This window comes from Papaver somniferum, chromosome 7, assembly GCF_003573695.1.
Source record: "Papaver somniferum cultivar HN1 chromosome 7, ASM357369v1, whole genome shotgun sequence".
Taxonomy (NCBI): Eukaryota; Viridiplantae; Streptophyta; class Magnoliopsida; order Ranunculales; family Papaveraceae; genus Papaver; species Papaver somniferum.
The window spans coordinates 142,303,720-142,364,667 of NC_039364.1; the positions used below are offsets into that span (position 1 = coordinate 142,303,720).

General features: G+C 39.9%; 1 protein-coding gene and 2 pseudogenes across 1 annotated transcript; 1 reads left to right on the plus strand and 2 right to left on the minus strand.

Moving 5' to 3' along the window:
- Positions 1-482: 482 nt before the first annotated feature.
- Positions 483-582, minus strand: LOC113300734 (annotated as a pseudogene).
- Positions 583-33,592: 33,010 nt separating this feature from the next.
- On the plus strand, positions 33,593-38,938 carry LOC113293027 (annotated as a pseudogene).
- A 481-nt stretch (positions 38,939-39,419) lies between these two features.
- Positions 39,420-40,746, minus strand: LOC113298622 (pathogenesis-related genes transcriptional activator PTI5-like). The gene has a single exon (XM_026547403.1). The coding sequence runs from the start codon at positions 40,305-40,307 to the stop codon at positions 39,678-39,680; it is 630 nt and encodes a 209-aa protein (XP_026403188.1). The 5' UTR covers positions 40,308-40,746; the 3' UTR covers positions 39,420-39,677.
- Between the last annotated feature and the right edge of the window lie 20,202 nt (positions 40,747-60,948).

The following is a 60,948-nucleotide window of genomic DNA, read 5'->3' on the forward strand; positions in this document are numbered from 1 at the left end:
ACCTAGTAGTTCTAAGCGTCTCGATTACCTTAATCTAGAGAGTACGACTTTTGAAGAGTCTGTTTTTGAACGTCCTTTGACTAAGGAGAGAATCCATGTTGCTCCGATAACGCCAGAAATGGCAACTTTGAAAGCTTTGTTGAATACAACTAGGACTACTCGTCCCTCATGTATCAGTTTAGCTGAGACGGAAGCAACTTATGAACTTAAACTTGGGACCTTACAGCTGCTCCCAATCTTTTTAGGGAAAGAAAATGAAAACCCCTATTTCCATGTTAGGGACTTTGAGGAAATTTGTAGTACCCTCAGGATTAGAAACCTAGATGATGATGCTTTGAAACTTATGTTATTCCCCTTTTCCTTGAAAGATAAATATAAATCGTGGCTATATAGTTTGGCTTCCGGGTCAATCGAAACGTATGAACAACTTACATCTGCCTTTTTGAACAAGTTTTTCCCTAGGCACAAAACATCGTCTATTAGGACGCAAATATGCACGTTTTCTCAACAGGAGGGAGAAACTTTGTATAGGTATTTGGAAAGGTTCAATGATTTATTAGCCCAATATCCTCATCATGGTTTAGAGAAGGTTAGGTTAGTTCAGATCCTTTATGAGGGTTTAGATTATCCCACCACAACCACAGTAGAATCTATGTGTACTGGTGGATTTGAGAACCAAACAGTTGATGATACGATGACATATTTGCATGAAGTTGCCGAAAAGACCCAACAATGGGAAAGTAGTAGGGGACCCCAGAAAAAAATTCTTCTCGGTAGAGGAAACGTTAATAGGGTAGAAGGAGGCTATGAATCAGATGCCAAAATTGCTGCTATAGCGAAAAGGTTAGAAGCTTTAAAAGTGGGTAACACTAGTGGCAGATTGGAGCCTTTATGGGAAGGCCAGAATAATGAAGAGTAAGCCAATGCTCTACATAATAACACTAGGTTTGATAATCGTCAGAAGTTTTACCCATATTCAGAAACCTATAATCCTGGTTGGAGGAACCATCCGAACTTTTCATGGTCTAATGTCTAGAGTCAGGGTCAGTCTAATAATTCTAATGCTCCCCCAGGTTTTGGCTACACTAGGAATACATCAGGCCCAGAAAATAAAATGACTAGCTTATAGGAATCTATTAAGATGTTAGCAAAGACCCAGGAAATGTTAGCACAGAGCCATGTTAGTTTTCAACAGGAAACCAAGCATAATTTTCAAAATAATGCTCAGAGCCTTAATAAGTTAGAACTTCGATTCGGCCAAATAGCTAAGACCTTAAGTGAGAGAGATAATGGTAGGTTACCTAGTCAGACTAATCCTAATCCTAGAGGAGTTCATGAAGTAGGTACAAAATCATCGAATCAATTAAATGCTATTAGAACCTTTAGGAGTGGTAGAATAGTAGACAATCAGGTAACCATGCCCGATAGTGAACATATTGTAGTTCACCCCTCAGGAAAACTAGCTAAGGAAACTGATAAAATTTCTGATGATGCCAACTCAGTTCCTGAGAGGTCTGATTATGTTCCTAGAGCCCCATTTCCTCAGCTATTAGTACCAACAAAGAAGGAATCGAACTTTAATGACATATTGGAGGTTTTTAAGTAAGTTACCATAAACCTTCCTTTATTAGATGCAATTAGGAAAATTCCTGCTTATGCCAAGTTCCTTAAGGATATGTGTACGCGAAAGCGAAAACTTAGGGTCCATAAGAAAGCCTTTTTAGCTAGTCACGTAAGTTCAATTATTCAAAACACTACAACTCCAAAGTACAAAGACACAGGTTCCCATACCATTGCTTGTATAATAGGTAAACACCGGGTAGAAAAAGCTTTACTTGACTTAGGAGCCAGTGTGAACCTACTTCCGTACCATGTGTACTTACAGCTAGGACTTGGTTAAATGAAACCTACTCAGGTAACACTGCAGTTAGCTGATAGGTCTGTTAAAATTCCTAGATGTGTTATTGAGGATGTCCTTATTAAGGTCGACAAGTTTATCTATCCAGTGGATTTCGTGGTCCTAGATACTCAACCTGTCCCTGACCCAGAGAACCAGATACCTGTGATTTTAGGTCGCCCGTTTTTAGCTACGTCGAATGCGATCATTAACTGTCGAAATGGTTTAATGAATTTATCTTTTGGTAATATGACTATAGAGATGAACATTTTTAATTTCAGTAAGATACCTTATGAGCTAGATGACACATGTGTTGAAGAGGTGAACATGATAGAAGCCTTAGTTCAGAAGTCATTACCAAACATTTTATTTGAAGACCCATTAGAAGCTGTCTATCCCATTTTGGTTTAGATTTTGATGACGATAACACTATTTAACAAGTGAATGCTCTATTAGATTCTACCCCTGTGTTAGACACTAATAGATGGAAAGCTAGGTTCGAACGTTACCAGTTTCTGAGACTACCCTAATTCCTTCTTTAGAAGAGCCCCCAAAGTTGGACCTTAAACCACTACCCGATACTCTACAGTATGTGTTTTTAGGCCCATCTGAGACTTTACCTGTGATTGTAGCTTCCGATTTGGATAGTGATCAGGAGAGTAGGCTAGTAAAAGTACTTCAAGACAATAAGGAAGCTTTAGGGTGGACTATAACAGACATTAAGGGTATAAGTCCTACTGTGTGTATGCATCAGATTCATTTAGAGGAAGACTCCAAACCTTCTAGGGAAATGCAACGTCGACTGAACCCTAACATGAAAGAGGTAGTTCGAAAAGAGGTGCTTAAGTTGTTAGATGCGGGTATTATTTACCCAATTTCAGACAGTAAGTGGGTTAGCCCTGTTCAGGTTGTCCCCAAGAAATCAGGTATCACTGTAGTCCAGAATGATAATAATGAATTAATCCCAACCCGAGTGACCACGGGATGGCGTGTGTGTATTGACTATAGGAAATTGAACAAGGTCACAAGGAAGGATCACTTTCCCCTTCCTTTTATCGACCAAATGCTAGAGCGATTAGCTGGACATAGTCACTATTGCTTCTTAGATGGCTACTCCGTTTATAATCAGATCGTTATTTCCCCAGAAGACCAAGATAAAACCACTTTTACATGTCCCTTTGGTACCTTTGCGTATAGACGCATGCCTTTCGGGTTATGTAATGCCCCTGCGACTTTTCAGCGTTGCATGATGAGCATATTTTCTGACATGATAGAACGGTTCTTAGAGGTCTTTATGGATGATTTTTCAGTGTTTGGTTCATCTTTTGATGAATGCTTGCATCATTTGACATTAGTGTTGACTAGGTGTAAGGAAAAGAATTTAGTGCTTAATTGGGAAAAATGCCATTTCATGGTTGAATCAGGAATTGTCTTAGGGCACATCGTTTATTCAAAGGGTATAGAGGTAGACAAAGCCAAAATTGACCTTATTAAGACTCTACAGGTCCCAAAAACCGTAAAAGATATTAGGTCATTCTTAGGGCATGCAGGTTTTTACCGTCGATTCATTAAGGATTTTAGCTTGATTTCTAGACCTCTTTGCAATTTGCTTGCAAAAGATGATAAGTTTGTCTTTGATGATGCTTGCTTAAAGGCTTTTGATAAGCTTAAAACTTTACTCACTACTGCCCCGATAGTCCAGGCACCCAACTGGAACCTACCCTTTGAGATCATGTGTGATGCTTCAGATTATGCTATAGGCGTTGTGCTAGGTCAGCGAGAAAACAAATTACTCCATGTGATTTACTATGCTAGCAAAACTCTGAATGATTCCCAAATGAACTATACAACTACCGAGAAGGAATTGCTAGCCATCGTGTTTACGTTGGATAAGTTTAGATCCTATTTATTAGGTTCTAAGATCGTAATCTATACTGATCATGCTGCTTTGAAATACCTTTTGTCTAAGAAGGATACTAAACCTAGATTGATTAGATGGATCCTTTTGTTACAAGAATTTTTTCCAGACATTAGAGATAAAAAAGGGTGCAGAGAATGTGGTAGCAGACCACTTGTCTAGGCTAGTTGTTAGTTCCCCTAATAATTCCCTTCATATAAGGGATAGTTTTCCTGATGAACAATTGTTCTCTGTTTCCCAATCACCTTGGTATGCAAATATAGTGAATTATCTTGTTATTGGTAGAATGCCTCAACATTGGTGTAAGCAAGATCGTTCTAGGTTTTTAGCCGAGGTTAAGCATTTCTTTTGGGACGATCCTTATCTGTTTAAGTATTGCCCGGACCAGATTATTAGGAGATGTGCATCTGAGAGTGGCCAGTCTAGTATTATCTCCTTTTGTCATGAACATGCATGTGGGGGTCATTTTAGTGCTAAGAAGACTGCTGCTAAGATTTTGCAGTGTGGATTTTACTGGCCTTCGTTGTTTAAAGATTCCCATAGTCATTGTGTTTCTTGTGAGCGTTGCCAGAAGTTAGGAACCATTTCCCATAGAAATATGATGCCTTTGAACCCTATTTTAGTGATTGAGGTCTTTGATGTGTGGGGCATTGATTTTATGGGTCCATTTCCTATTTTGTTTGGTTATCTTTATATACTTGTCGCTGTAGACTATGTGTCTAAGTGGGTTGAGGCGGTTCCGTGTAAAAAAAAATGACCACAGGGTCGTAGTCCAGTTTTTGAAAGAGAATATACTTACACGTTTTGGTACGCCGCGAGCTATAATTAGTGATGGAGGTTCACACTTTTGTAATAGACAGTTTGCTCTTTTAATGAAACAATACGGTATTACCCATAAAGTAGCAACCCCATATCACCCTCAGACTAGTGGTCAGGTAGAGGTTTCCAATAGGTAAATTAAATGTATTCTAGAGAAAACAGTTAATCCAAATAGGAAAGACTGGTCGTCGAGGCTTACTGATGCCTTATGGGCTTACCGTACTGCGTTTAAGACACCCATTTGAATGTCACCTTATCGTTTAGTATTTGGAAAGGCATGTCACCTGCCTGTTGAGTTAGAGCATCGAGCCTATTGGGCTATTAAGAACTTAAACTTTTCACTTGACAAGGCAGGAGCTCAAAGAAAGCTCCAGCTCAATGAGTTGGACGAGATTCATAGAGATGCATACGATAGTGGTAAGGAGTATAAGAACAAAATGAAACTTGTGCATGATAGGAATATTTTACGAAAGTCATTTTCTCCAGGTCACAAAGTTCTTCTATATGACACTCGGTTACATCTATTCCCCGGGAAGTTGCGCTCTCGATGGACCGGTTCTTTTATGGTCCGTACTGTTTTTTCTCATGGCGCTGTTGAGATTGAGACACCAAATGGTAGTAGTTCTTCGAAGGTTAATGGTCAGCGATTGAATCCCTTTTTAGAGACTTTTCCTACAAGTGATGTTGAGGAGGTCCCTCTGGAGGACCCTGTTTACCTTGATTGACCATCAAGGCGATTTTGTATGTTGTATATTATTTTTGTAGTTTTTGGTTACACTTCACCCAGGTACTATCTTTCCGACTTCTCTCTTTACTATTTCCTCATGTTACTTATATTTTTGGTACTGTTCTTTAATTAGAAACATTGAGGACAATGTTAGATTTAAGTTTGGGGGTGGGGTAGAACTTTTTGACTTTTTGTTGCCTTTTTGTTGCAATAAATAAACTCCAGAGCCTAGAAATTTATCCTTATTAAGGATGGCACTACCCAATCTAAGTGGATGGAAGCATTTTGGTTGTAGGAGTTGAGGGACCAATCTGATTAGATGGAAAAATCTAAAGAGTCTATTCGTATAAGCACAGAGCTCAGGTGTTGGAAATAACATGGTAGTTTCGCCATGTCTCATTGAGTCCTTTTCACTTTTATTTTTATTTTTTCTTTTTAAAATATGTTTCTCTAAGTGATTAAGTGGGGCTCACGATTCAAGTTGTTACCATTGCTAGGGTGAAATAGAGTGATTGAGATAGCCATAAAAAAGTTGAAAAAAAGAGAGAGAGAGAGAAATTGAGACCAGACCATCAGACCAACTGGAATAAATTCAATAAAGTCGACCACTGGAACCCTTGTATATGCCAGTTGTGTTGACCTAGAGTTAGGATTATCGACCACTGGTACCCTTGTATATGCCAGTGTGTTGATATTTGTCAGACCGGTATCTCAGTCCATTAGGATAGGTTCATTATGGCAGTGGCCTTCAGATAGATATGAGAAATACCGTTCACCTTAGTCAACATCAAAACCATCTATGTTTTTCTATATCCATCTTCTTAATCTATCCATGTGATTTGTTTGATTCTGAGTTTGGATGCGACTATCTGAGTAGAGCTCTGTCACTTTATATGAATTTTAGTATGCTTGAGTGCGAACTCGTATACAACAATTGGAATTTCGCATCAGGGTACTTCCTCGTGTAGTCAATAAGTATGTCAACCAAGGAGATTCTTTAGTGCCTTCCAAGGTTCTGTGTAGATAGCTAGGTCTGGGTTATAAAGGTTTTATGGGTATACCTCTGGTAAGCCCTCCGGAGACAACACTCCGCCACTAGAGACACCTAGTTGTTTAAAGGCTTATTGCATACACTAAATGCAATCAACGATGCCTGCGACAGTCAGTTAGGATTTTATTTCTATTTTATTTTTGCTCGAGGACTAGAAAATAATAGGTTTGGGGGTATTTGATAGACGCATTTATGTGTCTATTTTGATCTCGAATTTCTATTTTGTTAGTACCCATTTTTTTACTTATTTTGGTATTTTATGTTTTTGTACGTGTTTTTGGAGAAATAAGCTTTTGCGGGAAAATTGGATCGAAAAGTGGTATTTGCGCTCGTGGGAGAAAATTACTATTCGGACTCTCAGTTTTGATAAGGGGCACCTCAAATGATAAGGGGAACTCAATTGCTATTCGCACCCCTGCAGAGGATAGGGGCAATCCACCTCATGACTTTCATACGAACAGAAAATGGCGGGAAATTTGTTTGGTTTCTGCGTGAACTTCTGAAGATGGACTTGACCAAGATTGTTTCATATTTCTTCATGGGAATGATATGGTACTACCATGGTTCATCAAAACAGGGTTGGTAAGACTTGTAGATACGAAGAAAAAGGGACAGAAACCGAGTTTAAGCAAAACAGGGAAGTAAAGTTACTCGGGTTGTTCGAGTTATTTTTGGGAAGATTTTGTTGGAGAATTTCGAGATATTTAGATGGAGTTTTTGTCGTAGTTCGATTGGAAATATCCTGTTAGGTTAAAACATCATAGGTACTTGTCTCGGATTCGAAAAAGAAAGGAAGAAACGTCACTTGGAAGAAAATAGAGGTGGAGAATATCACGGGTTATTCGGCGTATCTTAGGAAGTTATCTGGTGGATTTAGAGAATATCTTCCCTTGGAGATTTAATTCTATCATTAAGAGAGTTGATACCAACTCAGTTGACGCATAAAAAAGAATAAAAAGGGAAGAAAACTCCGAAACTTGATGTGGAGATAAACCAAGATTTTGGGGGATATTTAATCGAGCTGTGGCCTATATAAGGAGAGGGGATAAGTCATATAAGAGGTATGAATCCTTTCAGAGAAGTTGAGAACACCACAGATCTCCAGAGATCGAGTTGTAGGAAAATACCTTATTCTGCTGCTGCGGCTGAAGAGGAAGAACACGAAGAACATTGACGCACAAGCAACTGTCGCAGAAAACTATCGTTGTTTCACAGCAGTACCTAATTGTCGTTCATCACAGATGTTGCATTAAGTCTTTACCTACTATTTCTCCCTGTAACAGTGATTCTGCAACACCAGCAAACTGTTGCGAATCGTCTGTATTATCACTTTTCATCTTTTTAATCATCTTTTGAGCCATAAACAATTATTTTGAGATCATGATTAATATGAGGAGCTAAACCCCATTGCTGAGGCGATAGAGGAAGCTATTTTTTCCAAAAAAAAGCGGTACAATCTATTTTATTTAACTTATTGCAATTGTTATTATGATTATTTGCCTTGAACTATTATTGAATATGATTTTTATTTGAGTGATTGTGATCTATTTTGATGGAGTATGCTTAGTTTATAGACTCTTGATGCTTCATACTTGGTATTTACAATTATTACTTTTGAAAATCTATTAGTTGCAATATTTTAGAATCAAATTAAACGAGAAAATTGCGTGAATATAAATATTTGGACCAAATCACTTTGAACTTGGAAAATAGTGGAATCTTAGCCTCAGTGTTCTTTTAATATTGATACCAACTTTGTCGGTGTCTGTTATAATTATTAGCGAGTTTTCTATTTAGTTTTGAATTTAAGTCTAAAGTTATCCTTCACAAGTTCGAGAATCGAATCACTTTTTACCACTATCTACAAATCACATCATTCAACACAAGAACAGTAGAGGTTTGCTGACCCAATTCATGGGACACAGGCGGACATATCATGAAGGAATCATGAGCATGATTTTCAGTAAAAAGACTGTAAGTGTAATCATAGATTTCCTCCGGACAATAATAAAGAGTATTCATCCATGCTTTAGTTATCTCTCTTACCTCCGTTTCTGGATCTTTCGAGGTGACCTGAACACTTTTATAGCACGTAAGTCAAGTTTCATTATTACGGCTTTTCTGGGTATTCTTATCCTTCACATTGGCTAACGGAGTTTCTTTTTGAGACTTTCTTTTGCTACGTCTGAGAATTTTCTTAAGTTTCTGTATAAACAGAGATAACGTAGATATAAAGAAATTCTCACTTTTCGCATTCGTCAATTTAGGACGACAAGTCTTACAATCAGTAGAAGCGACACGATTGCTAGACAATTGATGGTCATCTCTTGACATATATTCGCGATCGAAAATTCTGATTTTTCCGACAAGTGTGTTTCGCGAAAGAGTATTAAGGTTATTTCCCTCAACGATGGCATGTCTTTTAGATTCATATCTGGATGGCAGCGATCCGAGGATTTTCATCACAATCTCCTTTTCAGGAATGGTCTTACCCAATGCACATGATGCATTAACAATTTCAGAAAGTTTGTGATAAAAATCGTCGAACGAATCTTCTTCTGCCATATAAAGGTCTCCCATTCAGAATTAAGGTTTTGAAGCCTAGCTTCCTTTTCACTGGGGTTACCTTTGAATAAACTTTCTAAAGTATCCCAAGCTTCTTTAGACGTAGTGCACGAGGCCACATGATGTCTAAGATTTTGGGTAATAGCATGCAGGATGACGTTCAACCCTTCGGGGTTTTGCCTTGCAGCAACTAACTCGGCAGTTGTTGATGGTGGTTTTTAGCTTAGGGTTAAAATCGCAAAACCTTACATTTGACATGACGTCACTACAACCACTAGCGCATTTATTAAATCATTCAACATACCTACGTAAGAATTACCAGGGTACCTTTTTTTTATATATACATGTGTCATGTTCCACAGCAGAACCCTTAGTATTGACCGACATCATCTTCGTACATACCAAACCCTAATTCTCATGCTACCGCGCCAAGGCATGCCAACCATGCCAGCCGCACCACTATGCCAATGGCAAACCATGCTAGCCACATCTCCGCGCCAAGGCATGCCAACCATGCCAGCCGCACCACTGTGCCAATGGCAAACCATGCCAGCCACATCTCCGCGCCAAGGCATGCCAACCATGCCAGCCGCACCACTGTGCCAATGGCAAACCATGTCAGCCACATCTCCGCGCCAAGGCATGCCAACCATGCCATCCGCACCACTGTGCCAATGGAAAACCATGCCAGCCACGTCTACCGTGCCAAGGCATGCCAACCATGCTATCCGCAACATGCGCCAATGGCATGCCAAACCCTTGGCCCCACCATGCCAAGCCAACCGCACCTTGCCTTGGCCCCAACCATGCTAGCCGCACCATGCGCCAATGGCATGTCAAACCCTTGGCCCCACCATGCCAAGCCAACCGCGCCTTGCCTTCGCCCCAACCATGCTAGCCGCACCATGCGCCAATGGCATGCCAAACCCTTGGCCCCACCATGCCAAGCCAACCGAACCTTGCCTTGGCTCCAACCATGCTAGCCGCACCATGCGCCAATGGCATTCCAAACCCATGGACCCACCATGCCAAGCCAACCGCGCCTTGCCTTGGCCCCAACCATGCTAGCCGCACCATGCGCCAATGACATGCCAAACCCTTGGCCCCGCCATGCCAAGCCAACCGCACCTTGCCTTGGCCCCACCATGCCAAGCCGTCCGTACCAAACCCTTGGCCCCACTATGCCAAGCCATCCACGCCATTAGCCTTGGCCCCACCATGCCGACCTTCCCTATGCGGCTACCAAAACAAAGGCGTGCGATGATCAACGACCACCCTTCCATCCTAGATGCAAATCCTAACCGTCCAAGGTCGCCAAACAACGCATGGTAACCTTTTTCCTAAAACCCTAGTCTTGGCCACGCCAAACCGCGCCAAGGCATGCCATGCCACATGTGCCAATGGAATGCCAACCACCTTGACGCGCCATACCATGCCGCCTTCCACATGCGGCTACCAAAACGAAGGCGTGCGACGATCAACGGCCACCCTTCCATCCTGGATGCAATTCCTAGCCGTCCAAGGTCGCCAAACAATGCATGGTAACCTTTGGCCCAAAACCCTAGTTTTGGCCACGCCAAACCGCACCAAGGCATGCTATGCCACATGTTCCAATGGCATGCCAACCACCTTGCCGCGCCACACCATGCCGGCCTTCCCTATGCGGCTACCAAAATGAAGGTGTGCGACGATCAACGACCACCCTTCCATCCTAGATGCAAATCCTAGCCGTCCAAGGTCGCCAAACAACGCATGGTAACCTTTGGCCCAAAACCCTAGTTTTTGCCGCGCCAAACCGCGCCAAGGCATGCCATGCCACATGTGCCAATGGCATGCCAACCACATTGCCACGCCATACCATGCCGGCCTTCCCCATGCGGCTACCAAAACGAAGGCGTGCGATGATCAACGACCACCCTTCCATCCTAGATGCAAATCCTAGCCGTCCAAGATCGCCAAACAACGTATGGTAACATTTGGCCCAAAACCCTAGTTTGGGCCACGCCAAGGCATACCATGCCACATGTGCCAATGGCATGCCAACCACCTTGCCGCGCCATACCATGCCGGCCTTCCCCATGCGGCTACCAAAACGAAGGCGTACGACGATCAACGACCACCCTTCCATCCTAGATGCAAATCCTAGCCGTCCAAGGTCGCCAAACAACGCATGGTAACCTTTGGCCCAAAACCGTAGTTTTGGCCACGCCAAACCGCGCCAAGGCATGCCATGCCACATGTGCCAATGGCACGCCAACCACCTTGTCGCGCCATACCATGTCGGCCTTCCCTATGCGGCTACAAAAACGAAGGCCTGCAACAATCAACGACCACTTTTTCATCTAAGATGCGGATCTTAGCCGTCCAAGGTTACCAGCTAACGTATGACAACCTTTGGCTCTAGTTTGGTCGCGCCTAAACAAAGCCAAAACCCTAAGTTTTGGCCGCGCCTAAACTGGGACATATTAAAGCCATATTGATCATACTTTTATGCTACTGGATACCAAACGAAAGGTTATAATAATCAACGGCTACCTTCCTCTTAAGATGCAAAATCTCGACCTTTGAAGGTCGCCACCGAGCCGACAAGTCTCCCAAGCCCAACTTGCCAGATAACAATAACATGCTACATGTTTTCTGCGAAAACACTCGAGACATCAACACATGTCACAAACTGTGGGATGCTCACTGGGTATTGCTTTGGCGGTTTACAGCGTGCGGCGTACACTACGCTCGTTATTAGAAAGTGTCATAAGGATGAGGCGGTTAGTAAATACAAGGAGTAATGGTGAAACGATTTCTTTTATGGAACATCAATTCCAAGCGTTACCGGTTACCACCTCCTCCCATTTACTCACCCGTTTTCCATTTCTTAATGAGACCAGAGTACGTTTCACTTCGACTTGTATAAATAGGCATTACCTATTTCCACCGAACAACGATTTCTGGTCAGGAGCATACAACAATCAGAAAACATTTGTTAGCTTTGCTTCTGTTAGCTTCCCACTTTCTGATACAAGTCACAAAATAACTACTCTTCCAGAATCAACTATTCTGGTCTCAACACTCTTTTCGCTTCCCTCCCAAAAACCAACCGTTCTCCTCCACTTTGTGACCGAAGCAAGTCTGGAACGACCATTTCTTGGTTTAGGCCAGACTTATACAGATTGATCTCTCGAATATAAAGTACTCCCTTCCTGTATATTGTTTAGGGTTTAGATTTGTTTCTCACCCACATCAAACGAAATTATCGAAACTGGCAGAAACTGTTTTCACCCTCAAACAATTGGAGACCACAGTGGGAGATTGGTCTTTCGGTTACAATGTCAATTTTCAATCTTCGATCTCATACTTCGACCCAGACGTCAGGACAGTAGAGGCAAATGATCCCCTCAGGGATCGACGACTCAGCTACCAGACGACCCGATACGATCCGCTCAGGAATCGACGACTCAGTTACCAGACGACCTGATTACCAGTCATGACACGGCCAGGGGAGATTGGGGACTTCCCAGAGGTTAAAAGAAAACGATCCGCCCATGGATTGAAGACTCGATTATCAAGTGACTCAGGGACGACTGGGGACTTTCCACAATTGCGGTGCTTCTCACAAAACTCGGACTTGCACCTGACTCATTTTTCGTTAGCAGATCTAAAATACCGAGTAAGTCTTGCCTAGAAAAAATACATGGTTTACTATTTCAAGTTTTTATGGGAATGATAAAACCGATAGCCATGTTATGTTTCATCCCATGTCATCTACCGTCACGCAATGTTCACGTTTTCATATCTTCACTGGGATGTTTGTGTCACTTACAATCATAACCAAAAACGACATCATCCTAAAACAGTTCACCCCGAATAATAATCCAAAACCGTCATAGGTAACACTTGTCTATCAACCCAAAAATCCAGAAAATCAAAACCATAAAGCCAGGTGTTTCATTTTCCTTTAAAAAAAAAAACAGACGAATTTCAGAAGACAGAAGTGCATTCAAAGGAATCCATTCAACGGTATTTTTCTCTTCTCGAAGAAGGCGTCCTTCGTCATTTGGAGGACCGCCTGTTTCAGCTCCAACTCTTTGGACAACCTTTCGACCTCCACTTCTTGTTCTTTGACCACGTCCGTAGAAGGACCTTCGGTCACCTTGGCCTGCAACTTTTGGATCTCAGGGAAACACTAACGCCTAGTTCCTCGTGGAATCAGTTACCTACCCGACCTACTTTGCATAATAACGATTACCTGTCACTATTCATGAGGTAGCCGACGCTACTACAGTGATATTCAAAGAGAAGAATATTATTTCTACAGATTCATGGAAGGCATACCTATGGCTAGGATTTGCCCCAAAACAAGAAAAAAATTTGAAAGAGAAACGCTGGAGTACATAGCTGGAATACGCTTACCCACTTTATTTCTACCGCGCTACCGCTAACACCAGGACGTGAGAAAAAAGATACGAGATAAAAAGGAGAGCCAGCCCCTTTCATACGCATAACACTTTTGGCATTTGAATAAGGAAATGATTTCCTATTTGATCTACATATGGAAAGAGGCAACTGGGCCCGCAAGAACAAGTCCGCACCACGCCAAGCCAGCGCCGTGCCAAGCCAACGTCGTGCCAATCCAATAGTCCGCGCCATGCCCAGCCAACAGTCCACACCATACCAAATCCAAGCCAGCGCCCATTCCAAGCCGATCCAGCGCTAACAACTTGCATCTTTCCAGCGCCAGCAACTTGCATCCTTCCAGCGCTAATAGCTTGCATTTTCCAGCGCCAGCAGCTTGCATCCTTCCAGCGTTGCCTTTTGAACGCCCAGTAGAAGGGAATCAGCAATCTAATGTCATTACACGAACAGATCAGGAATGACTTCTCCAAAATCAAAGCAAAGAAAAATCAGCAACCCCCTGAGTTCACAAAGACTCTCTTCCTGTCAGAAGCTGCATGATTTCAGGGGACTTCGCCTACAAAATCGGGCAGTCTATGATGAAACACTTATGTGAGATTCTGTAGGCGCATCGTCAAGGCATATTCGCAGCCCTCAACCGCACTGCATCAGGGAAGCAACTGTTTCCAACCAGAGAAGCCATTCCCAAACCCCAACCTCTCCTGGAAATCACGATTGATAGATGGAACTGGGGACTCCTAACTATTCTTCGCTTGAAGGGTGTCCAGTTTGACAACACACTGATTAACGTAGCCGTTCCGCTTCAACGTTCGCTCCAACAGCCGCTTCACTTCAACGTCCTCCAGTAGCGGCTCCGCTTCAACGTTCGCTCCGACAGCCGCTCCGCTTCAACGCTCGCTCAAGCAGCCTCTCCGCTTCAGCGTTCTCTCCATAAGCTGCTCCAAAATCCGAAGACGAAGCTTCAGCGTTTGGCTCCTTAAGTTTCAACATCCTTTCCAAGAGCCGAAGCTGCTTCAACGCCGTTTCTTCCTGCAAAAGGTCATACCACCATGCTCCCCATGTCAAGGATCATGATCACAGCCAACCAACCTTCGTAATCATGACCGCCTTTGGATCCACGTATGCTCGCCAAAACTCGTGATCATGGACAGTTTGCCCGCTTACGCGTCCAGCCAATCCTTTTACTTCCATGGATGCCCATACAATTCCAGCCAACCTATTTTGTTACCACGACAATGTAGTCTCTTCTGATTACATCTGCTACCAAGAACTTTTGCCGTTGATTTGTTGATACCAGCCAGAGCTTCACCACAGTAGTAATCACTACAAAAGTAACTTGTACTCCTCCATATTTTAAGTTCCACGTGGAAGAAGTAACAAAATCACCAGTACGAACGCACGATGGTGATGTCTTTATCATGGTCAACCCACTGAACATATGATCGAATTTTAGATAGTGGTAAGAAAGGTTGTCGTTCACTCGGACTTGTGAAGATTAAATTTAAAGATTTTTTAAACTAAATTAAAAGAAAAATATATTCAGAATATTGTCACGGGATGAAGAGAGATACTGGGACTAGGATTTCGTCGAATTCATAAAGGATTCAATTTATTTATTCTCAACAATTAAAGCTTTATAAATAAAATTAACATGGACTCTGATTTGGCCAAGGTAGATTCTCAAAAGATTAGTTGTAAATCCTAAGCATGATGTATCAAAACATTTAAGCTAAGCATACTTCATCAAATTAAATAACAACCAATTAATTCAAATCATATTTTAATTAAAATTAATGCAAAAGTATTAAAAAGAATTAAATAATTTTACCCATGTATGACACTCGTCTTCCTCCGTCGTCCCAGTGTTGGGGATTAGCTCATCACGTCGAAAACACACTTAAAATATTTATTCATGGCTCAAAAAGTGGTTTACAAATGATGAAAATGTGAGAAAATTATTAAAGCAGTGATTTTCTTTTCTCTCCCAAACTCTCCCCAAATGTCTCTCTAGCTCTCTATTTATACACACAAATACACATCACTCAAATATATTCTTCTGTAACTTCAAAATCTTCTTCTTTTTAATTAAAAATATCTTCAGTATTTTTTCCTTCTCTTTATTCTATATATGTCTTTACTAAACTCATATCTTCTTTAATTCGCAGAAAAAATTCAAGATAAAATCTTCTAAGGATATATTTCTTTTAATACAAGATAACTTCCTTTTTCTTCAAAACTTCATGTTTGTAAGGCAAGAAGATATTCTTATCTTAAAGATAATAAATCCTTTACCGTTGAAACCAAATTTCCCGCCAATTTTTCTTTTCAAATCAAGGAAGAAGATGGAGCCCCTTAACCAGTAATGGGGTGCGATTAGCAGTTGGCTCCCTGGGGTGCCCCTTATCCAAAACTGAGAGTCCGAATAACATGTGTCCTCTGGGTGCCTATACCAACTTTTCGAGCCGAATTTTCCAAAAATGTTTGTTCTCTAACTGAGAGTCCGAATAACTGTAGTCAATGAGAGTACCAACAATACTGAAAATTGAGGACAATTCAGTTACAAAAATGTGTCTATAAAATACCCCCAAACTTATTATTTGCTAGTCCTCGAGCAAATCTAATCTAGAAAAATAAAAATGACTACACTTAGCACGTGCACCAAGCCGTTAAACCGCTAGGTGTCCCTAGCGGCGGAGTGTTGTTTCCGGAGGGTTTACCAGAGGTGTACCCACAAAACCTTTACTCCGGACCCTAGCTATCTACGCAAAACATTTAAAGGCACTAAAGAATCTCCTTGGTTGGCATTCTCTCATTGACTACAGAAGGAAGTACCCTGATGCGAAATTCCAATTGTTGTACACGAGTTTGTACTCAAGCATACTAAAATTCATATAAGTGACAGAGCTCTCTCAGATAGTTTCTGTACATCATAACCGGAGTCAACCAATCATATGGAAAGACTAAGAAGATGGATGTAGAGAAAAACATGGATGGTTTTGATATTGACTAAGGTGAACCTATCCTAATGGACTGAGATACCCGTCTGACTAATATCAACACAACTGGCATATACAAGGGAACCAACGGGTGATAATACTAACTCTAGGTTAACACAACTGGCATATACAAGGGCTCTAATGGTCGACTTTATTGAATTTATTCCGGTTGGTCTGATGGTCTGTTTTTCTTTCTCAATCACTCTATTTCACCCAATCACTTATAAGAAAATAAAACAAGAAGGTGAAAAGGATTCAAGGAGATATGGCGAAACTACCATGTTTTTTTTTAATTCTAACACCTGAGCTCCGTGCTTTTATGAATAGAGTCTTTAGATGTTTCCATCTAATCAGATTGGTTCCTCAACTCCTATAACCAAGATGCTTCCATCCACTTAGATTGGTTCGTGCCATCCTTAATAAACATAAATTTCTAGGCTCTGGAATTTATTTATTGCAATTAAAAAGTTCCTCCAATACCCCCAAACTTAAATCTAAATTGTCCTCAATGTTATAAAGATAAAATTAAAAGCATATGAACAAGGAGAAACTGTAACCATTTGAAGCAAAAGATTTAAGGAAAGATATTACCGTATTGCATGAGATTGGGTTACCTCCCAAGAAGTGCTAAGTTTAACGTCTTCAGCCATACCAAGAAAGGATCAGTCACCTTATAGAATCATAAAGTAATAGTCGGAATAACTACGGATCACCAAAACCAAATAGAGCTATCACAAGTAAAAGGAATCTGCAACATGCCAAGAAAATTAACAAATAAAGCACAACCTTGTCTAGGTTCCTGTTTAAGACAACTACATCTAGCTGTGGTTCATGTTCAGTATCTATAACAGGGTCTATATAAAATATTTACATGGGTTGCATTTCCTCGTAAGTTAAATCCGAATGTTGAGGTTCTAGAGTCTGGAAAAACTCAAATAAAAACTTAGAAGCACATAATAATAACCTGAATAACTGGGGATCCTCTAAGTCAATCATATTTGACTCACACATCTTACCACAATGAGAGTGGTGGTGTTCCTTAAATAAATATGTCGACCCTAATCTCCTAAATTAATTAGGTTTAGTCTCAAAACTCAATAACTGACACATTTCAAATTCAAACGTTCCCACAATTGGAATAAAAGTTTTTGGTGGGAAAACAAAATCAATCTGGGTATCATATCCTGGGTAAACCACATCAACCAGAGTATGGGTTTCTAACAACTGAACTTCTTCCTGGACATTATTAGGTTCGGGAGAGCTAGTATGACGGTAATCTGGCACAATGGTTGAGGCACATATATCAAGTCCCAAGTGAGGGACCTTTCTAAGAGTTAAAGCACACAGAGAATGATAATCATCCCCAAACTTAGAGTTTTCAGTGTCTCTAGAAAGACTAGTCACAACTTCCCTAATTTCTAGGTCATCAGATTCCTGGAAATGGTCAATTGATTCTTCTAAGTCAGGTTCATCCTCACTCATCTCTACGAGTTCACTTTCTTTTTCTAAGACTATTGTTTCTAAATCACCAGACTCAAAATAAACTCGTTCCTCTAAACCTTCGTTGGCTTCGTGAAAAGGAAAAACTACATCGTCTAAAACGGGGATATTTCTAGTCAAATCCTCGTCTTTTTGAATAGGTGAATAATTATTAAAATTATTTGGATTTGTACTAGAAATAATATTATTATTATAAATCTCAATCGGATTAACAAATTCTTGATCACTATGCCTACATATTTCAGATTCTTCATCAATACTATCCTCATCATAATCATCATTATATGAAAATGATCGAACCTCATCTAAACAAGTAGTGTTACCAATTCTAACCTCGTCATCTTGATTATGTGGATAAAAACTATCCTTATTTTCAAGGGTGGTATTGGGAACACTATATTGGAATTTAAGACTATCTTGAGAAATTTTTTCCACAATCCTATTTGTACTCTCAGTAAATTGCTTGAGGGACTCTTCTAGAGACATCTTAGTTAACTGCTCTACCGACTCTTCTAGAAGCGGAATATTATAAGTCTCCTTCATAAATAAGTGAAACTTCTGTGTTGACTCATTGAAACTCTTGAGAGACTCTTCTAGAGAAATAGGAGGATCGTCTTGCTCGTATAACCCGGGGGTGTGCGAATAGTAATTGGGCTCACCATGGTATGATCAACTTTCAATAGGTTGATGTTCCCAATCACTATTCACACTATGGTCAAAGTAGTAATGTCCATTTTGTTCAGTCGGATATTCGTTGTATTGGCTATTATAATACCAGTTCGACATTCTTAACACAAAATAAAACCCACTGACAGGGGATTCGTCGGTGGATTGAGTCTTACCTCCCGTACCAGACGGGCGATGAAACGTTGAAGTCGACCCAGGCCACCGACTCCAATGTCAGTGTACGAACCTGAGGGGCCGAGACAGTATCGTAACTGTCGTCCTTCCCTGCAGCAGTTTTATTTAAATAAACCCTTCCTTAGGGTTTTAAAAATAATAATGTCCAATGTTCCAAAAATAAAGTTCAAAAGGTCCAAAAATAAAAAATTACAAAAATTAATTCTCTATTTACAGTTTCTAAAAATAAAATAAAATATCTATATACAAAAAATCGTCTTCTTCACTCCTTTTGGATTCCTCTTTTCTTTCCTTCAGTCGTTTCCTTTTTGTTTTCAACACTTTCTCCCTTTTTCTTTAGCTCAGCTCCAAATCTGAAAACAAACAAAGAATACCAAAAGGCGTAAAAAAGAACAAAAATAATAAAAATAAAACCTAAAAACAAATCTATAAAAAAGCCCGCGTTGACGGCGCAAAAATTTTGATCGAATTTTAGATAGTGGTAAGAAAGTTTGTCGTTCACTCGGACTTGTGAAGTTTAAATTTAAATATTTTTTAAACTAAAATAAAAGAAAAATATATTCAAAATATTTTCAAGGGATGGAAAGAGATACCGGGACTAGGATTTCGTCGAATTCGTAACATAGGGTTCAATTTATTTATTCTCAACAATTAAAGCTTTATAAATAAAATTAACATGGACTCTGATTTTTCCAAGGTAGATTCTCAAAATATAGTTGTAAATCCTAAGCATGATGTATCAAAACATTTAAGCTAAGCATACTTCATCAAATTAAATGACAACCAATTAATTCAAATCATATTTCAATTAAAATTAATGCAAAAGTCTTAAAAAAAATTAAATAATTTTACCCATGTATGACACTCGTCTTCCCCCGTCGTCCCAGTGTTGGGGATTAGCTCATCACGTCGAAAACACACTTAAAATATTTATTCATGGCTCAAAAAGTGGTTTACAAATGATGAAATGTAAGAAAATTATTAAAGCAGTGATTTTCTTTTCTCTCCCAAACTCTCCCCAAATGTCTCTCTAGCTCTCTATTTATACACAAATACACATCACTCAAATATATTCTTCCATAACTCCAAAATCTTCTTCTTTTTAATTAAAAATATCTTCAGGAACTTTTCCTTCCCTTTATTCTATATATGTCTTTACTAAACCCATATCTTCTTTAATTCTCAGAATAAAATCCAAGATAAAATCTTCTAAGGATATCTTTCTTGTTTAATACAAGATAACTTCCTTTTTCTTCAAAACTTCATGTTTGTAAGGCAAAAAGATATTCTTATCTTAAAGATAATAAATCCTTTACCTTTGAAACCAAATTTCCCGCCAATTTTTCTTTTCAAATCAAGGAATAAGAGGAGCCTCCTTAACCAGTAATGGGGTGCGATTAGCAGTTGGCTCCATGGGGTGCCCCTTATCAGTTATGTGCCCCTTATCCAAAACTAAGAGTCCGAATAACATGTGTCATCCGGGTGCCTATACCAACTTTTCGAGCCGAATTTTCCAAAAATGTTTATTCACCAAAAATACCTACAAACACATAAAACACCATAATAAGTAGAAAATTGAGTACCAACAATACTGAAAATTGAGGACAATTCGGTCACAAAAATGTGTCTATCACCATACAAGATGGAAACATGTTAACCATACTTGGGGACTGAGGATATACACGGAATCCCTTCTCTGTCAAAGCTCAGAAGAAACGTTCAACCAAAAGGTCATAGCCACAACAAGGTCGTCTGCTCTTCAAGGGTGCAGTGCAAGAAAATCATCACCTATTTGTCCAGAAGACGCCTTCAACACTTTACAAGGCCGCGGAGGATCCCAAGCCTGCTCAGAGGAAAGAAAATTCAGAAACTGAAGAAAAATGTGACTGGGGACTGCTCATCGAAGTCCATCCCGATGACCATCAAAGACTCATGAGATAACTCCAGAGACACGGCTGAAACATTTTCTTGAAGAAACAGAGGGAGCCATGATAAACAACATAACTCTCTCATTCCTACCACTTCACTATCCAGGATATTTCATCATGTGATATTCTGATCACCCCAGCGTCACATCCAGAAGAGTACGATAAGCTTATATCAAATACCGTGGACGTGGATTCAAAGCGATGCAATGAAAGTAGGCTACACATGGGTACTACCAACATGGGACGCTTTCACTCCCCTCAACCAGGTTATTTCTGATTTCAACATCATCACTGTCGAAGTTTTACGAGCCGCAGGAATTTCTCAACATGAAGTCGTACATGTGCACCGAAGACTCTAAATGCACGCCACAAAGATACATTCACATATTTGGCCAAGCCATCGGATCTAACAGAAGCATAACCGGGGACTTCTCACCACATCCCATTCCACACGATAGTCCAAGATTCAGAAGATGGTTCGAAGGATGCCACTTGGAACCAAGTCCTTGAAGACTTGATAGTAGCACATCGCCAACGAAACGTCTCCCAACTCATCTATTTCATCCAGTGTCTCCGGAAGATTTCGACCAATATAAGTATCCACAACATATTGTCGTCGCGATCAGAAGGTACAGGCACTGAACAACCTAAAATTAAGGATGGACTGAAAACGCAACCACGTCCATCCATCCCAAGAATGTAATGGAGTTTGATAAATTTTGGAATCCACTGGAGAGACACTGCAGACGAAATTATGGATCCGGACGAGCAACAGAAAACAGAAGAAGGTCAATATTTCTTTTCATGCGGACGGAGTTTCTAGAGTTTGAACAAAATAAAGATTCCTTCTTGCTCCATGAAACAGATGACTGGCACGACTATGCCACCTCGGGTCCGCAACATCCCTCCTGAGTTCTTCCTGAATTTTAATGTCAATTTGTTTTCACCTCCCGAACGAGCTCAAAACCTAAATATTCCCAAGCGGGGAGATAAGAAATTCTTTTCGGTTCAGAACGGAGGGGCGGACTGTCAAAATCCGAGTTCGTACGAGAATTCTACAGCGATTCTAGTAAGGGGCGCTAATTAGGGTTGCAACATGCTAAAAAATGAAGCAAGTTGTTACCTTCCCGAAGCCAGTCGTCACCTTCCCAGGGAACTGAAGCAAGTTGTTATCTTCCTGAAGCCATTGGTCACCTTCTCAGGGAACTGAAGCAAGTTGTTACCTTCCCGAAGCCTGTCGTCACCTTCCCAGGGAACTAAAGCAAGTTGTTATTTTCCCGAAGCCAGTCGTCACCTTCCCAGGGAACTGAAGCAAGTTGTTATCTTCCCAAAGCAAGTCATCATCTTCCCACGGAACTAAAGCAAGCTGCCATCATTCCAGGGGCCGTAATTCTTCCTGAATTTTACTGTCGAGCTGTTTTCACCTCCTTAACGAGCTCAAAACCTAAATATTCCCGCGAGGGGAGATAGGAAATTCTTTTCTATTCAGAATGGAGGGGCGGACCGTCAAAATCCGAGTTCATACGAGAATTCTACAGCGATTCCAGTAAAGGGCGCTAATTAGGGTTTCGGCATGCCAAACCCTAATTCAGACAAAGTTGCCATCATCCCATGAAATTGAAACCGGTCGTCATCCTTCGACGGAGCTGAAGAAAGTTGTCATCCTTCCAAGGAGCTCAAGATATCTCCACTCCAAGCCGAGCAACGCAAGCAGCTCCATTTCAAGACGACTAATGCTGACGGCTCCCATTCCAAGCCGACCAACGCCTGCGGCTCCCATTCCAAGCCGACCAACGCTTGTGGCTCCCATTCCAAGCCGACCAACGCCCGAGGCTCCCATTCCAAGCCGACCAACGCCTGCGGCTCCCATTCCAAGCCGACCAATGCCTGCAGCTCCCATTCCAAGCCCACCAATGCCTGCGGCTTCCATTCCAAGCCGATCAACGCCAGCGGCTCCGCTCAAGACGCACCAACACCGACAACGCGCTAATCCAGCACCTCCGCGTTCCCTATCCCATCCAAGATGAGCGTGACCAAGCCAAGCCGACAGTCTGCATCTCAACCAACAACCGCCTATACCATTTCAAGGTCTAGCCAGCAACATCACAAGTAGAATTTACGCAAGGCCGCAAACACAAGAATCACGAATTATCCTTACCTCTCGAAAAAGGTTAGTCGGGTATTCCTGACCATCTTTTCATGACTTGCCATTTCGATTTTATCCTAGCCTGTCACCATCTTATGCTTACCTCGCAACAATGCTCCTGTTCCGAGCTAAGCAGGGGACTTAATGTTGATGGTGGTTTTTAGCTTAGGGTTAAAATCATAAAACCTTACATCTGACATGACGTCACTACAAGCACTAGCGCATTTATTGAATCATTCAACATGCCTACGTAAGAATTACCAGGGTACCTTTTTTTTATATATACATGTGTCATGTTCCACGGCATAACCCTTAGTATTGACCGACATCATATTCGTACATACCAAACCCTAATTCTCATGCTACGGCACCAAGGCATGCCAACCATGCCAGCCACATCTCTGCGCCAAGGAATGCCAACCATGCCAGCCGCACCACTGTGCCAATGGCAAACCATGCCTGCCACATCTTCTGTGCCAAGGCATGCCAACCATGCCAGCCGCACCACTGTGCCAATGGAAAACCATGCCAGCCACATTTCCGGGCCAAGGAATGCCAACTATGCCAGCCGCACTACTGTGCCAATGGAAAACCATGCCATCCACATCTCCGAGCCAAGGCATGCCAACCATGCCAGCCGCACCACTGTGCCAATGGCAAACCATGCCAGCCACGTCTACCGCGCCAAGGCATGCCAACCATGCTAGACGAACCATGCGCCAATGGCATGCCAAACCCTTGGCCCCACCATTCCAAGAAAACCGCACCTTGCCTTGGCCCCAACCATGCTAGCCGCACTATGCGCCAATGGCATGCCAAACCCTTGGCCCCACCATGCCAATCCAACTGCGCCTTGCGTTGGCCCCAACCATGCTAGCCGCACCATGCGCCAATGGCATTCCAAACCCTTGGCCCCACCATGCCAAGCCAACCGCGTCTTTCCTTGGACCCAAGCATGCTAGCCGCACCATGCGCCAATGGCATGCCAAACCCTTGGCCCCACCATGCCAAGCCAACCGCGCCTTGCCTTGGCCCCAACCATGCTAGCCGCACCATGCGCCAATGGCATGCCAAACCCTTGGCCCCACCATGCCAAGCCAACCGCGCCTTGCCTTGGCCCCAACCATGCTAGCCGCACCATGCGCCAATGGCATGCCAAACCCTTGGCCCCACCATGCCAAACCAACCACACCTTGCCTTGGCCCCTCCATGCCAAGTCGTCCGTACCAAACCCTTGGCCCCACTATGCCAAGCCATCCGCGTCATTGGCCTTGGCCCCACCATGCCGGCCTTCCGTATGCGGCTACCAAAACGAAGGCGTGCGACTATCAACGACCACCCTTCCATCCTAGATGCAAATCCTAGCCGTCCAAGGTCGCCAAACAACGCATGGTAACCTTTGGCCCAAAACCCTAGTTTTGGCCACGCCAAACCGCGCCAAGGCATGCCATGCCACATGTGACAATGGCATGCCAACCACCTTGACGCGCCATACCATGTCGGCCTTCCCATGCGGCTACCAAAACGAAGGCGTGCGACGATCAACGACCACCCTTCCATCCTGGATGCAAATCCTAGCCGTCCAAGGTCGCCAAACAACACATGGTAACGTTTGGCCCAAAACCCTAGTTTTGGCCACGCCAAGGCATGCCATGCCACATGTGACAATGGCATGCAAATCACCTTGCCGCTCCACACCATGCCGGCCTTCCCTATGCGGCTACCAAAACGAAGGCGTGCGACGATCAACAACCACCCTTCCATCCTAGATCAAATCCTAGCCGTCCAAGGTCTCCAAACAACGCATGGTAACCTTTGGCCCAAAACCCTAGTTTTGGCCACGCCAAACCGCGCCAAGGCATGCCATGCCACATGTGCCAATGGCATGCCAACCACCTTGCCACGCCATACCATTCCGGACTTCCCCATGCGGCTACCAAAACGAAGGCGTGCGACGAACAACGGCCACCCTTCCATCCTAGATGCAAATCCTATCCGTCCAAGGTCACCAAACAGCGCATGGTAACCTTTGGGCCAAAACCTTAGTTTTGGCCACGCCAAACCGTGCCAAGGCATGCCATGCTATATGTGCCAATGGCACGCCAACCACCTTGCCGCACCATACCATGTCGGCCTTCCCTATGCGGCTACCAAAACGAAGGCCTGCAATAATCAACGACCACTTTTTCATCTAAGATGCAGATCTTAGCCGTCCAAGGTTACCAGCTAACGCATGGCAACTTTTGGCTCTAGTTTGGTCGCGCCTAAACAAAGCCAAAACCCTAACTTTTGGCCGCGCCTAAACTGGGACATATTAAAGCCATGCTGATCATACTTTCATGCCACTGGCTACCAAACGAAAGGTTGCAATAATCAACGGCTACCTTCCTCTTAAGATGCAAAATCTCGACCGTTGAAGGTCCCACCGAGCCGGGAAGTCTCCCAAGATCAACTTTCTAGACAACAACAATATGTTACATGTTTTCCACGAAAACACTCGAGACATCAACACATGTCACAAACTGGGGGATTCTCATTGGGTTTTGGTTTGGCGGTTTACAGTGTGCGGCATACACTACGCTCGTTATTAGAAAGTGTCATAAGGATGAGGCGGTTAGTAAATACAGGGAGTAATGGTGAAACGCTTTATTTTATGGAACATCAATTTCAAGCGTTACCGGTTACCACCTCCTCCCATTTACTCACCCGTTTTCCATTTCTTAATGAGACCAGAGTACGTTTCACTTCGACTTGTATAAATAGGCATTATCTATTTCCACCGAACAACGAGTTCTGGTCAGGAGCATACAAAAATCATAAAACGTTTGCTAGATTTCCCATCTGTTAGCTTCCAACTTTATGATACAAGTCACAAAACAACTACTCTTCCAGAATCAACTATTCTGGTCTCAACACTCTCTTCGCTTCCCTCCCCAAAACCAACCCTTCTCCTCAACTTTGTGACCGAATCAAGTCTGGAACGACCATTTCTTGGTTTAGGCGGGACTTGTACAGATTGATCTCTCGAATCTAAAGTACTCCCTTGCAGTATATTGTTTAGGGTTTAGATTTGTTTCTCACCCACATCACACGAAATTCTGAAACCAGTAGAAACTGTTTTCACCCTCAAACAACAGTATTGTACATAAATAAATCTTTTGGTACAACAACATCTCTTTCCATAACAACGGAAGTCTCATAGCCATTCACAACATATATCCATGATTGGAAGTCACGCGACTAAAGAAATGTATGCATAACAACTTTCCCCCATAGATAGTTTGAGCCATCGAGGACTGGTGGTACGTTTACTGAGATAGTACTTCCGTCCATAGTGTCAGATCGCTACAAACACAGACTTGTGAGGTCTTAAACGTGTTTGAAATCTCTGATACAATTTGAAAAAGCGGGGGTCTATAGTTGAACCCCAATCAGTCTCCCACCGATCCAAGGTACAATTGTACTTCCTACTACAAGCTAACTTCGAACTGGACTATAGTTGAACCCCAATCAGTCTCCCACCGATCCAAGGTACAATTGTACTCCCTACGCCTCTGATCCCAGCAGGATACTGCGCACTTGATTCCCTTAGATGATCTCACCTGCAACTAAGAGTTGCTACGACCCAAAATCGCTAGCTTTGAGAATAAATAAATATGTCTCACACAGAAAAGTCTATCAAAGGATAAATCTGTCTCCCACAGAAAAACCTTAGTTTTTGTTCCGTCTTATGATATGAAATCAAGGTGAACAGGAACCAATTGACAATCCGGTCTTATATTCCCGAAGAACATCCTAGATTAATCAATCACCTCACAACAAACTTAATCGACTAGCGAAAGAAGATGTTGCGGAATCACAAACGATGAGACGAAGGCGTTTGTGATTACTTTTATATCTTTCCTATCAGAGAACTCTCACGATCTCAAGCCAATCAATATGATTGTACTCGTACGATAGAAGATGCAAGATCATATCACACAACTACGATAAAAGTAGTATCGGTCTGGCTTCACAATCCCAATGAAGTCTTTAAGTCGTTAACCTAGTTTTGGAGAAGAAAACCAAAGGTTAAAGGAGAATCGACTCTAGCGAACGCACTAGCATCACACAGACGTGTGGGGATTTTCCCAATGCTAGATGTCTCCTTTATATAGTCTTCAAATCAGGGTTTTGCCTTAGTTACAAAGCAATCCATATTCACCGTTAGATGAAAACCTGATTTAGATTCAAGCTAATATTCTCAACCGTTAGATCGAAAACTTAGCTTGACACACACACTTGAGGTATACGTTTACTGGGTTCGTGAAAACCATGCCCAAACGTGTACGTGTATGTTGGTTCAACATAGTAACCCAAAAGGTTAACCATATGAGTATTTCATATTAACCTTGTTCTTCTTCACCATAACTAGTTCAATTGACTAAAATGAACTAGTTAGAGAGTTGTTCAATTGCTATGAGATATTATATAACTACACAAGACACAATTGAAACAAAGATGATTCGATTCGATGAATCGGCTCATGAACTTTAGCCATGGTTTGCATAAAGCATTCCTTAGTAATTTAAGTTTCATGTTCAGAGCACATCTTTAGATCATAACCACTTAAGTACACAAACAAGTTCGCGGACTTAAGATAATCGGTAGAATTTTCCAAAACTCAGCATAAATTCTCGGTAAGAGAACTTCCGCCAGTTCGCGAACTTAGCACACAAACGAGTTATAGGAAATCCCAGCAGAAATTATCGGTATGACAACCTCTCGACAGTTTGTGGACTGCGTCTGCAAACTGGTTCGCGTACTTGGCAAAGCCAATTTATCCGGTTTCTCTCAATCAACAAAGTTCGAAAACTTCGGATTAAGGAATAGGACTTATACACATATGTGTTACCACACAATGCTTATATCCATCATTGGTTATATAGACCTAAACTCTTATTCAAACCATTGAAACATTCTCAGAGGACGTTATTCAGTCGTTATTCACACACCTTTCTCGTTAGAGCAATTTCCAAAGTAACTGAAACTTTTCATGACTTTCGTCACTAGGTGAAGATAAATTCGATCAAAGCGAAACGCTTTACCAACACACGATTTCGAGAAAAAGATAAATAGAGTATACTCAGCTCGAAATGTCAAATTTGTATGATCCATTCTATATAGCATACGACTTTTGTCTCATAAGAAGTAGGAGATAGAATAGATAGACTTTTGAGTGATATAAGTTCAAGTCTCCACATACCTTTTTTTTGATGAAGTTCCATGGTTCCTTGAGTAGATTTTCGTCGTTGTATGATGAATCGCCATGAAGTCCTTGAGCTCAACTACACTTTTCTATCCTAGTCCGAGACTTAGCTATAATAGACTAGAAATCAAGACTCATAGTTTTGATCACTAAAATTGACAAACATGCTTGATATAGCAACACATGCGAGGTTTACCGAGCTATGCTCTAACAATGTGACCATTTGACTTTTTGGCCTTTTCATGGTTTGAGCAATATTTGAGAAAATATGAAGAAACCATGATTTTCGCTCAAACGGAGGAGTTTCATGAGATGAGGGAAATAATAATTAAGAAAACAAGGGATTGCAAGGTGTGGGACCGGCCACGGCTAGGGCATGGCCGGCCGGCTAGGTAGCTCGGTCCCACGACACCTTCCCTATTTTTATTATTTTTCATGAAACCGTGAAAATATGGAGAAACCGTGAGTTTTGCTCAAACAAGGAAAGTTGCTCGAATGAAGAAGTATTCATGAATTCATGAAAATAACAAAATAATAAAAATAAAAATAAAGGAAGAGGCGTGGGGGACCGGCCACGGTGGCATGACCGGCCAGACGGTGGGCCCGGTCCCTAGGCGCCTATTTTATTTTATTTTTATTATTATTTTCTCTCTCCTATTTTGTGTAGGATTCCTCGTTTGTCCATACTTTCAAATGCTCGTTCGTGCATCGTTGTTAGGTACACTTGCACCATTTTCTTGGGGCTTACTCGGTGATAGTCCAGATGCCCGATTGTTGAGTAATTATTGCTAATTCATGGAATTTAGCGGAGAATGGTTCATGAAACGGAGTAATAACCATGAATTGAGTATCTATTACTAATCCTTGAATCCAGCCGGGGAATTCAAGGAACGGAGTAATGAGATAAAATGGCTGTCTATTACTAATCCGTGGAATCAGCTGGGGGTAGACATGGAACAGAGTAATGAGATAAAATAGATTATTTTATAGGAATTCAGTCGGTGAATGTCACGGTAGAATTAATCTATTGTAGAATCGAGATATGAGATAGTTGAAGCATCATACTTGTTCTGAAGAGTGCATAGTCAGGAAACAACATGCAACAATAGTGTCCTGAAGACGTTTATCCCTCCAGCAAACCATTATGTCCAGGGAGCCGCCTGAACCTATACACGGTCTCTCTACATAGTCAGGGAACAACGAGTATCGCCAACGTCCTGAAGGTGTTAAGCCCTCCGACAAACAATCATGTCCAGAGAACCTCCCAATCGTTCTTCTATGTAGAGGGGGCTCTCTCTATGTAGTCAGGGAACAACGAGTATCTCCGACGTCCTGAAGGCGTTAAGCCCTCTAACAAACAATTATGTCTAGAGGACCGCTCAATCGTTCATCTACATAGAGGGCACGATGAAATGCGTAGCATCGAACGCTCAGCTAGTGGGAGGCCTTTCGAGAAACATATTCATCATGGCTCTGAGATGAATGCTCGCTCAGTCAGATATCGTGAAACGGTTCACGGATCGTAAAACACGAATCGCCGCATGCGTTACTGGAGTCGGGTCAGAAACATGCAGTATCATGATTTTACGATTTTAGCCCTTGTTGAAAATCCACCATCAACAACGGGTTGCTTAGAATTCAAGCTAAGATAACTTGGGAATCAAGCACATAATTTTGGTCTTGAAAATGCAATAGAAAAATATACATTATAGGAGCGGGTCTGGAACCATGTATAATGATTGTTCGGTTTGGAAAGTATGCCAAAGAACTAAAAGCAATTTGTTTTTCATTTAAACACCTAATATTTTAATCATGATGCACACACATAAGTGTTTGAGTGATCAATAAATTCTTAGAAGTGTTTGAGAGAGTTCTAGCAATGCTAAACATATTTTAAAAAATAATTCTTTAAACATCTGCTAAAATCTGTTGGGACAGTTGGTACAACAGTTCGTGAACCGTAAAGCTTGTTTATGAGTCAGGGTGTAATGGTTCGTTAACCGTGTTCACCAGCCCTATAATACTACCGAATTCAGTTGACTAGGGTTTGTGAATTGGGTTTGACAACTGCTAGCTTAAAATACCAACTTCAAGAATTCAATTCACAACGGGTCGTGAACTGTTCCCAACTGAACTCACGGTTTCCCTGATCAGAAATACCAGTAGTTCTGAGTTTCTCTCTTATGATGTTTGAAACATTCCTAAGTGATAAAATCATTCGCATTGCAATTTTCAAGTGATCCAAAATTTAATTCAAACAATAAATTGTTTAAAACTAATATTGTTAAGGACCGTTGAACATCTTTGTTAAAATCATATTTCGAGATTTTTAACAAAAGAAGCTTGACTCGAAACTTCTTATGTGTAAATTTAATACGAGTCATACAGTATCGTCTCAACAGATATACTGGTAAGATAATGAGTAAAATAGAATGGTTCAGTCTTCACATACCTGATACAGAAGTTCTACAAATATCTTCGTCGATCTTCAGTCTTCAAGGGTGATGTCTGATATTCAACTACCAAATTCTAACTTAGTTCGAGACTTGACTTAGTAGATTAGAAATCAAGATATAGTTTTGACCATCTATCATTGACAACAAGATTGGGATATCAAAACTTGTGGGTTCAACCGAGCATTGCTTTAACATGTGTATCTCATCAGCACTGCCGTTTTCAGGGTCATGTGGTGTTGAATTGCAGGAAACGGCAGAGCGTCCAACAATGATGATCTTTATTGCTAGGGTTATTTTTCTTTGATATTAGGGCTTGGTGGGATTTTGTGATTTCTTGTAAGACCTCCCTTGTTAGAGCCGTAGGTATAAGTCTGGGCTTGTTATAATTCTTGGCACAGGGTTTACAATTTTTTTATTACAAGTTAAGCAAGTTAAGCTAGTGTGTAAAGATCGAGTTATTCCCATAAATTTGGATTGTAATTTGGCAGTTTACTTATTCTCTAAGTTATAATATTATCTTCATCCAGGCGAAAAAAAATCAACTTTTGATATACCGTGTACAAAATTTTACTTGATTAATAAATATCCCGACTTATTATAATTTGAAAGTCAAGGCAGCGGTCATCAAAAGAACATGCAGTCAAAGCACCATTAGAACCCCGAACAAACCAATTCAGAGGCGAACACAACCTGGATGTGGCTTCTCAATCACTGGAGAGAGGTTTGCCGAGTCACTTTGTGGAGAAATGCGAGATGTTGGCAGGACCCAACTCTCGTATGCAAAATGAGTAATAGCTGGGAGGACTTTCAAAGAAAACTCCAGTTTTTGACAGTCCAAATTACTCATGAACTAGTGAGTAATGTTAGATCAACTCCTCATGCCATGTATATAAATAAGGAGGTGAAGTTAAACCCCTTTAGTTGCTTCCAGTATGTGTCTGTTTTAGTTTATAGGTCATTTAGTTGCTTCGTGTATGTGTCTGTCTTAGTTACTATGTCCGTAAACATGTCTACGATTATGTGTAACACTTACTATGAAAATCTAGTTCTAGGTGAGGATATGAAATTTGGTCAGACAACCAGTTACTCTGCAGGTTTAAGATCCATTCGACTCCGGAAACGATTCTACATCAGCGTGCTTCCACAACAACCTGTACATATGCCATCCTCAGCTTCAGTTCCAAGTAATCCCTCTCTCCACGACGACTTACTCTGGCGGGTACTTAGTTTACCAACTAGGGATGACGACTGCGAGGAAATTGGGGTTGGTTATCTCCGACGGGTACTTCGTTTGCCAACTAGGGATGACAAAGTCTCGGAACCGTTGCGTCCAGAAAACTTTGGGCTGCTCTAATGGGTAGTCATTCAAGAAGCGCTAATAATCTTAGCCTTCTCCTTCTACCACTCTCGAAGTAGAGTGTATCACCGCACCTCCAACAAGCAACTGACATCGGAATCAAGAAAAAACCGGGTATGTCATACAATCAGGCAGTCTCATATCACCAACAAGCTAGAAAAGTCCCTAATCACCAACATGTTTCTATGTAAGTTATGTATGCTAAACGTGGAAAAACCGACAAAAGAGTCTAACCAAAAAATGAATATCACTCAACTACAGTCCTTACCTCTTAGACTGTTAGGAGTTAAGAACCATTATGATATTCCAAATATGTGAGTTCGGTTTCTTAATAAATAAATTCCATCTTTCCAAAAAAAATAAATATCATGATATGATCATCTATGTTTTAAGATAAGCACGTCGAAGTGTACACTTTCTACTGGTACCAAAGTAACCAAATATCGCACTAGCTCGCAGTCCTTATATCGTATCGTTAGTCTTAAAAAGTGATCAAGTGGAAGTGCCCCACTTGAGTATTCTTGTGAGCACACTGTAAACAAAATTAGTCCATATAAGAAAGTGGATAATGGTGATGATTAATATACATGTGCGTCTAAATAGACTATACATAATTCATAAAAAACAAGGGAAAAAATGCCCACATTTTACATTTTCGTGCCAAATTTCTTTTGACAATTCTTTTTTCTCCAAATTGTAAGTTCTCATCATGGTTTTCAGCTCGACCCCTTTTGTACAATTGTCCTTACCAAATCTGGACCATATCCAAATGGCCCAGAGGATAAAAATAACTTTCATTTGCAAAAACGAGGAAATGAACCAAAGGAAGAATAAAAGGTGCGCAACAACAACTAGGCAAGTGACAACATCTTTCCGTGTTGAAAAAAGTGTTAGGATTTTCCAAAAGGATGAAAGCGTGCGACCGTGTAAAACACCGACATGTCAATATTGGTATCGTGTCCACGTCAGATGCGCGTCGAACACAGGACGAACATGAGATGTCGACACGATGAATGAATAGAAATGTATACTCCATTATACTAGTTGGGTAGTCAATGTGTTACGGAAATTAGCATAATAGTTAATTCTTCAACCGGTGGGCTAACCAAACGACATAAAATTGAGATTTTTTCATGTATTTGCGTGATTAATATTTTCGATATAAATAAATTATATATATGTGTCTGCGTCCTAATGATTCTGAATTTTGCTGGTCCTTGTCCGTGCTTCCCAGGTGCAAACGCATTTGCTAGATTTGTTCAAATCCAATGTACGACATATGTAACGGAAATTGAGCACAATACCACACACCCTTCTAGGTGTGTGAGTAAAGTGTAAGAATGTAATTTTCTTTTTCAGTTGACAAACAAAATTAGTCATAAAAATCCAAGGTGACCAAATTTGTGGTACAAAAATCCCATTCAATGCTGGGATTCATTAAAACTCCATCTTAAACTAAATTGATAAAAAAAAAAATCAAATTTTAAAAACTTAATACAAAAACTCCAAATTTCAAAATTGGTTCATCAAAATTTTATTTTTTTTTAGAGTTTTTGTGTTATTTTTGTTTTGACGGGTTTTTTATGGATGGATAGTGACACGTTTAATGTTATAACTCGTGGACCGACAGATGGGGGAAGAACAAGACATGGATTAGGGAGGAGGTTTAAAAAGTAAAAAAACTACAGCGTTTATTCCAAACAACTTAGGGTTCACAACAAGAACAAATCTATCTTGGTTTATACTTCACTTGATCACTTACTCCAAACTCGGATCCCAATCTCCCATCTCCCATTTCTCTTCTACTCAACTCAAGCTATTTCCCGTAATTCAAAAATACCAAGGTAAATTTTGTTTTTACATTAATATTCGTACTTTCTAGTCTGATTTCCTTCTTTTTTTCCTGACATTTTCTTCTCCTACTTCTTCTTTCAAGGTCTTCCTCTATGAGTGAAGAAGCACTGGAATCTGAATAAGGTTTGCATATATGGCATGCATGAAGCTGGGGTCAAAATCTGAATCTTTCCGTCGCCAAGGCCAAACCTGGTTCGTGCACATTTTTTACTTTTTAAAACCATTTAATATCTGTTCAGTTCTGCTTTTGGGTAATTATGATTCATGGGTTGTGATTAGTTTATGAAAATTGACATGGGTTTATTTTTGTTTCCTCCATTACAATCTGAAATGTGCATAGTGTAGTTCAAAGAGTTTATGTGAATCTTGGATTCTTTGTGTACGAATGTGGACCAGACTGGTAGGTTTTGTTTTGGGGTTTCCATTGGGTGCATCTCACTTGAGTTCTGGCTTGCCCAACGAGATCCCATATCTGGAAAAATCATACCTTGTTGATCAACAACAACCTTATGACATGTTAAAGCTAAACCTTACTGTTTCGTACTGCATTGTGTTGATGACTGGTGAGGGTTTTATGTAACCCAGCTACTAGGGACTGAGACCGTAAGCATGTGGGTGTGGAGGGTCACTGAGTTCCTACATAAATAGGATAGACGTTTTTGTTTGAAATCAATTTTGTAAGTCATGAGTCATATGTGCAATTTTAGGTGCTTGTTTAGTTTGTTTTTACTCAAATCCTCACTCCTTCCAATTTTATGTATATCATGCTTGTTTGTTTGCCTAATAACAATCTGAAGTTTGTTAATAAAGATAAAATTTTACATACTCGTCAATTACTTATTTGTTGAATTAGAAGAGTGGTCGGATTTCCCTTCTTATGCTGAAATTTAGCCACTAACTTGTTTTAGTAAATCTGTATTGAAAAATTAGAGTGAAACTTGTTTAGGATGATGATGCCTTTCCGCTGTACAAGTTTTGCAGATTATTTGTGTTCCATACATATCATTAAGAACTGTGGAACAAGATAAGGAAACAGAACGCGGCCCTAAACTGAGAGCAGAAAAGATCAATAAATTGTGAATTGTGAATTGAGAAGCAGATTCTGTTTCTTTTTTTCCATTTCTTTTCTTTCTATCCTTCTAGAAAAATGTGTGTGTGTATGTGTATGTGGTGGTGCGAGTGGCCCTTACATGGTTTGGATAGGCTTGGGGAGTTGTGGGATCTAGAGTCAAATTAGCATTTTGGTTGCTTTTATAGATGTCCTTCTTTAAATCAACTTTAAGTAGCGAGGAATGGAAGTGCAATTTATAGAACACCCTAATTGCGCTTGTTAAATTTGTTGTCACACTCAAATTATCACTCCAATATTAGTGCAATGTTTTAAAAGATACACGACTGAGATTTCTTACCAAAGATTGAGTTATCAAGGGCTAGTTCAATGATTACCTATTTTGTTGATCCTGAAGACTCAGATATTTGTTTTAGATACCTAATTTTATCGAACTATATAAAGCTACCAAGTTCAACTTGATTTGGTAATCTATACTAGATTAATTGAGTGAAACTTCTTTCTGAACTGCCGTCCTTTTGTGTATATTTTTTCAGTTCTTTTGCTACTGATAATAAGAACAATGTAACCAGATTACTGAGTGAGTGAAACTTATTCTGGAAATATCTATCTTTTGTGTATGCTTTTCAGTTATACTGCTACAGACAATTAAGAACCATATAAAAAAGATACTGTGCACTGGAAAGAGAACATAAACGTAAAATTAGAAGAGAAAAGACTAATAAAATGTCGATTCACTAACGGAAAAATAAAAGAAATCATGTCGTACTTTTTTTCAATTTTTGCGGATACGTAGTGTGGCGTTTATGGCACTGGCTTTCTTTAGACTGCGTCCTCATATTTGATTATCAGACTAAATTTATGAATCAAAGTTGAAGCCATGAGAAAGGCTGAATTGTCTGAATGAAGTTGACACCCTTAAGGTATCTTGTACAACTATGACAGTACTAGATTGATATATTTGAAAAATGATTGATACTTCTCCTATTGTTACTTTCCAGCAAGGAAACAAGGATTTTACCTCAACTTTGGAGGCCCTTTACATTGTGATGTTGCTTTAATAGACATTCTCATTCATCCAGTTAACCTGAAAAACAAAAAGCTAGAGCATTACATTTGATTAGTTAGAAATAATTACTTTCTGTTTTCTTTCATTTGCAACTTACAACATTTCCCTCTTTTCAGGCTTTGTGCAACCGGGCTTCCGAGTGATGTTATCGTTGAAGTTGGTGTTATGTCCTTTCATCTTCACAAGGTATGCACTTCTTTTTTTATCAACTGACTTGTTTTAGACATACTATTGTTGTATGTCGATTTAGGTTGTGTGCTTACTTTCAGAGCTCGCTTTGTATCTTCTGTCAAGGACGTTTTTAACATTTTCCTTGTGGTTTTCCTGCAGTTTCCTCTGCTTTCCAGAAGTGCCGTATTAGAGAAGTTAATTGAAGATCTTTCTGCTGAGGATGGCCAAGTTGTGTTTTGGAGCTTCACGACATGCCTGGTGGAGCTAAAGCTTTTGAGCTAGTTGCTAAATTCTGTTATGGAGTTAAAATTGAACTTACTTACCAGAATGTTGTCAATCTTAGATGTGCCACTGAGCATCTTCAAATGAGTGAATCTTATGGAGGGGGAAACCTCATCAAACAAACAGAAGATTTCCTCAATGATGTCTTTGGCGATTGGGCTGACTCGCTCAAAGCTATTGAAGCATGTGATGAGGTTCTCCCACATGCAGAAGAAGTCCATATAGTTTCAAGATGCATCAATTCCCTGACAACGAAAGCTTGTGCAGACCCTAGTGCATTTGGTTGGCCCAAATCAGGAGGCAATAACAAAGATGATCCACGGGGTGAATTCATGTGGAATGGAATATGTGCAGGACCTAACCCTCAGTATTTTGGTGAAGACTGGTGGTACGAAGACGTGTCTCTCCTTAGCTTTCCTTTGTACAAGAGGTTCATCATGGACGTTGAATCAAAAGGGATGAAACAAGAGAGCATTGCTGGTTCCATAATGTTCTATGGGAAGAGATACTTGCCAGGAGTTTGCCGGCATCCAAGCTTAAAGGAACATTTGAAATATGCAAACCCCACCTCTTCTGTTACAGCTCTATCAGAGGCTGATCAAAGGCTTCTTCTTGAAGAGATCGTGGAATTGTTACCAAATGAGAAGGGAGTCACATTGACGAGATTTCTTCTCAGATTGCTCTGAATTGCAATGCTGTTACATGCGAGCCCATCATGTAGAGAGAACTTGGAGAAAAGAGTGGGAAGTCAGTTGGACCAAGCAACCTTGGATGATCTCCTCATACCAAACATTGGCTTTACATTGGAGAACCTTTACGATGTCGACTGTGTTCAGAGAATTCTTGATCACTTCATGATTGTGGACCAGACGGAAGTGTTGTCTTCTTCTCCTTGTATAATTGAAGAGGAATACGAGGATAAGGAAGAGGACGAGGGTGTTATGGATGACCGGTTTCAACCACTGACCCCAGTTACAATGGTGGCCAAGTTAGTGGATGGGTACCTTGCAGAAGTTGCAACAGATGTTAACTTAAAACTCTTGAAATTTCAATCCCTTGCAGCCTGCATCCCCGATTATGCTAGGCAACTTGATGATGGATTATACCGCGCCATCGTTATATACCTCAAGGTAACAACTAACAACATTTTTTTTTTTTTTCGAATCAGAAAGGAATTATATTGAGAGATTTAATGCGTCACAGTAGACATGTTTCCCTCTGGTGATCGACCGAAAATTGATTCTAGAGGATCATAATACCATTCACACTGACCATTAACTCTGGCATATACTTAGCTAAGACATCGGTTACACTTTTTGCATCGCTTTTAACCGACTTATATGTCCAACTTGAAAATTTCTGTAACAAAGCTAAACGCTCCTGGATAACAGAATCTGTTGTCAAGTTAACACACCAAGCATTCTCATTTATAGCAGCAACAAGATTTACATTATCCCCCTCTAGATGAAGAACATCAACATATTTATCTTTAGTCCATCTAATGCCTTTCAGAGCAGCAATTGCTTCTCCTTGCTCATCTCGGCTCCACAGAAAGTACCTACTTCACTACGCAAAATCAGTCCAATTCCTATTGGTATATTTTGCTTGATAAAAGAAACATGAAAGTTGACTTTCATAGTCCCTTACCCAATAGATTGTGACAATATCTTCTGTTTTACATCTTGTGTGGATCTTATAAAAATAACAATGTATGTTACACAGTAGAAACAAAAAAGGAAAGTTGTTGCCTCTGACAGTAGCATATCTTTTTATAGCATTGCACATATATTGAGTCTTCATCATAAATGGTACTAGCTATAAGATTTGAGTTTCCTGAAAGTCTATCTCTTGATCTCAGGCACATCCTTGGCTCGTTGATTCTGAAAAAGAGCAACTTTGCAGACTAATGAACTGCCAGAAGCTCTCTTTAGAAGCTTGCACCCATGCTGCGCAAAATGAGAGGCTACCTCTTCGTGTAATCGTCCAGGTACTATTTTTTGAACAGCTTCGGCTCCGCGCATCTGTTGCTGGCTGGTTCTTTGTCTCCGATAATATTGAGAACTCGCACGTTCCAATTGAGAATCTCCCACTCTTCAGGAATAATGCTACCTCTCAGTCTAACCGTGCAAATTATCAAAAGGAAGACCAAATCGTAGGCATCGATGACATGAGGCATAGGGTATTGGAGCTTGAGAAGGAGTGCTCGAACATGAATCGAGAAATTGAAAAGATGGAGAAAAGCAAAAGTGGTGGTTGGAACATTCTTTCAAAATTAGGATTCAAAAGATCACAGGCAAGCAATCCAAAAACCTCAAAACCTAACAGTTCGAATGCACCACCGCACACATGAAAAATGAGAACAAGATCATGGAAACAACGAGTAGACTGACTGAACCTAACGAAAATATTCAAACTAACAAAAAATGCTTTACTCCTTTCAATTTTTGATGTTCCTCTTCTTCTTAGTAAGAATGTAAGATATATATCTAGGTAGGTGTGATTAGTTGGTCAAGATTGTAACTTGTTATGGTGCTAGCTAGGTATTAACTCATTATGCATGAAACTGGATTACTGTTTCCTCCATCTCAGTCCTTCAAATAGCTACTTATCTTTTTTATGGTTTCAGTTCTAAGAAAAACTAAATCTTGATTCTTTTTTTTTGCAAGGCCACCGTAACAGCTTGTTCAGTATCGGACACTCGACTACAATGCAAAATTCACCAATGTCGAGCATTTGATATTTGTCAAGGCATTCATTATGGAAAAAGACCCATGAGTTTTGTAACTACTACTTTCAGGAAACGGCTCTCACTAAAGCAGCAAACACTAGACTGCAGAAATTTATGGAAAAACACTTGCACGAAGGCATATCCCACAAGTGAGCTTCCTGGCTCATGCTGGGTCAATTTGGAAACTATGGGAAACCAAAATCATAGTGAGAACCATTCTATGGTATCAGAATGGGTTCTTCCATTCCATATATCAATTGCCTAACATCACTTATTAGTGTGCTCCTCTTGCAAATGAGCAAAAGGTGTTGTGTAAGATTGTAAATCAATTAGTTAGTTGGTGCACCCATCACAACATTGAAACAACTGGCGCAATGCTAAGTCATAGCAACATTCCAAATCCCAAATGCTTTACAAGCAAACATACCAATAAAGCCAAAATATCATACGCAGCCTAAACCTGTTATTATAATGAGCTAATAACAACCACACTCAAAATAATATGACTAGTATCATCTTCCAAGTGGCAACACCTGAAAAGGCATTAGCGGGGCCTACTCCAGATCATCAATTTGTCCTCATACCATTCCAGGTCGAGCGAGTCGCGGTAACCAAGTCGAATAACTTATGAGCTAGCACTGTCTCGGCAGGAACGAATCGTGTTTAAACCACCGTCATCTTTAACTACATCAAGAGTGAAGTTTAACAAAGTTTTAGCTCCACGCATTTTGTATGCTGCTCGGTCATATGCCAATGCAGCTTCCTCAGCTGTTGCAAATGTTCCAAGCCAAACTCTAGCTCCATGGCGTGCTGAGTCACGAATCTCAGCTGCGAATTTTCCCCATGGTCTTTCCCTAACACCTCTGTAACGAGGTCCGGTTTCTTTCCTCTTAGCTGTCGCCGAATTCTCAGTTTGGATCAACTGTTCTGGCTCTGATTTCAGCTTCTTCAGCCGCTCTGTAGCCGAAGCCGGAGCTACACGGAAGATGGATGGAGCCGTTGGCGTAATCGGTTGCCAACACCTCAGCGTAGCTTCTTTCAAAACTCCAAACAATACCATATCCTCTGAATCATTCTCATCTAACGGTAATTTCCCCCAATTGCCCGAAAAACAAGGGTCGTAACTGCCGTTAAACCTAACGGGAATCACTGAATAATCTAACGCCGTTACCTGATTCTGATTTGTTGTTTGATGTTTTGAGGGGGCAGGTATATCTAGTGGTGAAAGATCATTCTTGCTTTTCTTGTTCTTCATGGTTTTACTATCACTTACCACTTCAGGTTCCTCTTCAACCAAATCTAAAGCTAATGCGCTCTTTACAAATTTCTCTTCTTCGACAGCATCATCATTCGTGGTGGTGGTGGTGGTATTATCTTCTTCTGACGATGATTCTGGACCGTTCGTTCTTTTACGCTTAAGTACAGATGACAGATGATTATTACAAAGTAATGATGATGAATCAGGTGAATTACAATCTGTTAAGGAAGAACCAGACGGTGAATAAACGATTGTTGGACCAGACGGTTGTACAGTTTTTTGGGTTTCCTCAAGTAGATGAAATCTTAACCTTTATAGTGCCATCTCCATTTGTAAATGAATCACAAATTCCAGATTCAGAAAGAATTTATATATAGTGATGATGAGGAGTGTAAACACCTCCCTTTGCTATTGTTAACGCCGTTTTCTTTTGTCAACTCCACGTGGTTGACTCTTATATTATTCTCACTCCGATAATTATGGGCTTCAATAATTTTCTTTGGTTTTTTCGCTTGGGTAAGCATCAAGCAAGCCATGAACAGTTAAGAGATTCTAGAAAGTATTATTGGTATTATCTTCGTACATATTTTTATTTTCTACGTGTTATTAGCATCTTTTTGAATTTTATTCCGCATAATTTTCCTTGCGAGCTGTGAATCTTGTGATAATGCAACCTGTCTCTAATGACTAATGAGAGTTATGACCCTAGTTAGTAAGTTCGCGAATGATTCGCGCGAATTTTTCCGTATCACGAATTTTACCGTCTTATTCGCGTACGTTTGCAACTCCGAACCCAAGTCGCGTATTATGTGGCATTCCCGGATTATTCGCGAACCGTTCACGAATTTTACGTATCCCGAATGATACGTCCGCTTAATTCTTCATAAATTCTTTAGCTTTTACTTTTCAAAGATCCCATTTTTTGGGCTTTACTGCCTCCCGAGCATACACGACCGAATATTAGACGTGTTGTAATTTTTCTGAAACAAAAACGACTGAAGAGATTTGAAGGTGAAGGTGAGAGAGATCTCAAACTCACTAACCAAGCATCTAAACCACCATACGACGTCCTCTTGGATAACTAATGTTGTATATATTATTAATATCATCATATTAAGTTTATTTTTTCTTTAAATAACTCACACATATGCATAAAAATTGGTCTATGACCTTATAAATACAAATTATTTGTTATATATAGATACCGAATTTTCAGAGCCGAACTCACATTTATAAATCGAATTATATACGTACGTATGCCGTTCCGAATTACTAACGAACCACGTCCCGTTGACCGAATTTTAGACCGAATCTGGATTTTACAAAACCGTATAATACTCGTACGTTTGACGTTCCGTACGTTTGCCGAATCCCGAATTGCTAACTAGGGTTATGACTTGCGATGTAGTATAATACTGTACATAAGGATTACAGCAAGTAGAGCACTTTAATTACTAGGATAAGGTGATGTCATGCTTTGCGCAAACCTGATATGGGCAGTGACATCAGCCATTTGGGTCCATTTTTTCGTGGAATCAATTTTTGGACAGATGGAAGGGAACCTTACCTTCGTACCTTCCATAAAGAGGTCCTACTACTTGGCCTGCGACAATGCGAGCGTGATAGGAGACAATTCACCCTACTATGAAAGATGGGAATCTAGATACCAGATTTATTATTTCTTGGGTGCAAATGGTAAAAAGTTGATGTAGTGCAGACTCATCCTACACTTTTAATTACAAGAACAACGGTTAGTTAGAGCAAGTCCAATGAGACACATCTATCAGAGCGTTTGGCACATCAGGTGGATGGTCAAAGTTAATTTTGGGTAGTGGATAATGGGTTTACCGAGACAAAGAAATTCGACCGTTGTAGTTTGAACCGAACAACTCTAATTGAATCGATACTCGGCTCAAACTCATACGAGCCTCGGTCCAAGTTGAGACGAGTCTCGACTCAATGTGGCTCGACAACGGTAAATTTCCAACAGCCAATAAACGGCCACATTTCCAATTCCCTATAAATTCAACTCAATTTCAATCTTCTCTACTCACAACAACTTCTTTTCTTCTCTACATAATATCAACTCAAATCCAATCTTCTCTACATCTTTTCAACTCAAATTCAATCTTCTCTACATGTTAGGGAGGGAAGCAGATATATTTGGTTTTGATTTTTGATTAGTTTGGACAAGTGAATGATTGAGAATTTTCTTTTGGGCTTGATAGGGATTTTCTTTAAGTAAAATGAACTTTAATTAATTGCTGAATTTCAAATATTGGATGCAAGTATTACATACGTTTTGGAGGAATTGAAAATACAGGTGAAACAAAATCCTAAATGCAAATTTTAGATGCTTGGGAGTTCGTGCCTTGAACATCTAACACCTAAAATATCAAATGTCTCAGACATCAAATGCTTTTAGCCAATTTTCTTGTATCACCTGCACGCTCGTCTTGTCATCCATATAAGCTAACTTGTAGTATCCACCAACAACAGACTTGGTAATCATGAAAGGTCCTTCCCAATTGGAATTCTTTGCAAAATGATGATTGCGTTTAGTTGCTTTGAGAACCAAATTTCCTTTGTGAAATTTTTTAGGATTGATTGCTCTTACTCTGAATATCTTATGCTGGTTCGGCATTCTTTTACAGTTGGATTCCAGGCTCATTCAGTCATCAAAACCTTCTGATCTTGTGGAACATATGAACACTCATGCAAGGGAGAATACCCAGGATACTCTTTGTTGCGTTTGGATATCATTTCAACAATGAATTTCCCAGTGATATGATCGATTTGGAGAGGTTCCATATTCAACCACTTGGCACAATATTGTTGTAGCGAAGCTATCCATTCATAGCGCTTCACAACAACAGAGTTGGTAGCAGGATTAAGTCTCCATGCTAGGAGAGCATGTGGGAGAATATATGACATAGATATAAGAGGAGTAAGACTTGCCTGAGCATGGAATCTCTTGAGGAATGTCAATGCATATTCTCCAAGTTCTTGCTTCACTTTCATCAGAGCTCAAAATTCCTCCAGGTGCCTTGATGGAATGTCCACCAAATCTTCGGAATTTTTCTCGTCAGAGAAGTGTGCAACCGAAATCGCTTCATCAATAGTTACCTTTTCAGCATGGTTTCACGTCCGTCCTAGGATCATGTCATATCCTGGATCTTCCCTGATTATGTGAAACTTGGTTTCTGTCCAGGTTGAACCAATCTTCATTTTGAGAATGATGTAGTCATACGTATCTCTGGGTATTCCTTCATGAACCCTGATTGAGATGGGAACATGAGTAGCTTCTTGTCAAGTGATACATGCATCTCTGAGGGTCTTCAAAGGGATAATATTGACATCAGTGCCAACATCAACCAATGCTCTCTTGAGTTCATTTTCCTTGAGATTAACTGTGGTGAGAAGTCCCTAGTCGTACATTTTCTTGTCTATGGCTGAAGGTTCAGGGAGCGTTTCTGGAGTGGACAGAAGTTTCCCTGACACTATGTGATTCAGAGACGCGAACATGTATTTCCTTTGATCATTTGACAGATAAAGAAATTCACATATATACTTGATCAGGGATTGAACTGCTTCTTTGACAAGTTGTTCGGAGAGAGTGAAAGTCCTGATTGGGAGAAGATTCTTGTGTACTCCTTCAGTCCCCAGATTGAGTTCTCCTGAATCGACATTTCTTTGAAGATGCGCTTCAAAACTTTGCAATGGCTTGTTGGATGACTGACAAACCTATGAAAACGACAATACCGAGGATTCTCCATTTCCTCCCCAGTCGGTTCTTTCCTGATGTAAGGCAATTTTATTGCACCATCTTGGATCTAAACTTCTAATAACTTAATCACCTCTTCAATGGAAAAAGGAAAATCTGGGTCTACCTGGTCGTTTTGTTGACACTGAGTCGGCGCTTGTGCATTTCTAGTTTGGTTATCCTTCCTTAATGATTTTGGAGGAGCCTGGGATGTTGGAGAGGCGTTCTTATGATGTTGTGTTTCGTATTTTCTCTTGCTCCCTTCAGCAACAACATTCGTGGAAGGTTGAAGGTTGTATGGTGTATTGATCAGGTGTCTGTTGTTGCCTCGAGTTTCCCGTGGTTCCTCGACTTTTGTAGCTTTTGTAAGGCTGGAGCAGTAGTTGCTGACCACTTGACTGCTTCTTGAAGCTCTGAGAAAGTCTGGAATCGAAGATTTTCCAGTAAAGATCTGTAGATCGGGATCATTCCATCAATGCACAAGTCTACCAGTTGCTATTCAGTGACATTTAGGTCGTGAAAATCCAAGGCTTGGATTCTGAATCTTTTCACATAATCGTTCGGGTGCTTATTGTTCTTCTGAAACATCCTTCTCAGATCAGAGAGAGTGACTTCTTCCGAGATGAAAAAGTATTTCTGGTAGAAAGCATTAATCATTTCTCCCCAACTGGCGATGCTTCCTGGTGCGATGTTGTTGTACCATGTGTATTCTTCCTGTCAGAGACTTTGAAAATTCCTTCAGACGTACGACATGGTTGTGCTCATGTTCGCCAAATGATTCTAGAAATCGAGAAACATGTTCTCGAGCATTTCATGTTCCTTCATAGAGCGTGAAAAGAGGAATTCTTTATGTAGCAGCGGGGTATGGAGGTTGGCGACGATGGACAGAGGATGTCTTATTTTTCACGCGATTCTCCAAGAGGCGCTCCAAATATTCACGAGTGATGAAACTTGATGGATCTTTCGCTGGTGGATTGTCTGCAACGCGGACTTCATCATACTCTAGGATATGGATTGGGGATATTTCAGGATCAGCAGCTGAGGATGCTTCTTTGGCCTTTTCTTTTTTCGCCTGACATTGGGGTTGAGCTTTTTCAGGAGACAACTTGTCTATGAGATTCTTGAGATGAGTGCATAACTCTTTTTGTGTTATGGCCATGTCTATTTGATTCTTGACGAGAATTTCCCGAATCTTCATGAGATCAATTATGGTAGGTAAATTTTCTCTGATTTCTTCAAGATATCGACCGAAGAGAGGGTTATTTCTGATGTTGGTTTGAGGAGGGGTGATATCAGTAGTGAAAAAGCGGGGGTCTAACAACACCACCCAATATTTCGCTTAGCAATCTGTATGGACTAACTCCGAAACACTTACTAGAGAATCAACTAGACAGTCAGGCTCAATCTAGATTAAAATTATCTCAAGGAGTTAATATCTCAATCTCTCGATTTAATCTTACTCAAGCAAACTGCGAGTCTCGATTAAAGAGAGATAACTTGGACGGTACCAAAGACCAATGTCCAAGGATCAATCAATATCAATCAACAACCAAAGGTCGGATTTCCAGTTGATGATCTTAAATGCACAACCTGAATTATTTCAATTATATATAAAAAAATATAATGCGGAAAAGAAATAACACAGACACAAGAAATTTTGTTAACGAGGAAACCGCAAATGCAGAAAAACCCCGGGACCTAGTCTGGATTGAATACACATTGTATTAAGCCGCTAGAGACACTAGCCTACTCCAAGCTAACTTCGGACTGAAATGTAGTTGAACCCCAATCAGTCTCCCACCGATCCAAGGTACAGTTGCACCCCTACGCCTCTGATCCCAGTAGGATAATGCGCACTTGATTCTCTTAGCTAATCTCACCCACAACTAAGAGTTGCTACGACCCAAAATCGCAGGTTTTGACAATAAAAAAATTTGTCTCACATAGACAAGTCTATCAAAGGATCAATCTGTCTCCCACAGAAAAACCTAAACTTTTTGTTTCGTCTTTTGATATAAATCAAGGTGAACAGAAACCAATTGATAATCTTGTCTTATATTTCCGTAGAACAGCCTAGATTAATCAATCACCTCACAACAATCTTAATCGTATGGTAGCGAAACAAGATGTTGTGGAATCACAAACAATGAGACGAAGATGTTTGTGATTACTTTTATATCTTGCCTATCAGAACTCTCACGATCTCAAGCCAATAAATATGATTGTACTCGTACGATAGAGATGCAAGATCAGATCACACAACTACGATAAAAGTAGTATCGGCCTGGATTCACAATTCCAATGAAGTCTTTAAGTCGTTAACCTGGTTTTAGAAGAAGAAAACCAAAGGTTAAAGGAGAAGCGACCTTGCACGCAAACTAGTATCACACTTAAGGTGTGGGGATTAGTTTTGCACAAGGCTATATGTCTCCTTTATATAGTCTTTCAAATCAGGGTTTCTCCTTGCTCACAAAGCAAACACTATCCATCGTTATATGAAAACCTGATTTAGATTCAAGATAATATTTATCAACCGTTAGATCAAAAACTTAGATTGTTACACACACTTGACATTTACGCTTCTAGGTTTGTGTAACCGTACCCAAACGTGTACATTGTTGGTTCAACAATGGTTAACCAAATGGTTAGCCATATGAGCGTTTCATATCAACCATGTTCTTCTTCACCATAACTAGTTCAAATGACTTCAAGATGAACTAGTTAGAGAGTTGTTAAATTGCAAGGAAATCTCATTTACTACACAAGACACAATTGAAACAAAGATGATTCAATTCACATGAATCGGCTCATGAACTTTATACCACGGTTTGCATATTGCATTCCTTAGTAATTTAAGTTTCATGTTCAGAGCACATCTTTATATCATAACCCACTCAAGTTCGCAAACAAGTTCGCGGACTTAAGGTAGCCGGCAGAGTTTTCCAAAACTCAGCAGAAATTCTCGGAACGGGAACTTCCGCCAGTTCGCGGACTTAACACACAAACGAGTTCTTGGAAATCCCAGCAGAAATTCTCGGTATGAGAACCTCTGACAGTTCGCGTACTGAGTTCGCAAACTTGATTTGCAGACTTGGCAAAGACAATTCCTCCGGTTTCTCTCAATCAACAAAGTTCGCAAACTTCGGATTAAGGAATATGACTTATGCACATATGTGTTTCCACAACAATACTTATGTCCATCACTGGTTATGTAATCTAAACTCTCATTCCAATCATTGAAACATTCTTAGAGGACGTTATATAGTTGTTACACCATTTCTCGTCAAAGCAATTTTCAAGATGATTGAAACATACTACGTAAAGATAAACTTGATCGAAGCGAAAAGCTTACCAACACATATTTCGAGATATAGACAGGCGAGGTATACTCGGCTAGAAATACCAAATGTGTATAATAAAGTCTATATATATAGCATACGACTTTTTGTCTCAAGAAGTAAGAGATAGAGTAGATAGACTTTTGAGTGATAGATAAGTTCAAGTCTTCACATACCTTTTTGTCGAGAATTTCCACCGGTTCCTTGAGTAGTTCTTCTTCTTGTATGATGAATCGCCATGAAGTCCTTGAGCTCAACTACACTTTCTATCCTAGTCCGAGACTTAGCTATAATATACTATAAATCAAGACTTATAGTTTTGATTACTAACATTGACAAACATGCTTGAGATAGCAACGCATGCGAGGTCGACCAAGAAATGCTCTAACAATCTCCCCTTTGTCAATTTTAGTGATAAAACTATCAATACATATGGAATACAAAAAAGATAAAGAAACTTTAGTGGCTCCTATTCCATAGTCTAATCTTCAACATTCCTTGAAATCTTCGTCATTCCCAAGTACTCCAATGATCCCAAAGGTTGTAAGTTTAGCATCACCGTTGTTGAAGATCCATAACTATAACAATGAGAAAGCATCGTTCTCAATCATTGTTATATAGTGTCATAGTATTATTACACAATGACAAAGTCCAATTGCATCACAACTTTAACAATAATACTACGGTGATATGTATCACTCCCCCTTAGTCAATACTTCATCTCTCATGGAAACCATTTCCCCTTATAGAATGATCCGAAAACCATATGTATTTGTAGTGTGAACTACATATTAATTCTCCCCCTTTTTGTCAATAAAATTGGCAAAGGGTACAAGAACGGGATCATAATGAAATTTACGAAAGATACATTTCATGACTAAAAGAAAAAAGTACATACCAACTAATTTAGATGCAATCATAAAGCCGAAGCTAAATGCATTCATCAAGGAGTTTAAAGATACAAGATAACCCCTCTTAAATTCCACAGCCGCACACCCCTCAAGATATGACCATTAAGCAGAAGTTCAAAAGAACTCTCCCCCATTTGATGTCACTCCCAAGGGAACAACAAGAGCGACCTTAATTTCGAAAGAAAACAAGGATTTTTTATTGGACACCAAAAACCACAAGAGTGATTTTCTATATCCAAAAACTCAACCAAATTTGTCACAAGTAAACCCATGATTAATTTAATCGGAATATACAATCAAATTAAACACACAAGGTGATCAACTTAATTGATTATGATCAACATAAGTAAACTTACGGAACATATGACTAACATAACCATTAGAAAATGATTAGGATATCCGTTCATATACTCAACACAAGGAAACTTATGGAATATATGAATACTCAACTAGATTAATTACAAGAGAACCCATAATTAATCTAATTAGAATACACAATCAAACTAATTATAAAAGTAATCAATTTAATTGTCATTTGTTTTGCTCGGCAAAAGAATACTTTCGGAGCAATAACTAGATAACCACACGAGATGATTAATCTAGTTCAATATGCTCAACATATAGCATCTCATGGAACAACCAACAAAGTCAATTAAATTAATCGACTTAGTTTTATCGTTCTCAACATAAAACACACAATGGAACCTTCACGGCAAACAAAAAGATGGATCAATGAAGATCAAAACCGTGGAATACACAAGGATTCATTCTATCTTCCATCACTATTGCATAACGACAATATTAGACATAATCCTTGAAAACAAAAGATTTTAACCTATCTTCCATCTAATAATTGACAGTATAGGCTTAACTTTTTTATATGTCAAAAGTCCATTCGTTCTTAAACTAATAAACGAATACCGATCATGAACGACTTTACCGTTGACAAAATATGGGATAACAAGTTCGCGGACGTAAACACCAAAAATCCCATAACAAATTACAGTATAACAAATCATAAAGATTAAATACTGCAAAAATAATCATCCTCCAAATATTTTTAGAATTTAAAACCTGTAAACCTAAAAAATAAGAAGATGAAAACAAAATAATAGCTATGCGTAGTCACAATCATTGCTATTCAAGCATTAGTTATTCTTCCAACAAATTCAAAAAGAAGACATACTAAGAAATAAATAAAACAAGCTAAAGAAAAACCGACTCCAGTGCTATTCCGAACACGAACTAAAATCGTATGGACAGTTCAGAATCCTCATGAGATAACGGGTCTTTGATCTTTGAACAAAAGCATTCAATGCAGCATCATAGAGGTGATTCTCTTTGCGAAGATCATTGATGTAAGACTTTATGAGACCAAGGTCAGCAATAACCTTTTCCAACTCAGTTTTCAATGCATCAAGATTTTTCAGAGTAACAATGAGCTCTTGTTTTGCTTCCTCAAAGTAGTTAAGAAAGTCATGAACAACTTTAGCAGAAATCATATCATCCTTTTCAGCATCCTCATGAACATAGGAAAAATAACATGAAGTATTAGGATGATCTTCATATACAAGGGTTCTTTTCTTCTTGGACTCAACAACACCTTTGTCAAGGAATCCTCTTGCAAAACCACCATAACAAGATAAAGAAGAAGACATTCTTGACAACCCAGAAACCAATCCTAGAGTATGCGTACGTGACTTTTACAACTCAATAGGTAAGTATTTAAGGGTTTCCTGAAGAAGGGATTCTAGGGCTTTCTTAAACAGTTGACTCATGCCAGAACAAGGGTATCCGTTCGAGTACAACATGACCCGGAAGAATAAAAGCCCGAGACAAACAATTGTTACAAAAAGAAAGACTTGAAAAACTCCAAAACATGGAAAAGCACTTTTGAGCAAGTTTGTAGCAAGAAACAAGATTCAAAAGAAGAATTCCTAAAGAAAAAGACACTTTAGACACAAACAATACTTTAAGCACAGTAAGTCTGCAAGAAGCTTAGCTATGGACGATAAGAAGATAGCTTAACTCAACAGCCACCAATGCCAAAAATATACATGATCATTAACACATCTTACTCAACAGGGTTTTTATGAGTAAGTTCTTCAAACCTTGTGATTAATTAGCACAAGTATGAGCCACAAGATCATCAAGCGATTTGTGTTTATGGTCAAGTCTCTTTTTCCTCCTCAGTCTAGAGAGGGACTCCTTTTTATGTGAGAAATTATCATAAAACTTACTGTCATCAAAATATGAGACATAGTTTGAGTTCTTACCAGAAGACTTTTGGTTTGAGGAGGAAGACAACCTGCTGACGAATTCTTTATACCCTTTAATTATCTTTTTAAGATTATCCCTAATTTGATCAATTTTTCTTCTTTCTTCTGAAATTCCTTTCTCAACAGGAGAAGCGTTATTTCCAGAGACCATGACACGATCTTCCTTTAGACGATGTTTATAAAGACGTCTGTCTTGAGTGTTCGAGGAACTCATTGAGCTGACTTTCCTGGTAACATACACAGGGTAGGTACGAAAACCAATTGGTTTAGTCATACGAATGTTAGTTACACCTTTAAGAATTAAATCTAAGTTGTGTTGAAGTTGAACCAAGGAGTTTTTATTCAACCTAGAGGTTCCCTTTCGTTTAACCGAACTCTTTGTCTCACAGACAAGACATACTTTCTGCTCATCAGAATGATTAGATAGTACGGTATTATTATCATAGTTAGTAGATTTCTTCCCTCCATTTGATGTGCAACATCCTTGAGTGATGGTGACTTTAGGCACATCCATTTTTCTAGAAGGGGCTTCCGTTTTTACTTCTGAGCATGAGCCACTCTTAGTTGTGTCAGAAGTACTTGGCATATTGGATTGCTTTGAGCATCCTTGAATAGAGAGCTTACTCAAGAGATGTTCAATTTCCAAGGAATCCTTTTTGAGGCTAGCCTCAAGAGTTGTGTATGAAGACTGGTCTTCAGCATTACCTTTGGATTTGTAATCTCTTATTACACCAAGTAGAACATTGACATGGAGCATCAACCGATTGAATCTATCAGCTTGGATTCTAACAAGATTTAGAATCAATTCACTCTCTTCAGCTGAATCCCATTCATTAATGGAGAGGCTCACATTTGAAGGGTAATCGAAACTACACATGTCAGTGTTAGTCTGTCTCGTCAGTACAGGAGGTTCATCTATATTTGAGATTGTAGAATCCTTCTCTTTAATAGAGTTAGACGAAATAAAACTTTTATTTCTGGTGACGCGTTTATCAGAGATAGTACTCTTGTCCATAGAGTCAGATCTCTACAAACATATACTTTTGAGGTCTTGAACGTGTTTTCCTGCTCTGATACCAATTGAAAAAGCGAGGTCTAACAACACCACCCAATATTTTGCTTAGCAATCTATATGGACTAACTCTGAAACACTTACTAGAGAATCAACTAGACAGTCAGACTCAATCTAGATTAAAAGTATCTCAATGAGTTAATATCTCAATCTCTCGATTTAATCTTACTCAAGCAAACTTTGAGTCTCGATTAAAGAAAGATAACTTGGACAGGACCAAAGACCAATGTCCAAGGATCAATCAATATCAATCAACAACCAAAGGTCGGATTTCCAATTGATGATCTTAAACGCACAACCTGTATTATTTCAATTATATATAAAAAATATAATGCGGAAAAGAAATAACACAGACACCAGAAATTTTGTTAACGAGGAAACCACAAATGCAGAAAAACCCCGGGACCTAGTCCAGATTGAATACACATTGTATTAAGCCTCTACAAAAACTAGCCTACTCCAAGATAACTTCGGACTGAACTGTAGTTGAACCCCAATCAGTCTCCCACCGATACAAGGTACAGTTGCACCCCTACGCCTCTGATCCCAGCAGGATACTACGCACTTGATTCCCTTAGCTGAGCTCACCCACAACTAAGAGTTTCTACGACCCAAAATCGCAGGCTTTGACAATAAACAAATCTGTCTCACACAGACAAGTCTATCAAAGGATCAATCTGTCTCCCACAAAAAAACCCTAAATTTTTTGTTTCGTCTTTTGATATAAATCAAGGTGAACTGAAACCAATTGATAATCCGGTCTTATATTCCCGAAGAACAGCCTAGATTAATCAATCACCTCACAACAATATTAATCGTATGGTAGCGAAACAAGATGTTGTGGAATCACAAACAATGAGATGAAGATGTTTGTGATTACTTTTATATCTTTCCTATCGGAGAACTCTCAGGATCTCAAGCCAATCAATATGATTGTACTCGTATGATAGAAGATGCAAGATCAGATCACGCAACTACGATAAAAGTAGTATCGGTCTGGCTTCACAATCCAAATGAATTCTTTAAGTCGTTAACCTGGTTTTAGAAGAAGAAAACCAAATGTTAAAGGAGAAGCGACTCTAGCACGCAAACTAGTATCACACGTAAGGTGTGGGGTTTATTTTTGCACAAGGCTAGATGTCTCCTTTATATAGTCTTTCAAATCAGGGTTTCGCCTTGCTCACAAAGAAAACACTATCCACCGTCAGATGAAAACCTGATTTAGATTCAAGCTAATATTTCTCAACCGTTAGATCGAAAACTTAGCTTGTTACACACACTTGACATGTACGCTTCTAGGTTTGTGTAACCGTACCCAAACGTGTACATTGTTGGTTCAACAATAGTTAACCAAATGGTTATCCATATGAGCATTTCATATCAACCATGTTACTCTTCACCATAACTAGTTCAAATGACTTCAAGATAAACTATCTAGAGAGTTTTCAATTGCAAGGAAATCTCATGAACTACACAAGACACAATTGAAACAAAGATGATTCGATTCACATGAATCGACTCATGAACTTTATAGCCACGGTTTTCATACTACATTCCTTAGTAATTTAAGTTTCATGTTCAAAGCACATCTTTAGATCATAACCCACTCAAGTTCGCAAACAAGTTCTCGGACTTAAGGTAACCGGCAGAGTTTTCCAAAACTCAACAGAAATTCTCGGAACGAGAACTTCCACCAGTTCGCAGACTTGGTTCGCGGACTGAGTTCACGTACTTAACACACAAACGATTTCTTGGAAATTCCAGCAGAAATTCTCGGTATGAGAACCTCCAACAGTTCACAGACTGATTTAGCAAACTTGGTTCGTGGACTTGGCAAAGCCAATTCCTCCGATTTCTCTCACTTAACAAAGTTCGCAAACTTCAGATTAAGGAATATGACTTATGCACATATGTGTTTCCACAACAATACTTATGTCCATCATTGGTTATGTAATCTAAACTCTCATTCCAATCATTGAAACATTCTTAGAGGAAGTTATATAGTTGTTACACCATTTTTCGTCAAAGCAATTTTCAAGATGATTGAAACATACTAGGTAAAGATAAACTTGATCGAAGCGAAAAGCTTACCAACACATATTTCGAGATATAGATAGACGAGGTATACTCGGCTCGAAATACCAAATGTGTATAATAAAGTCTATGTATATAGCATACGACTTTTTGTCTCAAGAAGTAGGAGATAGAGTAGATAGACTTTTGAGTGATAGATAAGTTCAAGTCTTCAAATACCTTTTTGTCGAGAAGTTCTACCGGTTCCTTGATTAGTTCTTCTTCTTGTATGATGAATCCCCATGAAGTCCTTGAGCTCAACTACACTTTCTATCCTAGTCCGAGACTTATCTATAATAGACTAGAAATCAAGATTTATAGTTTTGATCACTAACATTGACAAACATGCTTGATATAGTAACGCATGCGAGGTCGACCGAGCAATTCTCTAACAAGTAGCGCCATTGTTAGAAATGAGGGGAGTGACTGGAGCACCACCACTGTTGCTAGTGCTAGCACTGTTTGGGTTATGATTTGTAAATGAGCCTGACCTATGATCAACCATCTTTGAGGAATTAAGATTGAAACCGAGAGAATGATCTCCCACTATGGTCGCCAATCTGTTGATGGGTGAAAACAATATACTGGTATTTTAGGAAAGTGGAGACTCGAGCGTGCGGGCGGAGACTCCTCGACCAAGCAAATTGCTTAAAACCTTTTCAAACAGATGCACTGCACGGGAGTTTTTTAATTTCGAGAGATCAATCTGTAGGACTCCGTCCTAAACCAAGAAAAAATGGTCGTTACAAAGTCAATTCGGTCACAAAGAGGGATGAGGGTCGATCTGTAGGAGGGAATCTGAGAAGTATGTGTGAGATCAATGATGACCATGGATTGTGAATGTGTTAATAAATTTTGCAAGTTGGTAAACTGTTGAGTTCGTATGAGATAAGTTCTGATCGATTGAGTGATAATTTCTTATTACTCGAAAATTGTTTTTGTTCAATCGTTGATTCAGAAACTTATTTATATTGCAAGAAGATAATGTAGACATAATGTTGCAAGAACAGAGTGTATATAATATCTTAATGATTGGGCGTCTCCTAGACATAATGTTTGTTAGAGAGCTTAACTCCTCAGGACGTCATGATACTTGTTGTTCCATGACTATACACCCCTCAGAACGAATATGATGCTTCAGTTATCTCATATCTCGATTCTACAAATAGATTAACTCTAGCGTGTCATTGATTAATTGAATTCCTAGAAAATAATTTGTTCTATCTCATTACACCGTTTCATGGCTGATCCTCAGCTGGATTCTATGGATTAGTAAAAGATAACCTTTCTATCACATTACTCTATTTCATGGCTGATCCTCAGCTGGATTCTATGGATTAGTAATAGATACTCAACTCATTTTATTACTCTGTTTCATGAATTGTTCTCAGCTGAATTTCATGAAGTAGTAATAAATATTCACCGATCGGGCATCAGGGCCACCGCCGAGTAAGCCCCGAGAAAATGGTAAGATTGTACTTAGCAAATAATGCACAAACGAGCACCCGAACACACGATCGAGCATTCGAAAATATGGACAAACGAGGAAACCTGTGCAAAATGGGAGGAAAATAATATCAATAAAATAATAAAGAGGCGCCTAAAGGGACCGGGCCTACCGGCCTACCGGTCATGCCGCCGTGGCCGGTCCCGCACCTTTTTAAATTATTTTATTATTTTTCCCTCATCTCATGAAGACTCCTTCATTTGAGAAAGGTCCCTTGTTTGAGAAAAACTCTTAGTTTCTCCATACTTTCCATCAAACGATGAAAAAATAGTAAAAAATAAGGAAAGCTATCACGGGACCGGGCCACCTAGCCGGCCGGCCATGCCCTAGCTGTGGCCGATCCCACACCTTTCAATGCCTTATTTTCTCATATTATTATTTCCTTCATCTCATGAAACTCCATCATTTGAGCGGAAATCCTAGTTTTTCAATATTTTCTCAAATATTGCTCAAACCAAGAAAAAGCCAAAAAGTCAAATGGTCACATGACCGACTAGGCTTCTCACTTCATAATTAAAATATTATTATTTTAATATTCTCAAAATATTGGTCGCACGAGCAAAGTTCATTCGAGCAAAATCGAGAGTTTCAGTCAAGATCAAACTCTTCTGAAAATCCAAAATATTGCTCAGCCAGAAAATACCAAAACTCTCAGGACTGAGACACAGGCAGTATGGTGACACGGTCATGCCACCTTGATTGACCAAGTTCGGACCTTAGGCTTTCATGGAGCTGGTCCCACACTCTTTCATAATTTTGACTTAATTATCTCTCAACAGTTCATATTGGGTCCAAACTCTCTCCAACCAACTTGGAATTTGCTCAATCGACCACCAGCTGGTCCGACGACCACCAAGGGCCGGTCCCATGACCTCTTGGTAGGTCCCCCATCTCTCCATAATTAGGTTTTATTACCTAATGCTCGCACGAGCACTATTTCAATAAATGATTAAACCAGCATTTGATCATCCTTTCACCAACTGGTCAACAAAGGGATTTGGTGCATGCTCACTCGAGAACTTAGGCGCTATATGGTCGACCATCATCCCATGTAGCCGGTCCCTCCTTCACTTAGTGACTTATTTTCAGTAAATCATCAATTGATCAGCAATTGATCAAAATTAGGGTTTCGAACGAATGCTCTGCAAATCATAATTCTGAGCTAGTTCAGACACTAATAAATTTATGCTGATCCAGCAATCAACATCCAGATTATTTTTATATAATATTCGGTCCAGCTACGAATATTTTAATAAATATTTTATTTGGTCATGCTACCAATAATTCATCGAATGAGAAATATTTGCTCAGATGCTCGAATATTGATTCAACTATCAATATTCAGTAATTCATCGAATGAGCAATATTTTCTCAGATGCTCGAATATTTATTCAACTATCAATATTCACTAATTCATAGAATGAGCAATATTTGCTCATATTCCCGGATATTAATTCAACAACCAATATTCAACAATTCATCATACGAGCAATATTTGCTCAGACGAGAAATATTTGCTCAAACTATCAATATTCGTTATGTTGATTCAATTATCAACATCATTCATTCGAGAACTATACGTTCCAGCAGACATGTTTGATCCATGAATCATAGAGCATTCGGCAATCATGCTCGACTGAAAAATACTTAGACTCATCGTTTAACAAAGTCAACGATTGACTAATCAAATACACGTCTGCCTTGCAGACTCCATGTTCGTGAGACATCAATCACATCACATGGGGGATATTAGTTAGGGTTTTGGTATGGCGACCTACGGCTCGCGTGTTCATCCACGATGAAAAATATGAGTAAATCATGCAAGCAGTTGATGGAGTTAGCAAAGTAGTGGGTGGACAATCAACCAAGTCTCCGTACGACTTGGAACTGGTGTAACCATGATTTCCACTTTTCCAATCTTTCACTCGAATAACCGTCACACTTACTGGAGATCAATGTGTCTACATTCTATCAATATAAATAAGTTTCTGAATCCACGATTGAGGACAACACTGGTCGAGTAGACAACATCCATCCTCTAACCAAAATCATCGTGTGAGCAACTATCTCTCTCAATTGAGCAGAATTCAAACTTATTACTCATTTGCAGAAACCCACTAACACATTCACAATCCTTGATCACCATTGATCTCACACACTTCTCAGCTTCCCTCCTACATATAAACCCTCTTCCCTCTTTGTGATCGAATTGACTCTGGAACAACCATTTCTTGGTTTAGGACGGAGTCCTACAGATTGATCTCTCGAACTCAAAGCACTCCCGTGCAGTGCATCTGTTTAAGGTTAGGAAGTTTGGTCGGTTGAGGAGCCTCCGTCCGCACGGTCGTCTCTCTATTCCCTTAAAAACCAGCAAATCGTTCTCCCCATCAACAAATTGGCAACCAAAATGGGAGATTAATCTCTCGGTTACAATCTCAAACTTTCACAAAATGGTTGATCTTAGGTCAGGTTCAGTTACAAATCATAATCCAAACAATGTTAGCACTGGTGGTACTCCAGACACTACTCCCGCTTCCAACAACGGTGCTGGTGATAACACACCTCCTCAAACCAACATTAGACGCAATCCTCTTTTTGGTCGAGCTCTTGAAGAAATCAGAAAAGATCCACCTACCATTGCCGATCTTATAAATGTTCAGGAAATTCTTTTCAAGAATCAGATAGACATGGCGGTAACATAGAAAGAGTTGTGCACCTATCTCAAGACTTTGACGGAAAAGATGTCGTCTAAGTAAACTCAGCCCCAACGCCAGTCAGACAAAGGAAGATCTAAGGAAACATCCTGATCCTGAAATATCCCCAATCCACATCGTGGAAGATGATGAGGTATTCAATGACCCACCATCAAGGGAATCAGCAAGTTTCATCACTCAAGAAGATTTTGAGCGCTTTCTAGAGGATCATGGAAAAGACAAGACATCATCTGTTCATCATCACCAACCTCCATATCCTTCAACTATACAGAGAGTTCCTCTTCCGAAAGGTTATACTGCTCCAACGTTCACACTTTATGATGGAACAGGTAATACGCGAGAACATGTCTCTCGGTTATTGGAATCATTGGGAGAGCATGAGTACAACCATGTTTTTCGCTTGAAGGAGTTTTCAAAATCCTTAACAGATAAAGCATACACATGGTACAACAACATCGTACCAGGAAGCATCACTAGTTGGGGAGAATTGATTAATGCTTTCTGCAGAAAGTACTTTTTTGTTTCAGAACAGGTCACCCTCTCAGACCTGGGAAGAATGTTTCAGAGGAACAATGAAATCCTAATGATTACGTGAAAAGGTTTAGAGTCCAAGCTTTGTTATGATCCGAATGTCACTGAAAAACAACTCATAGACTTGTGCATCAAGGGAATGACCCTGGTCAGCAGAGCTTTACTAAAAAATATCTGATTCCAGACCTTCTCAGAACTTCATGAAGCAGCCAAACGATCAGCGACTACTGCACCCGCTTTACTGGAAAGAGAAAAGACTGCAAAGGTCGAGAAACCTCGTAGCAGCCGACTCCTGGTCAAGAATATCCTACCTTAAAAAACGTTGTTGCTGAAAGGAATGAAAGGAAAGCCGAGACACAAGATCAGAGCGCTTCTCCAACATCCCAGGCTCCTCTGAAGGCGCAAAGAAAAGATAATCAATCCTGAAATGCACAAACCTCGACCCGGCATCAACAAACGGGGAAATGATCAAAAAAACTCAAACTTCTCTCTTCTCATGAAGAAGTGATCGAGTTACTGGAAGTCTGGGCTCAAGATGGTGCAATCAAATTGTCGTTCATCAGGACAGAGCCAACTGAAGAAGAAATGAAGAATCTCAGGTATTGCCTCCTTTATAGGTTCATCAATCATCCAAGAAGTGATTGCAATATTTTGAAGCGCATATTCAAAAAGAAGGTTGAGACATAATAGCTTCAACTGAGGACTGAATGAGTACAAAAAAACCTCTCCCAATCAAGACCTTCACTCTCTTTGAACAACATATCAAAAAGGCAGTTCAATCGTTTGTCGAACATATATGTGAATTACTCTATCTGTTGAAGGCACAAAGGAGAGACATGCTCATAGAACTGAATCACATCGTGTCAGCAAGTTCATTCCAGAAATATTTCATGAGCCTCCATCCACAGACAAAGAGATGTACGACTGGGGACTTCTTACCACAGTCAATCTCAGAAGAAACAAATTTGGAAGAATGTTGATCGATGTTGACACCTCCATCACCAACATTCCATTGAAAACCATCAGATCCACAGGCATCACTCGACAAGAAGCTACTCATGATCCCATATCAATCAGCGACCACGAATGAACACTCGGAGATGCTTATGGCTATATCACTCTCAAAGTGAAAATAGGTTCAACCTGGACAGAAACCAAGTTTCACATAATCAGGGAAGATCCAAGATATGACATGATCCTCGGACGAGCGTGGATTCATGCTGAAATGATGACTACTGATGAAGCGTCTTTGGTGGACGTTCTATCATTAGAACACTTGGAGGAATTTCGAACTTTGACGAGGTTGAAACAAGAACCTTCAAAAGATGCATAGACATTCATCAAGAGGTTCCGCACTCAGGAAAGTCTCATTCCTCCCATATTTATTCCATTTATTTCCTCACATGCTATTCTAGCATGAGGACTCAATTCTTCTTGCAACTATGCTATTGCAAGACGTTATGAATGGGTAGCTTCACCACATCAATATTTTACCAAATGGTTGAATCTGACACCTCTCTGAATCGAGCATCTCACTGAGACATTCATTATTGAGATGATGTCCAAGCTTGGCAAAGAATACTTTGGGCGTTTCTCCATAGCCTTGCAGGAGTGTCCATGTGTGCCACAAAATCAGAAAGTCTATACAAGTGTTGAATCCCATTATCGCAACGAAAGGAATGATGAATCAACAAAAGATACTCGAGATCGAGACAGTCAATCCTAAGATATTCGAAGCTTAAGGGGTGTGAGGCTTCAACGCTCAAGCATCTAAGGTTTGAATCATTTAGGATTTTCTTAACTTATTTGTTATTTTCAATTCCTCCTTGGATTAAGCAATTAAATCTATCAAACCAAAAGAAAATCCCTATAACTGTTACTCATCTACTTATCCAAGGCCAACTGAAAGTCAAAAACCTCTCATCTCCGAATGCTACATTCTTCAGAAGCCTTCAAATTGTACTCCCAATCAAAGAGTACACCTTTGATAATGACGCTTCTAGCTTCAGCACAAATATCTCAACGATAACACACTGATTCAACACCAGCACGATCAAAGTGTAACTGAGCTACAATCGATAAGTCTTCACTATCCCATGATAAGAATTCCTAAGCATATGCAACATCATTGATGCTAAAAACTCCTTCAACTCTGCTAAGTAAATGAGGGATACACTTGGGACTTAATCTTATTGAAAAGATCAATTCAATATATTTCAATAAATGTTATCAACATAACAAGTCATTGCAACCTGATGTGATTCCATGAGACGTCATCAAACGAGACCTCTCTAAATCACAAACCCCTGCACGACTGAGGAACTTCCTCTCTTCACTGATCACACCCAGAATGAAGACCATTGCTGCAAGTCGATTCACTAACGAAGCCAGTTCACAGTAAAGTCATACTGTTCAGGAGAATTCGGGTTGAACTCCCAGTACACTTTCAT

Excerpts from the sequence above, each read along its gene's own strand:
- LOC113298622 (XM_026547403.1), bottom strand. The coding sequence starts at position 40,307 with ATGAAGAACAAGAAAAGCAAGAATGATCTTTCACCACTAGATATACCT.